Source organism: Sciurus carolinensis, chromosome 2 (assembly GCF_902686445.1).
Source record: "Sciurus carolinensis chromosome 2, mSciCar1.2, whole genome shotgun sequence".
Classification (NCBI taxonomy): Eukaryota; Metazoa; Chordata; class Mammalia; order Rodentia; family Sciuridae; genus Sciurus; species Sciurus carolinensis.
The window spans coordinates 107,671,443-107,725,236 of record NC_062214.1 but is presented as its reverse complement, the minus strand read 5'-3'; the positions used below and the strand labels follow the sequence as shown (position 1 = coordinate 107,725,236).

Genomic DNA, 53,794 nt, shown 5'->3' with positions numbered 1-53,794 from the left:
TAAGACCAACCTGAAGGAGGAAAGGGTGGGATTCTTTTGTCAGGGAGATTTATCTCTTCTTCCCCATTTATTAATGGCAATTTTAGTTTAATAGATAAGAGTAATGTTTGAGTTTGTGGAAAGTTACACTAAAATCATTATAGCATGAAACAGCAACTTTTGGCAGATATAAAGCATGTGGTGTGGGTATGCCATCCATCATGGCTCAGATATTTCATATCAATACACTTTCACAATAACTGAACTTATTTAACTACTGAAATTTTTAAAAAATATATGAACTGCACAGTGGTGCACACCTGTAATCCCAGTGACTCGGGAGTCAGAGGCAGGAGGATTGCAAGTTTGAGACCAGTCTCAGCAACTTAGCAAGACCCTGCCTCAAAATAAAAAACAAAACTTACTTGGGATGTGGCTCAGTGGTAAAATGCCTCTGGGTTCAATGCTCAGTACCAAAGCAAACAAACTTATTCAATTTTTATGGCTGCCTTTCTAAGATGAATCAAATGCTTTTACTTTCTTGAACAGAATATCCTGAACACAATTTTACCATTTTTAGAGAAAAATTGACCATTTTATTAAAATTCATAGCAGTGATGATGGTTCAATTTGATGACCTCTGACCTTTCTTCCAATTCAAGTTTCTGTGCTTACTAACTATCAAACAAAATTAATCAAGTGATTTCCCCATGTAATCTAAAACTTCTTGTTCCTAACTTGAGGTATTTACATGGGGTGGGGTGCCATAATCAGTCCTTCTAGATTATGGAGAAGGTGCTCACACAAAGACATCCAGGATGGCACACATGAATTTCATCTAAATAGGTGAATAGGTGAATAGGGGAGCTTGTTGGGAGGTAGATTCTGATCCAGGTCCAAGAGTCTGCATTTCTAATAGCTGTCCAAGCAATGCCAATGCTGCAAAGTTGCAATTTCCCAGCGAACCCAACATACCAAACATCATAGGGTTGGGCTGCTGATAGGTCCAGTGAGTTCCTGAGCAGTGCAGAGCTTTTTTCGTTGGCTGCAAAGTGTTTTGAATAGACATGGATCACTTGGTAATGAACGTAGAAAAAAAAATCTAGGTGACACAAATAAAGAACATATTACTTTAAAAGAAACCGGTGAAAGGAAGCAGAATTATTTTCCTTAAGAAAACTACTATTTATGGCAAAAATTTCCTTGACTCCATGGTTCCTCTGATGCTAAAATACTTTGATGGTAAAATACTTTATAGACCATATTAAAAAGGTAATAAGCTACTTTTATCATCACTTTGGTGGAGAGAAGGCCCACTTCCAGAAAAGCTAAATCCTAAAATAACAACTGAGGATTTTAGGACAGCATCAATGAACATTTTATAAGATTGCTTCTGTTACTATTTTCACACACATAGAAGGTGGGTTTGTCAGTCCTTAGGATCAAAATGACAGCCGTCAAACCCTTAGAGCTGTTTTCAAATTAAGCTAGTATGATGTATACAATCTACATATTTAGATATAAAATGAAGCATATGATTCCTGAGAGAATGGTAGGGCCTTTATTAGGGCAGCTAATGCAAGGTCTTGCAACTGGAAGGAGTCTCACATCACTGTCTCACCTCGTCATGGCAGCAATCTCTGTGGTAGTTCCGGTAGGACAAGCCATGCTGAGGGAAGTGCATCATGCATACTGATCTGAATGCCTGAATTCTAGACACTACTTGACCTTAGCTACTTGGATAACCTAGGACAAGTCATAAATTAGTTCAATCTTATATAAATTAGCTGCATAAATTAGTTTAATCTTACAGTTTCTTTCAGGTCCTAGTTTTTCACCATTCCATTCTGATGCTTTATAAAAGTATTTTTGAGACATTTGAAAATCTCTTTTTATAATGCCATTACTAAGGCTGATTTTGCCAACTTTGTGCCTTACCCTTTAGCAAGTAGCAGCTTGAATGTTATCTTATACCAAATAACTGGCAGAAAAAAAATAGCTGAGATTTTGACCTCATTTCTTGAATAGATATGTTTGTGGTTGCAAGATATCTAGTGGTTTAGTTAATATTGTGCAGAGTTGTTGCTAAATTATTATTTTGCTCAGATAATTACTAAAAATAAAGTTTCATAGTAAGAATTATACCAGTTGGTAAGATTCGCTGTTTCTCATAACCGATTAACATATATTACATTTTATATTGTAGTTGGTTTTATAAAAATACGACTCTGGCTTCAATAATTAAATTGTAAAGGGTAAAGAGGAAAACTGCTGACTGCTGTCTGAAAGGTTTTAGCAAGGAAAATGTGTACTTAAGACCATGGCAGGCTTTGCAGCAGAGTGAAACGGTCCAGTTGAGTAGCCCTGAAGCTAGATTTCTTAGATATGATACCTGATCCTAAAATTTACTAGGTGTATGACCTTGTTTAAGTTATTTAAACCTCAGCTTCCTCAATGTCATAGGAATGAAAATAGTAGGTAACTCATAGAGTTGTTTTATTTCTTTGTTACTGGGGATTGAACGCAGGGTTGCTTTACCACTGAGCTACATCCCTACATCTTTTTGTTTTTTCTTTTGAGACAGGGTTTTGCTAAGTTGCTCAGGGCCTTGCTAAATTGCTGAGACTGACCATGAACTTGTAATTCTCCTCTCTCAGCCCTCCAAATCGCTGGGATTAGAGGCATGTTCCACCATGCCCAATTTGCTCAGAGAGTTATGATGAACAAATGAATTGTTACATGTAAAGTGCTTAAAATATCACTCACTACATGTTAGCCATGGTTATTATTCTTATTAGGACCTGAAAGGGGGAGAAGAGGAACTGGGCAGAACAGGAAGTTACATTAAGAAAAAAAGATGCAGAGCAACTTCAGAAATGGGGAAGAAAGCATTTTCCACAACTGGTTCCTACATTGAGCATTCTCTGTGCATGATGATAATACTCTTGTATGAACCTCTTCATTGTGTGTATGTGTGCATGCTTGTGTATAATGTTTCAAAATTATTTCATATATATCATCTCATTTGATTTTAAGCAATCTAGAAAGGTAAAGTCTCTTATGAGACCTACGAAACACTTTTGACTCTCACAGAATGTGGGTTTAAATCAAGCTCATACTCCAAGAGTGCCATAGGCCAGCACAGAAGAGCATCACAGGCCATCCATTTCTCTATGGATTAGGAGATGTGTGATTGCTGGGCTCTTTGACATGCTATAGAAAAGTAATGCGGGGCCCATTTTTGTTTCCTAAGATAACTTTACCAGACAGTTCCTGAAAGCATGATACTTGATCATCTTTGTATCTTCACTTCTACCATATTTGCTTTGAGCTTCTTGGTAGGAAGCATGTTTCACATGCCTGGCCTGGTACTTTATACATATAACTATTATTATTTGGTAGTATCTTACATTACATGCCAATTGAGCTTCTACTTTTCAAAATAAATTTCCATAAATTATTTCATGATATCCTTACAAGGTAGGTGATAATTATAATTAATATAAAGTATGTCAATTTATTCTCATAATAATCCATTATTACGGATTATAAGAATCAGGCTCAGAAGGAGTTAAATGAACTGCCCAAGAACACAGAGCAAACCTGTAGCAATGCTATCTCTGGTTGGAAAAAGGTAGAACAAGACATGAGAGATGACTAATATAACTCTTTAAATCAGGAGGGAGTCAAGCCATGACTGATAGGAAAACAACTAACTCAAGCCAAGTGCTAAAAGGGGTGTGGGTTACACACTGAGGAAAACCAGTGGAAGAATTGATGAATTCCATCTGGAGGTGGGATGTTTGCCAAGACTCCAAAACAAAGCAAATCAGACACTAATTCATGGTTCTTAAATATACTGAGTTTACTTGAAGTCATGAAAGCTTGAAGGCCTGGGAGTAGCAACACAGAAAGTGGGACAAAGGAAATTTTTAAAAATGCCTGGGCATTCATAGTCACTCCTACACATTTTTGGGTGTGGGAGAGAAACAGTGACCTTCATTACACGGACAAATGGAGCATTCAGTACCAAGGATAATATGAACAATGTGATTATTCTAAAGAAAGTTTCCTATCTGCTCAGTTTGAGAGGATTCAGAACATGAATCTTCCTCCCTTCATTTTTAGTTTTGCTACTTTGGAAACCATGGATCAGCTTCTTCTGGAGGTAGCTCTCCCATTTTAAGGCCCAAAGGTCTCCTCCCCCTCCTCTCCTCTTTCCTCATTCTCCCTCTCTCCTCAGGACTGTTCCAGTGAGATCGTGTTAATTGGTGAAATATAATGGTACATCAAAGACTTAATTCTCTCTCCTCTGCTTGATCCTGGTGCTTTAGATTTAGTAGATTTTAAAGATTTCATCCCATTTTTGAGTGGGGTATAGCAAAGCACTCAAGGAAATTCTGATGTAGTAGATATCTGTACATCACTATGATGCATCGGTCTCTTTCCTTTCTCTAAGCTGACCTTGACTCCACTTAGTCTACAAGATCAGACCTTACATAATATTGGGCCAACGACTCCACAAGCCTGAGTTCAAAAGCTCTAGGAGTCATTATAATTGACTAAAATTCTCAACTCTAATTTACCTAGGTATAATATCCAAATCATATTTTCTGAGATTCTTTAAGTTCATCCTCCTAAGTTCAAATAAAACCTAAGCAAATCTCTAGTAATTGAGGAAACAAAGAGATTTAATTATTAAACACTGAGCATTTTGTTCAATGTTGGGGTGGGAAACAAAAATTGTACATTATTAGAAAGGAGGGGTACATTCCCAAATCACTTAAGCTCTCACTGGGGAGAGAAAGCAAAGCTACTTTAAATAATTGCCTAATAATATAAACTGAATGTATTTAGATGCATAACTCTTTGGATAGTACTACAGGACCTTGGATTAAGTTAAGAGAAATTTAAACCAAAGATCTGAAGGAAATCTATCTGGAGGAAATTAGATTTGTGTTGAGGCTTTGTCAATGAATGGACTAGAGTAAAGGTTTTTCTGGTTTTGTTTTGTTTTGTTTTGGTTTAGTTTTTTGAGTGAATGCCATTAACTCTATCCTCTCAGCCACATTAGTGCTCTGGATGTCATTTCCTCCCATTTCTCAGTACGTTGCCTGGCATACAGAATGAACAAAATGAAATGGTCCTGAAGTCTTTCCATGACAATCCAGCCTCACCGCTACTCATTTATTCACTCAACAGATTTTTATTTTACACCTAACTGCTTTAGGTTCTGTGACAGGTATGGAATATCCAAACAAGAGTAAGACACATTTTCTATCCTTAAGGAGTTTAGATAATAAAGGAAATAACAACTATGATATAGTATCAAAATTGCTCTGAGAAGTATGCAGAGTACTGAAGAAATGTAGAGCAGGAACTCTCATCTTGGAGCAAGGAATGGGATCAAGGAAAGTTATTAAACATTTTTTCAGAACTTAAATAATATTGGATGAACACTTATTATAAGTTTGAGAGTTTGAAATCTCTAGGGTTCTTTAAGATAGAGGGGATGTAGCTCAGTGGTGGAGCAATTGCCTGCCATGTGTGAAGCTCTGGGTTTAATCCCCAGTACTGGAAAAGAAAAAGTACTTTTAGAAAGATAGACTACATTTTCACATCTAATATACCTCAGCTATAATCCACAAGTCAGTCAGAGTACAATAGTGTTCTTGGCTGGATTAATACAGAGGCAATATAAGGAAAAACCGGGGAATGGAGTTTATTCAGGAGGTTTTGCAATAAATAATTCAATTAAAGTGATAAAGATTCCTATTGATAATAAGATTGGAAAAGGCAGATGGATATTTAGATAAGCTGGTAACACATAAGTTTCCAAGTGCATGTCATATTCAACCTTGAACACTAGCAATATTTATGGAGGCGATTCTGAATTTTAACAGACTCCTATGATTGATTTAACCCAAAACTTAACATATACAAAAGAAGAAGGAACAGATGACCAAAGTGGCAGGAGAGATGGGCTTTCAGAATTTTCCTTGAAAATCAACTTTGATGACCAATTCAGTCTACCATGAACAGAGTTTAATGTATCGTGATGAAACAAGATTTAATTCACACGGCATGAGTCACCAGACTCAGTTCCCTGCATTCAATCAAATTTGATTCAACAAGTATTTATTAAGCATCAAATATATTCCAGAATACTACTATATTCATGTAAAGTATGCCATATATATTATAAACATAATGCATATGTATTTATATATAATATATAAACATTTAAATGTATTTAAAATTAGTTTCTACCCTTAAACAACTTACTATCTAATCCAAGTAATGATATAGCCATCTCTATGTAACAAAATTGGAAAATATTATTATCAAATAAATGGCCAAAGAAAAAAACTGGCCTCTTTGTATTTCTTTCTGTTTTTGTTGGTGGTGGTTTGTTTTGAGATGGTCTTGTTATGTTGCCCAGGTTGACCTCAAGTGGTCCTCCTGTCTTGGCCTCCTGGGAAGCTGGGACTACAGGTTCATGCCACTGTGCCTAGTTTTTTAAATTTCTTAAGCACAAAAAGCATATTACAATCTCAGGGAATTGGCTCAGGATTTTCCCTCTTTCTGTTACACTCTTCTCCCTCAGTCCCTCTGCCTGACTCCTACTCATCCATTGAGATACAGCCGGAATGCCACTTCCTCAGAGAGGACTTCCCTCCTTCCCTGTGGTGAAATAATAAGAAATATACATATTGATTTCTTTCTGCCCCCAGTTCCTGTCACAGAGCTCCTAAATGGCTTGGGATTTCTTGGGTCATGGGTAACTTTTCTAATGAGGTGACTTGTGCTGAACTCCTGGATGGGGGCTAATTACCAGAAAGACTAGCCATGATTATAAGCTTGGAGCTTTCAGTTCCTACCCATCATCTAGAGGGAAGGGCTGCAAATGGAGTTAATAATCTGTCATGCCTATATGATGTAGCTTCCATAAGCTTCCCTGAACTTGGAGAGCTTTGGGGTTGGTGAATATATCCACAAGCTCAACTTTGTGAAACAAAATTACCTGTGCTCAGGACCATTCTCAACCTCATTCTTTTTACTGCTCCATCTGGCTCTTCATCTGTGTCCTTCATTATATTCTTTATTACTAAGTTGGTAAATGTAAATAAAGTTTTCCCCCAAGTTCATGAGTTTTCCTAGCAAATTAATAAGACTGGAGAAGAGGGAGGTAAGATATCCAATTTACAGTTGGTGGGTGAGAAGCACAGTTTACAACCTGGGACTTGTGATTGGCATCTGAAATGGGGGGTAATCTTGAGGGACTGAGCCACTTAACTTGTTGGATCTAATGCTATCTGCATGTGGACAGTGTCAGAACTGAATTGAATTGGAGGACACCCAGCTGCTTATTGGAGAATTACTTGGGGTGTGAGGAAAACTTCCAGACATCTGGTGTTAGAAGTGTTGTGCTGAGTGACTCAATAGCCTATGAAAGTAGGAAAAACAGTTCATTTTCCCCTCCCATCCTTAATAACTGTCTAAATTAACACTTTTCTGTTTCCTTCAGAGAAATTTTCATCACCTTTTAATTATCCAGTTTATTTACTTGTTTACTGCTTTTTAATGCTTGACTTCCACAGTAGACTGTAAGCCTGAAGAAGAACATGTCTTTGCTTTCTTTTGCTTTCTGACCATCATATATTCAGTCTCTGGTACAGAATCTGAAGTAAATGTTCAATAAACATTTAATAAATACACAAATATCATTAGTTTAAAAGTGTGAACCAAGATCATAGAAAGAAAACCACCTTAAAATTAACTTTTAGGGTTAGGGATGTGACTCAGTGGGAGAGCACTTGCTTAGCATGCATGAGGCCCTGGGTTTGATCCCTAGCACTGGCAAAAACAAAGCAAAACAAAAACCTAAAAAAGGATGAAACAAGTAATTTCCTGAAAACTTAAAAGAAACACTTTCTGAATTAGTTCTGTCAACTAGAACCTCCAAATCTTTTGTAGTACTGCAAATATTTTCATGCTCCATTTCCCCAAATCTATATTCTCTTATGAATATATCTTATATGTTCATATATCTTAGCCTGAATATATGAGAAAGAATAAAGACAGAAAACTCTAAAGAAAATTTAATCATGTGACATGTTGGGGGGTTCATTACATATCTTAAGGACATACCAAACAGATGTTGTATAGTAATCCACATCTGTTTGAACCAGGAACAATTGCATGTGTCTGTTATCCCAGTTACTTAGGAGCTGAGGCAAGAGGATCAAGTTCGAGGCTAGCCTTGGCAATTTAGCAAGATCCTGTCTTGAAATAAGTATTTTAAAAAGGCTGGGTATAAGTTTAGTGGTAGAGTGCCACTGGGTTTAATCCCCAGTACTTGGGGGGGGCGGGGGGTGGGAAGGAATATCTGTCTGGCATATGAGGCAACTTGGTAAATCATCACAAACATGTTGAGACTGAAGCATTTGCAAATCATGTTTTTTCCAGTGTGCTTAAATGAATCTCTATATTTGTCTATTACAATTTATAATCATTGCTAATGTTCAAGTATATTAGGATTAAATATAACATGATGGAAAAACAGAAAAGATTAGTATTCATTGTTCTACAGATGACTCATGCTAATGGCTTATCTATTTTATTTTTTTCAAAAATATGTTTCATGTAGTGAAATATATTTAATATGTAATATTATTGATGCTGAAGGCAAAAAATTCATGTATAATCATATCCTAAAAGGAAATAAGTTCCATTTTTTTTTCTGAATTCTAGACATATAATTTAGAGTTTTTACCAATTAAATTTATATTACAAAGTTTAGCTTTGGTGTGTGTTTTTTTAAAAAAAAGTTATTTTTTGGTATAGGAGATCAAACCCAGGAGTGCTTTGCCACTGAACTACATCTCCAGCCCCCCCCTTTTTTTTAATTTTGAGGCAAGGTCTAACTAAGTACCCAGGTTAGCCTCAAACTTGTGATTCTCCTGCCTTAGCCTCTGGGATTACTGGCATTGACCACTACCATGGGCTGACAATTGAAACTTTGAATGTAGCAACTGAAGTCAAGAGAAACTATTTCTTACATGTATCTCTTTTGAAAAATCTCAGGAAATATTTTAAGGAAGCCATTTGAAACAATTTAAACCTATAGATGTTTCTAGACTATAGCAAGGTAAGTTTAGTTTGTCTGGATTTTTATCTGCCACTAAATTTTAGATCTGAGGAGAGTCTCATTTTTATATTTAAAGATATATTTATATTGTTTTAACTTGGAAACTGGGATCTCCATGGGCTGAGGCGTGCAGAAATTATATAAGTCAGTTGCAACTGTAATCTGAATGTTTGTACCCACCACACAATTCTAATGTTGAAATTCTCACTATCAAGATGATGGTATTAGGAGGTGGGTCTTTGCAGGTGTTTAGGCCATGAGGGCAGAACCCTCATGAATGAGGTTAGTGCTCTTAAAGTTGAGGTTGGAGAATTAGCTACTCCTTTCTACCATGTAAAAGAGACAGCACGAGGTGTTGTCTTTGAAGTAGACAGTGGACGCTCACTAGAAACAGAATTTGCCAGTACATTGATCTTTGACTTCCTAATCTCCAGAACTGCAAAGAATAAACTGCTGTTGTTTATAACCTACCCAGTTTATGGTATTTTGTTATAGCAGCCAGGACAGACTAAGACACTGAGACAATAGGTTGTTTCTTACACCTGGGAATTCTGGGCAAAAACCTAGTGGAATTCACAGCTGAGAACATTTTTCCAATCTGCAAACAATCCTGCAGCCTTCAGGTTTATTTGGTTCTGGACTCCCTCTAGTGGCTCAACCTTTTTGTGCTTTAACTGATGCTCTTTAAGTCATAGTATTACCATATTTAGCGTGATACTGAAAACAAATAAGCAAAAGAACCACTCAACTCCTATTAGAATGGTTTTACACATGAAGACTATATTGCTGAATGGTATTATAAATGTGGATATACAGATGGTTGAAATAATAGTGTTGGAAAAAGGTCTGACCCAAGGGAACAGAGAAGGATTTTATTGATTGACTGAGAAAGCAAGTACAGTTCTGCTGAGAATGAGTGGATAAGAGTGGAAGGCCCAGGGACAGGATCCCTTGTTGATTTTGTTTGAGGCCTAAAGTGAGGACTGTACCTTTTCGGGGAGAGCAAAGTGAATATTTCCTATATGAGTCCTGCAAGGTCAGAGAATTCTAGTTTGACTTGTATAAAAACCAATGTATAGACTAACCCAAAAAACATGCAGTTTCCTCCAATCATATGTCTAATTTCAGAATACTTTAAGGTTGACTTAACTTTATTTACCACCTTATGTTTTTGTCCCTAAATTGACTTTGATCATGTCCCTTAAATATCTTGCATGTGTCCATCCTCAAAATATAAGTAGAAAAGATCTTAAGTTCATGCCACTGAACTTTCATTTCCCGGCCTCTTATATACTACAAATATTCATAAATATATTGACTCTTTTACATGGCAGCCCTTTACATACTTAAGACAGTATCATGTCCTTATTAAATCTTCATTCCCTTTCCTAGATCCTCACAGTTTCTTGGAACTGGAATTAAAGAATATTCATTGAGGTACAGGCATAATGATGAAGAACTTAAGGGCATTTTATTCACACCTGTAGGGGCCGGGGAAAAAGTTTTTTTTTTAAATATGCATGACAGTTATTGAAAAGTCTGGAAGTAGCTGGGCACTGTGGAGCACAAATGTAATCCCAGCAACTAAGGAGGGTGAGGGAGAAGGATTGTAGCTAGTTACAGGCTAGCCTCAGAAGCTTGGCAAGACCCTGTCCCAAAATAAAAAATGAAAAGGACAGGGGTCAGTGGTACAGCATCCTTGGGTTCAATCCCCAGTGGGGAGGGTGGGTGGAATCTGAAGGTCAAAGAGAATAGAGGCCAATGAAATTAAGGGAATATAAGATTTACCCATTTCTGGACCTCCTCCCTGGATGCCTTTTAAGTTGTTCCAGTACTGGCGCTGGGAAAGTACAAAAGAGATAAGTTACAGTGGAGTCTAGAAGTCTTTCATACTGTCTGCCATTAAGTTTAGATAAAATGAGACCAGGAATTAGCATTGGTCCGGTATCCAAGAGTACTTTCTATTGATTTGATAATATACAATCTGGTATTACTTGCACATAGAAACAATAACAGCATTCCATAAATGTAGGCACTCTATTTGCAATCAATTTTGCTGTTTCACAAATTTGGGTTGCAGTGAAGGTGGGAAAAATAAGAGGTAGGAAGATGTGAATAGTACTAAAAACAAGGTATACTGCCAGGCATGGTGGCACACTCCTGTAATCCCAGCAGCTTGAGAGACTGAGGCAGGAGGATTACAAGTTCAAAGCCAGTCTCAGCAATTTAGTGAGGCCCTAAGCAACTAAGTAAGACCATGTCTCAGAATACAGAATAAAAAGGGCGGGGTGTGGCTTAGTGGTTAAGCGCCCTGGGTTCAATCCCTGGTTGGGAAAAAAAAGGGGCATATTTTCTTGACTTTGAATATCTTTCATCTTTTAAAATGAGAATTAAAAGGGATAGAAAATGAATATCAGGGATAGAAAATTAAGAGTAATTCCTTGGGAAAAGGCAGAAACCAGGTGGAAAAAGAACAGCAAGCAGTTGTCTCAATAATGTGGACAGGTATCCTGTACAAGACTTAGTACTACTATGTCCCAAATAGACTTTTGAAGCCAAAGAACATTCAAAGGAGTAAATCAGGAATAAGAACGAAGTTATTGGTACGCTACAGATATATTGGATAGCCTAGCTTTCCTTCTTTACCCTCTCCAAGGGATTTTAAATGCTGCACTGTGCTCTTATCCTGCTATGTTGGTGTTCTTCTGTAGAAAGTTTGTGCGAGGACCGCCCCAAAAGGTTAGAATTTCGGTTATGGAAGGCGCTAAGGCTGCTATTTCAGTTATTTCAAGTCACCCAAGACATAATCACTATGATACCCCCGAAATACTGTGCTCATGGGGAACAACTGGAGTTTCTTTACAAAACAGCAAGTCTTAGGCTGACAATCCAACAGCGGCAGTAGCAACGCCGCAGTCCGAGGGCCAAGAAAGAGTATGCAGTGCTGGAGACTTACAACGTACCAAGGCCATACTTAATGGCCTCATGAAGTTAGCTTACGCTGCCTCCCAGACACCTGTAAACACCATCTCCATAAAGCTCTGGGATGCTAAACTTCATCAAAGTGGACCAAATCTTCCCCAGAGCCCAGTCGTAATCTCACTTTCCAATTGGTCCTTTCTCTTTTCACTCAACTGCTAGCAACCCAGCGTCATCCCTAGCGCATGCGCGCAGCCTGTTTCCGGCCTGGGAGCTCTGTGTGTCCAGCCTTCCAGGTCCGTGTGGAATTCCTGCCCCAGTTTCCTAGGACTGGCTCTTCCAAGTGCCAGTATGGCCCCGGACTCAGGTCCTTTTCCTGAAGGGCCCCTCTTAAAGCTGCTACCAGTAGATGCCAGGGACCGGGGCACCCAGCGCTGTCGCCTGGGCCCGGCCGCCCTCCGCACGTTGGGTGCACATTTGGGCTCGGCGGTGAGGATCTCGCTGCCCGATGGCGGTTCCTGCCTCTGCACAGCCTGGCCGCGGCGGGATGGAGCCAATGGTTTTGTGCAGCTGGACCCGCAGTGCGCAAGTCCCGGGGCGGCGGTGGGGAAGCAGGGGTCCCCGGGGACCCTCAGCCTGAGCCGCTTCAGCCTCGTACCCTGCCCGCCCCTGCGGCGCCTCTCAGTGTGGCCAGTGTTGCGAGAACCAGCAGGTAGGCCGGGTGCCCCGAGTCCAGCTGCGGTGCTGGAGGCCGCGCAGGAGCTGCTGAGGAACCGACCGGTCTCCCAGGGCCACGTGGTGGCCGCTCCGCCCGGCGACCCAGGCCCTGTGACCGCCCTGCACATCATCGGCGGGGCACCCAACCCGGATCCAGCCGGGCTGGTCACCCCTCGAACCTGCATCGCCCTCAGCCGTGAGCCTCCGTCAGCAGCGGAGCCGCAGGCCGAAGTGCTCCTGGGGGGCCTTTCTGAAGCGGCGGACTCGCTGCGGGAGCTCCTCCGCCTGCCGCTCCGCTACCCCAGCGCCCTGGCCGCGCTGGGGCTGGCTGTGCCCCGTGGGGTGCTCCTGGTGGGTCCTCCCGGAGTGGGCAAGACCCAGCTGGTGCGGGCCGTGGCCCGGGAGGTGGGCGCAGAGCTGCTGGCGGTGAGCGCCCCGGAGCTACAGGGCTCCCGGCCTGGGGAGACCGAGGAGAACGTGCGGCGGGTATTTCAGTGCGCCCGGGAGCTGGCCAGCCGCGGGCCTAGCCTGCTTTTCCTGGACGAGGTGGACGTCCTGTGTCCGCGCAGGGGCGGCCCACACCGGGCCCCGGAGAGCCGCGTGGTGGCCCAGGTGTTGACACTCTTGGACGGCGTCAGCGGAGACCGCGAGGTGGTGGTTGTGGGAGCCACCAACCGACCAGACGCTTTAGACCCGGCACTTCGCAGACCTGGGAGATTTGACCGAGAGGTGAGCAGGCCGGCCAGGTTAGCCCCTTGTCCCTGGAACCCTGACCTCTTTTTACCCTGGTTGGCTGCTTCGAGGCATTTGCCTCTTAGGTTTGCGAGTCGGAGGCTTGACTGGGGCATCTTGTAATGAGTCCTGAAGTGATCTGTGAGCCAGGACCTGTTTTTTTCCAGAATTAAATCGTTCTGGAAAGCAAGGCCCATTAACGTTTAGTTTTGCTGCACAACTCCTGAAGATCCGTACTGTAATCGGTAATGTTAATTCTTAAGGGAACTAGGTCTGCTACAAGAGTATAAACGCTAGAACATTTGGAATGACAACCTAAAGGCAGGATAGCCTCAAAAAGTGTGTTCAAATAAAAAGGGCGAAGGCAAATGGGACACCAGTATCCTAGCCTACATTTGCTCCCAAAGTTGCCACAGAAGATTGAATATCTAGAGCTGTCCATCTAACAAGCTTTGGTCCTAAGTTGATTAAAAAAAAAAAATTTTTTTTTTGTACCTGTAGATGGACAGAATGACTTTATTTTAAAGTGATGCTAAGTATCAAACCCAGTGCCTCACACATGCCAGGCAAGTGCTCTGCCACTGAGCTACAGCCCCAGCCCTAGTTGATTTTTGGTTTCTAAATATAGTTTGAGTGGGGTACAGTGGCACCTTCCTGTAATTCCAGCTATTTGGAGGCTGAGACAGGAGGATTGTAGGTTCAAGGCCAGACTCAGCAATTAGTGATACCTTGTCTCAAAATAAAAAATGAAAAGGGCTAGGGAATGTAGTTCAACAGTAAGCACCCCTGGATTTAATCCCTGGGACACTACCAAAGAAGTTTGAAGCTTAGGAATTAAGTAGTATTTCAATGCTGTAGTAGGATTCTAAAGAGGAATAATAACACTTTTAGCTTAATCTGTTCAATACTTGAGTGCATTTCTTCCTTGTACTATCTATTACATATCTCCTGAATAAATACCAGAAGGTCAGGGACCTAGACTGTTTGGATTTCTATTTCATGCCTCACTCCTAGAACTTGGTAGCTTCACTAAAATAACAAAAACTTCTTAAATGACATATATGCTTTTCACTGTGTGGCTTTTCAGCTGTTGTACACTGGAAAATTGGGATTTTCATATATTCCGAATCCAAGATATGCTTAAAAGTGCATAGTACTAGTTTGAAAATTGTTCATTAATTATTGTATAAGTTGGTGAAGATAAAAAAATTTGAAGCTGTAAACATAATTTTTTTGTTTTTGTTTTGTCTGTAGGTTATCATTGGGACTCCCACACTTAAACAAAGAAGGGAAATTCTGCAAGTGATTACCTCAAAGATGCCCGTCTCCAGTCATATTGATTTGGGTCTCCTTGCAGAAATGACAGTTGGCTATGTTGGTGCTGACCTGACAGCACTCTGTAGGGAGGCAGCCATGCATTCTCTCCTTCACAGTGAGAAGGTAAGAAGTATTGATTACCCTCTACATTTATCTTTTTATATGTTATTAATTTTGGAGTTTAAAAAAAAAAGTGGTAAGTGTGTTTTCTAACTTCTTCAGGAAAAAAATTATTTCAGCAGGCTGAAGAGTCTTAGAGTTTTCAACTTCAATTGTAACATCAAGATTGTCCTTTGATCTTAAACTATGTAAGGATGATTTAGCATCCTGAATTTTGAGAAACCTTTTTATCTAAATAGTTTATACCCTTTCTTAATTCCTTTTCCTTTATTTTTACTCTTGTACCAAAGGTGGGAAGAAGTTATGTGAACTTATAGGTTTGTAACCAAAACTACTAAGTTTTAATAAATCCCATGTGTAAAGGTGTGAGACTATAAGTCCTTTGAGAGACAGATGACAGTACCAGGGTATGGGAATGGAGATTTGCGTTTCAGATTCCCTCTACTTTTAACCCAATTTCCTTGATATAGAAAGAACTCTTTCTTAGAAATCAAAAAGCTAAGACCAAGAATCCAAGAGGAAATGGGTAATAAGATAGGTAACTGACAATAAAAGGAATACCAATTAACATGAAAAGTCTTCACTCTTAATCTCTGAGTGTGTGTGTGTGTATGCGCGCGCACGTGCACACATGCATGTGTCTGTGCACATTTGACCTTAAGCACCTCTGGCATAGGTGGACCAGTCAGCTGCTGTCGTTCTAGGGTGGAGCCCTCTACTACTTCAGGAGGGGCCTATCTAAGCATAGTTACTACAGGTGACGGCTGAGTTCAGAAACAACCCAGGGGAAGTGGAAGGAAGAAAGTCGAAAGGAAGAAGGGACAGAGACATCTGGGAAGGTACTGGCTCCATCTTTTTCTTCTTTCCCCCACTAGGCAGATGAGGGGCTATTATTGACTCTGTCTGTGCCAGGGCAGACAAGAGATCTGTTAAATGTGGTTAAAGTTTTGTGGAGTATTTCTATTAAAGGACTAGAAATGTTAAATACAAACTCAGGGAAAAGAAATTATATGCCTGAAAAGGTTATGAGAATCACATGAAATAATACACAAGTGTTCTGAAACTATAAATGAGATTTGCAAATGTTAGTTGGTATTACCTAAAAATTAATTGGTATTCAGGTACCCAACATCTAACACTGCCTTACAGTTAAAAAAAGTATAGTCATGTGCTACAAAGCAATGTTCTGGTCAACAACAGGCTAAGAGTATGTATAATATGTACAATAGCTATCATATAGCCTAGGTATGTAGTAGGCTCTACCATACAGGTTTGTGTAAATATACTCCATGTTGTTCATGTGTTTATGTAAGTAAACACTATGATATTTGTATAGTGACAAAATCAACTAATGATGTTTCTCAAAATATATCCCTATTGTTAAGCAAGGCATAATTGTATTTTTAAAAATTATATAATAGTGTTCCTTATGAGAAATTAAACAAGGTTGAAGATTATAAAGAAGGTAAAAATTACCTGAAACCTCACCTCCTGCAGATTAGAATTGTTAACATTTTTGGATAATACTATTCAGAATAGCTCTATATATGTGTATGGATTCATATAATCTCTAAATGAGATAAAATTGTTCTTGAAAAATGGGAATTTGTGAACAATGAAATTTTAGAATTTGATATGAGGGCAAATTATTTAACAAATATAGATAAAACAAAATAAGGAGTTTTAACAATACAAAATTTATTTCACTAGAATGATCAAGGAAGACTCCAAGCACAATATAAAACCTAATACCTTAAAAGGGACATTTTGCTAACATGGAAATGGCAAAACATTACTGTAAACACAATCAAGACTAGGAAAAATACTTTTAACCCAATTTCCTTGATATAGAAAGAACTCTTAGAAATCAATAAACTAAGACCAACAATCCAAGAGAATATGGGTAATAAGAAAAACAGAAAAATAAGAAACTGTTGACAATAAAAGGAATACCAATAAACATGAAACGTCTTCACTTTTAATCTCAGAGAGAGAGAGAGAGAGTGTGGGTGTGTGTGTGCACGCATGCTCATATGCATGTGTCTGTGCATCTATTTTTTTTAATTTAGGTGAACCATTTGAGATGGATTGCATATACCATGACCTTTAATTCCTTAACATGTTACTGTTTCCTTAAGAATAAGAATGTTGCCATACACGATCACAGTATAGTTATATATAGTTAATATTCTCAGGAAATTTAACATTGATGTAAATATTATCAGATTTTTGTCTCATTTGGATAATTCTCCCAATCTTTTTAGTATTTTTTTCCCTCTCAAACAGGATAATAGATTGTATTTTTTTAGTTTTTTTAAAATCATAGCAGTTTTTTGTGTGAGACATTTAACATTGACATAAGTGATTCAGGTCCATTATTTTACTGAATAATCAGAATCTGAGTATACTTCCCTGTTATCAGCACTACTTAAGCAATGTTGTGTTTTAAAGTACACGGTGGCCCATGTGTCCATTGGTTCCTCATTGGTGATATTAACTTTGATTAATGGTCAGGGTGGTTCCTAAGTTTCTCCACTGTGTAACCACCAAGAAATTTGGGGGAGATACTTCAACACATGAAAATATCCTCTCTCTATCAGACTTTCACATCCCTAGATATAGTATCTTGTTCTTGCCAAAAGAGCCTTTACAATGAAAGTTGCAAAAAAGGTGACTAATTTCATCATTCCCTTACATAGTGTTGAAAGGTAGCAGGAGAGCAATAGCTTCATATTATTTAAGGAGAATAAATTGATGCATTTTCTTTTGAGAACAGTTTGGTAATAACTATCAAAATTGTAAGTGTACATACTCAAACTCAGTAATTCCACTTTGAGGGAATTATTAAATAAAATACTTGAACATGAGGATAAAGATTTTCGGTTGCAACTTTCTTTTTTTTTTCTTTTTAAATAACAAGTCTAGGAGTGAGCTAATGTTTATTAGAAGAATGATTATGGTATGTTTATTCAATGGTGTATTATGTGGTTGTCAAAAAGAGTAACAGAACTGTATTAGTTGACATGAGAAGATTTCTAAGAAGGGAAAAAAGTGCAGATAATATGTATATGGTATGGTTCAGTTTGCTTATCTGTATAAAAGGATATACATATGCTTATTGTCATAAAACATACTAGAAAAATAAGAAACTGTTGACATTCTCTGGGGATGAATACTAGTGGGAATTGGGGAGACATTCAGTTTTTTGAATTATGTATATAAATTTCTTTCATAATGATAACAAAATAGATTTACATATTCCAAAGAGTATTTTAAAAAAAAGAATTGTACTTATCTACCACAAAAAAAGATCACCTAATTTTTAGTTTGATTTTGCTTTTTTGGGTATATTTCTTCAGAACCAAGACAATCCTTTGATTGATGAAACAGACTTCCTTGAAGCTTTTAAGAAGATTCAACCTTCATCATTTCGAAGTGTCATTGGGTTGATGGACATCAAGCCTATTGACTGGGAGCAAATTGGTGGCCTTGAAGATGTAAAACGGAAATTAAAACAGGTAACAATCTGCTTAAGCTAGTAGAATATTAGAGATTAATATTCTGTGCTTTTACAATGAAAACAGACTGCACTGAAACTGCTCTTGCTGTGATCACTAATATGATCCTGACACCTAAATCCAGCGATCACTTTTCAGTCTTTGTTTAACTGTACTTCTATAAACATCAATATAACTTTTTGCTTTCCCACCTCAACCCTCTTTTCATTGTTTTTTACTTTAAAGAGTTTATAATCTATGCATAGGGAAGTGAGGGGAGTTGGTGGGGCAGTGGGGATGGGAAGGACAGTAGAATTAGATACAATATTACCCTATATACATGTATGAAAATAAAAATTAAAAAAAGTTTATAATCTAGCTGGGTGTGGTGGCTCAGGAGGCTGAGGCTGGATGAGATCACATGTTCAAGGCCAACCTTAGCAATTTAGTAAGGCCCTAAGCAATTTAGCTAGACCCTGTCTCAAAATAAAAAAATAAAAAAAGGACTGGGGATGTGGCTCAGTGGTAGAGTACTCTGAGTTCAATCCTCAATATCTGCAAAAGCCTTCCCCCAATTTAAAATCTAAAACAGAAGTCAATAGATTTTCTGTAAAAAGCCAGATAGCAAATGTTTTAAGGTTAGTGAGCCAGTCTCTGTCACAATAATTCAGTTTCACCATTGTAGTGCAAAAGCAGCCATAGACAATACATAAATGAGTACAGTCAGCCCTCTGTATCCACAGGTTCTGCACCTGTGGATTCAACTACACCACAGTAAAAATATTCTGGGGAGGAAGCAATTGTGTCTGTGCTGAACACATATGAACTTTTTCCTTGTCATCATTCCCTAAACAATATAATATAACACTATTTACATAGCATTTACATTGTATTAGACATTATAAATAATCTAGAGATGATTTAAAGTACATGGAGGATGTGTGTAGGTTATATACAAATACTATGCTTTCTCTTTTTTGGTGCTGAAGATTGAGCCCAGAGTCTTGGAGTTCTAAGCACTGAACTATACACCCCAGCCAACATCATTTTATATGAGAGACTTGAGCATCCTTAGGTTTTGGTATTTAGTCCTCTGCAGATACTATGATTGTATTCTGGTTAAATTTATTTGTGAACACTGAAGCCATAATTTTCACATGTCACAAAATATTATTTTGACTTCCCCAAGATTTATAAATGTAAAAACCATTTTTAGTTTGTGGGTTTTAAAAATACAGGCAGTGGGTGTTAGTGTCCTCTGACCTCTGATCTAGATGACTGTGAGACGGGAACTGGTAAACACAAAATGGCAATGAACTGTCAGTATGGCATAGATAGCTGCTTGTTACTGATTTTCACTTGCGGATGAAGGATACAACTCTCTAGGTCCTTTTGCGTGTATCAACTAAAGGAACTAATTTTCCCTAGCTACATACATGAAAGACTGACTTAAAAGTATCAGTTATATTTTATTCATCTTAACTAGGAGGTATGTCACCAGCGATTCCTGGAATCCTTGAGTCCATGAATGAGAGCATTTATAATATGCCTCAAGTTTTTCATACTCTTTGTTTCATTTAATCTTCATATGATGAATGAGATAAATTAGCTACATCTTCTTGGAAACTCTCTTCCCTTAGCTTGATCGTTAAACTTTCTGAGCACTCCTCTCCCCTACCTTAAATGATACTCCAAGAGGCTCCTGGGTACTTTCTTTTTGAAGTCTGTGAGTTCATGATCTTCTCAATGTCCAAGGTCTTGTCTATCCCTTGAAACCTGTTAACTTAAAAATCAATCTATTTATCTACCTTCCTTCCTTCCTTTCTTTCCTTCTATTTTCTATCTTTCCTTCCTTCCTTTCCTTTCCCTCTCTCCTCCTCTCCTCTCCTTTCCTTTCTTTTCCCCTCCCCTCTCCTCTCCTCTCCTCCCTTTCCTATCTTTTTTATTTTTTTCATCTTTCTGCCTTTCTAGAAGACATTTCTTTGGTAATCAGGACTATCAACTAACCTGCCTACTATATAACCCTATGACTCTCAAAATCAGTGTTTCCAAAATCCAGTTAGTCAGCTCCACCTTGACACCTGAATTTCCTGTCTCAGTGAAAGTAGCCAGCTACCCATCCCTTAAGTCAGAAACTTGTGTTCTAAGAGCAAGGGACCAGAACTAAATGTCAACCAAAAATATAGTTCCTTTTTATGTTTTAAATATCCATCTCTTCCATGCCATTTCTACTTTGATACTTCTAGCCTTGTGATTTTTATAGACAGAATCATTGCAGGATATTTCTAACTGGTCTCACTGCCTATAACTTTATTTCCTTCCAATGCTATTCCTTTCTTAGTGTAGACTTTAAACACAAGGCCCATTGTGTTCTGACTCCGACCTCCACTTTAACTCCATTGCTCCTGCTTTCTTCCATCCCCTCTGTTTTCTCCTTAGATGTTGGAATAAATTAGATGGTTTCATGCATATCTCTGTAGTAGTGTTCCTTCTCCTTGGAATGCCCTTTTCTGGTTGTTAGTTTATAATCCTGTTTCCCTAACCACAGAGTTCAGAGTTTAGGGGTCTTGTCTTTTTTTTTTTTTTTTTATTTGGTAGTGATTATATATTCATAATTAAGAAGGAGAGTGAGTGCTCTGGAGTTACATTCCTGGCATCAGTCTTGTTTCTGCCACATCACTAGCAATAAGAGGTGGACAAGTTAACTTTTCAAAGCCCAAGTTTCTGCATCTGTAAAGTTATGATAATAAAACCATTTATCTTAGAGGTAGTCAGGACTCATTCAGTGTTTGGTTAACATTTATTTAGGGCTGGTGTCATTCTAGGTGTTAAGGATTTAGAGGTGAACATTCCAGTAAAAACAGCACAATAGACCCCACATGGAAAAAATAATATCAAATAAGTGTTCTAAAATAAATATATGTAGCAGCATAGAGAGTAATGAGGAAGAGGTTCTGCTTTGGCTAGGGTGGTTAGAAAAGACCTCTCTGTGAGGAATGGATTTGAGCTGAGACCCAAATAGTAAGGAATGGCCGTATAGAAATCTTGTGGGAGGTTCAATAAGAGAGAATAGCAAGTAAAGCCCCTGAGACAGGAGTCAGCCAGGTGTTTGGGAGATAGATTATGTAAGGCCTTCTAGCAGTGCCAAGTAGGGAGTTTAGACTTGGATTATATTTCAGTTCTGTGGGAAGTCATTAAAGAGCTTTCAGCAGAAAGTGATGTGACCTGACTTAGTTTCTAAAATCCTTGGCTATTGTGTGGAGAATAGACTGTATTTCAGCTCATAATAAATGCCTGAGAATTGCTGAGTGAACTGAATGAATTTATTGAAGTATTTGATGTTTTCATGTTATACTAAATTTTTGTATCTCTCTTTTTTTTTTTTTTTTTTCTTTGCATATTTACAGAGCATTGAGTGGCCTCTGAAATTCCCTCAGGAATTTGTTAGGATGGGCCTGACACAACCAAAGGGCCTTCTCCTCTATGGCCCCCCTGGATGTGCTAAAACCACCTTGGTGAGGGCCCTGGCCACAAGCTGTCACTGCTCTTTTGTTTCAGTGAGTGGAGCTGATCTCTTTTCACCTTTTGTTGGAGATTCAGAAAAAGTTTTGTCTCAGGTTTGTTACTTTTCCCATGTATTTCCCATGTGTTTACTTTTGATCTTTTATTTCATATCTCATTAGATAAAACCCTATTTTTAAAAATATTAGTTTTCTTTCCAATTACGAAATTTTACATGTTTATTTATAGAAAATTTAGAAAATTCAGAGCAGTTTAAGTAAGATACCTTCTATAATCCCTCTCCTTCCTATTACCTTCTATAATCCCTCTACTTCCTGTTAACATTTTGGTGAATTGCCTTGTCTTTTTTTTTAAAGCAAAATGGAAGTCAGGTCTTATCTTTCTATTGCTTTATTCTGCTTTTTTAATTTAATGTATCTCTTTTGAAATTTCATATTAAATATCCTTTCAAAATATGACTTTAAACTCCTATATAGTACTCCATTATTCCTTGATTTATTCATTCACAAATTCTTTGGCATTTAGAATCTTCCTTTTTGTACTTTAAAAATAGTGGGCTGAGGATGTAGCTCAGTGGTAGGATGCTTGCCTAACCTGCTCAAAGTCCTGGGTTTAAAATAAAAATAAAAATTATACATAGTAATGCAGAGGATATACATCACATGAATAGTGTATAACATTAGCTTTTTAATATTTTTTTCTCTAACATTAGGTATTTCGACAAGCAAGAGCAAATACTCCAGCAATTGTGTTTTTGGATGAAATTGACTCAATACTGGGATCTCGCTCAGTCAGCAAAACAGGATGTGATGTTCAAGAGCGAGTTCTTTCTGTTCTCCTGAATGAGTTAGATGGTGTGGGACTTAAGACAATAGAAAGAAGAGGAAGTAAATCAAATCTACAGGGTAAATACCAGGAGCTGAAAAAAATGAAGAGGTATTTATTAGCCAGAGCACACCAAAAATCCAGACCAACACTAAATAGAATTCTTACATGCTCTCTCGCTTTTCCTGTGCTGATTTACTTAGAGGGATTTATGTAATTTCATTTTGACTCTGTTGGAATTTTTAAAAGGCTGTGGAAATTGTGATTTGGCCAGGAAAGGTGAAGTAAATTTTATAATTTTCTTTGATATGTATGAATATGAATTTTATTTTCCAAGTCTCTTTTCCAGCTACAGTTTGGTTTCTATTCATTATCCCTAGTAGATAATTTTCTAATTAGAAGGCACCCATGAGGTTATCAAAATAAATCTTATAATGCAGGTATTCCTTAAATACCATTTGGCAGGTATTCACCCATCCTCTGTTACACTACTTGCAAATACATGGAACTCCTTACTTGGAGGGATTTATGTCACGGAAAAACTGTTCAGATTATTCAGTTCAACAAATGATTTTGATTGCTTATTGAACATAAGACCTTGCTCTGTCCACTTTTAAACATTTCTTCATCAAGGATATGTTTGCGGCTTAGGTTATTTGTCATTATTTATCCCTCTTTGGGATAACCAAGACTTTTCAGAGCCTTACATTTCTACCTGCTGAGTCATTTGCTTCTGTCTTTTCAGGTAGTCCTTTTGAGTTGTAATTATTCATTGAGGGTTCAGGTACATCAGGTCACTAGGTAGGACACTTTTTTGGTGCAGTGAGGCTTTTCATCAGTTCTCACGTGGAGAAAAAATTCTCTCAGGACTATCTACTTCCTTCCTGCACACAAAGTAACTCTGATGAATGATTTGTTTCTGGAGTACCTTGATGTCAAGGTGGTCTGGATAGGAGGTCTAACATTCTGATCCAAAGAAATAGAAATCTCTATTTAAAACAATTGGACCTTCTGATCCATAACTTGAAAAAATAATAATAATTTATTGATATTACTTTGTGTTATATGTTTTCCCTCAGAGTTTCAAGAAGTTTTTAATCAAAATGTTATGATTGTTGCGGCAACAAATAGACCTGATGTGTTAGATGATGCCTTGTTACGACCTGGAAGATTGGATAAGATTATCTATATTCCCCCTCCAGATCAGAAGGTAATCACTGTAGACATTTACTCTGTGAACATCTTAACACACATCAACATCTGCACTACAAAAGCTTGGCAGAATTGATTTCCAAACTGGACATAATTGAACATGGGTATCCTCACACTAGGCTCCAAGTATTTCCTTTCCTGGTGGCCCTTCATAAAATCATAAACTTGATCTGCTCTCACTAGATACTTGACCCTGTTTTCAGAAAAACAAACCTAAAAGTAAGGTAGTTACCTGATGGCATTGTTGTGGCAGACTGCTGAGTCTCGAGTCTATTCAACATTATTTTGCAACTGGAATGGAGGAGTCCTAGAGAGTTAAAAGAAGATAAAGGGGTTTTGGAGATAATCTGGGTCAGCATCCTCATTTCACAGAAGAGAGATTTGAGATTACAGAGGTTATGCGTTGTATCTACAGTTAATCCTTTGCCCTTAACATCCAGAACCACTGACAGGTGTGAGTCAAATGGATTTTTTTTTTCCTTGGGCTTTTGTCAAATTTTGAAGGAAATAAAGAAAAAACTTAAATGTCTGTAATACTTTTAAATTTTATCTACTAATTCATGTATTTGCATGATAAATTGTTCTAGTAGTACTCCTTGTACCCAAGAGAGATTTGTCTTGTGTCTTAAAGATATATGTCTACAGTAGACTACTTTAAAAATTGATTATAAAAGTATTAAAATTTTTTATGATGTCATTATTTTTACCATTGTCACATGGGTCATTGAAGACTTACTTTTTCTTATTCTTCAAAAGTAAAGATGTGACTTTGTTTTTTTACTGTTTGACTCTCAAATCTATATATATATTTGATTGTATATATATTATATATGCATATATATATTATGTATACATATATGTTATATATACATATATATATATGTATATGATAGATAACTCAAAATGTTTTAATATATCATCGTGTCACTGGAACCGCCATCTTCCAGTAATTTGCCACAGTGACGAACGCAAAGGGAAAGAGGAGAGGAACCTGATACATGTTCTCTAGGCCTTTTAGAAAACATGGAGTTGTTCCTTTGGTTACATATATGTGAATGTACAAGAAGGGTGATATTGTAGACATTAAGGGAATGGGTACTGTTCAAAAAGCAATGCCCCACAAATGTTATCATGGCAAAACTGGGAGAGTCTATAATTTAGCTAGCATACTGCTGGCATTGTTGTAAATAAGCAAGTTAAGGGCAAGATTCTTGCCTAGAGAATTAATGTACATATTGAGCATATTAAGCACTCTAAGAGCTGAGACAGCTTCCTGACACATGTGAAGGAAAATGATCAGAAAAAGAAGGAAGCCAGAGAGGAAGGTACCTGGGTTCAGCTGAAGCACCAGCCTGCTCCACCCAGAGAAGCATATTTTGTGAGAACAAATGGAAAGGAGCCTGAGCAACTAGAACCTATTTCCTATGAATTCATGGCATAATAAATGTAAATGTAAAAAAATAAAAGCCCGTGAACTTTAAAAAATATATATATATATAATTGTTTCAAACATAAATGTTAATAAGATTTTTTATTTTGTTCCAGGGCAGGCTTTCTATTTTAAAAGTCTATACAAAAACCATGCCAATGGGGTCTGATGTTGCCTTAGAAAACCTAGCAGCAGAAACCAGTTTTTTCTCTGGAGCTGATCTTAGAAACCTCTGCAAAGAAGTAAGTTTATTAGTGAAGTAATCAATCTATGGTTCAAAACATTCCATCATTTAAATCTTCATTCACTCAAAAACATTAAGTCTTTGTAACAAATACCATTCAATGGGACAGACAGGGATGGCCCCTTTCCTTACAGGGTAGATACAGATTCGTGGGGAAGGGGGCAGAAACTGAAAATATGTAGAGTTGGGGCAGTCTAGGGTGCTATGGGAGCATGTAGGAAGGACTTTAGCCCAGACTTGGGACTTCAGGGAAGGCTTTTTGAAAGAAGATATGTAAATTGAGGTTGAAAAGCTAATCCAGGGAGTTAGCCAGCTAAGAGTGGAGGGGACTCTTTGAAGCAGAGGAAGTAAAATGTGAAGAGGATTAGAATAAAGCGATGACCTGACATTACTGAATCTTAGAGTGGAGAAAGACAAGAAATAAACCTGAAGAAATGGACCAAAATCAGAGCATATGGGCCCTTGTAAGTCTTTAAGATCTTTAGGTTTCATTCTGAAGACAGAAGACATTGTGGGTTTTTCCTTTTCTGTCAGCTTTTACTAAATATAACATTCAGAAAGCACAGATCATAAAGATATGGTTTATGGAATTAATGTAAAGTGGTCACACTTTTTAACTACCATGCATGTCAAGAAATAGAATAATATCAGCACATCAGAATTTTTCTTTGGGCCCTTTCCACCTCTTTTCCCTGCCACCTCCCAAAAGGGAGCTATTTTCCTGACTTAAAACATTGGAAACTGGTTTGCCTGCTCTTGAACTTTATACAAGTGGAACCTTAACTTATATAGTGTTTTCTGTCTGCTTCTTTAACTCAAGATTGTGTTTGAAGCTCATCTGTAGTTTTGTGTGTAGCTATAATTTGTTTCTTTCCATTGCTTTACAATCTAGTGTATGAACATTGTACATCTATCCATTCTTAAAATTTTGAACTTCTGGGTTTCTACTTGTTATTGTAAATTCTGCTGCTATGGATAGTCTTTATAAGTTTATTGGTGCATGTGTGTAGTTACGTCTTTCATATATGTATATAGTTACAAGGAGAATTTCTGGGTCAATCTGTATGCTTTTTTTTTTTTGTATGCTTTATCTTTTATTAGCTAAAAGTCTTAAAACTTTCCTACTCCAAGGTTAATAACTGTCTCATCTTTAAAAATATATATGGGCTCATTATGTATTATTCTACAGCTTGCTTTTTCTTTTTTTTTTTTTCTCACTTATGGCTAGAGTTTTAATGTTGGAGAAATTCTGGTCTATTAAGTGGATTTTTTTTTTACAGACTGCATTTTGATTATTGTACACAAATGGGGTATATCATTTTGTTTTTATGTGGTTGTGCACGATGTAGATTCATACCATTCATGTAATCATACATGTACATAGGGTAATGATGTCTGTCTATTCCACAATTTTTCATACCCCACTCCCTCTCATTTTTCCCTATGTAATGTAAAGTTCCTTCATTCTTCTCTTACCCCCCAACCCCCCTCTCCCATTATATATCATCGTCCACTTATCAGGGAAAACATTCGGCCTTTGGTTTTTTGGGATTGGCTTATTTCATTTAGCATGATATTCTCCAGTTCCATCCATTTATTTGCAAATGCCATAATATTATTATTTATGACAATAATATTCCATTGTTATATATACCACAGTTTCTTTATCCATTCATCTGTTGAAGGGCATCTAGGTTGGTTCCACAATCTAGCTATTGTGAATTGAGCAGCTATGAACATTGATGTGGCTGCATTACTGTAGTATGCTACTTTTAAGTCCTTTGGGTATACACTGAGGAGTGGAATAGCTGGATCAAAAGGTGGGTCCATCCCAAGTTTTCTGAGGATTCTCCACACTGCTTTCTAGAGTGGCTGCACCAATTTGCAACTCCACCCACAATGTAAAAGTTTGCCTTTTCCCCCACATTCATGCCAACATCCATTATTGTTTGTGTTCTTGATAATCGCCATTCTAATTGGAGTAAGATGAAATCTGAAGAGTTGTTTTAATTTGCATTTCTCTAAGTACTAGAGATGTTGAACACTTTTTCATATATTTATTAATTGCCTGTGTTTCTTCTGTAAAGTGTCTGTCCAGTTCCTTGGCCCATTTATTGATCAGGTTCTTTGTATTTTTGGTGTAAAGTTTTGTAAGTTCTTTATAAATTTTGGAGATAAGTGGTCTATCTGAAGTGGGTGTTGAAAAGATTTTCTCCCACTCTGTAGGCTCTCTTTTCACATTATTGATTGTATCCTTTGCTGAGAAAAAGCTTTTTAGTTTGAGTCCATCCCATTTATTGATTCTTGCTTTGATTTTTGTGCTTTGGGAATCTTGTTGAGGAAGTCTGTTCCTAAGCCAACGTGATGAAGATTTGGGCCTACTTTGTCTTCTATTTGGTGCAGAATCTCTGGTCTAATTCCTAAGTCCTTGATCCATTTTAAGTTGAGTTTTGTTCAGGGTGAGAGATAGAGGTTTAATTTCATTTTACTGCATATGGATTTCCAGTTTTATTAAGTGCATTTTTAATCACATTTAACTTTTTAGCTTAATTTTATAAAATGACATGAATGTTGGAATCCTATGAAGTGAGATGAGGTTTTGCATTCAGATTTTAGAGTATCACTGAAGATCATTCATAAAAAACAACAACAACAAAAAGAAATAAAGCAAATTAACACTTTCCTGTTGGTTGTCTTTTACAGGCTGCTTTGCTGGCTCTACAAGAAAATGGATTGGAAGCAACCTCAGTGAATCAAGAACACTTTCTAAAATCACTTAAGACTGTAAAACCATCCTTAAGTCACAAGGACTTGACTTTATATGAAAACTTATTTAAGAAAGAAGGATTTTCTAATGGGGAAGAAATTTAAAATTACATTATTATTCAGTTGTTCACATTTATAGAAGTGTGAGCTTGCCTTTGGTTTCCAACTTCACACTTTCAGAGTCTGTGTGTATATTTTCTGTAAATAAATAAAAATATAGGTTTGGGGATGTATCTCAGTAATAGAGCTTTCCTAGCATGTTCAATGCCCTGGTTTCTGTCCCTAACACTGCAAATACAAAATAAAAAATTTATACCTTATAAGCTAAGACTCATCCTACTTCTAAAAGTTATATTAAAATCCTGTAATTTATTAAGAAAGCATATACTTATGTTTGTATGTATGTTGACTTTGTAAGGGTAGTTATTTTTGGCTAATTGCTTTTTTGTAACTTTGAAATAATTTCATATTTACAAAAAAGTTGCAAGAACAATATAAAGAACTCATATACTCTGTACTCTTAATTTACATTCACCAAGTTTTAACATTTTGCCACATCCTTCTCCCTAGTATTTTTCTGAACAATTTGAGAATAGAATATAGGCACACATCACTTGATGATGGGGATATATACTGAGAAATGTATCATTAGAGGGCTGGGGTTGTAGCTCAGTGGTAGAGTGCTTACCTAACGTGAGGCACTGGGTTCGATTCTCAACACTATATAAAAATAAACAATTAAAGGTATTGTATCCATCTACAATTAAAGTTTTTTTGAAATTAAAAAAATGCATCATTAGGCAATTTTGTTATTGTGTGTATCATGGAGTATACTTGCATTAAGATGGCTATAAAATCACCAGGCAATATAATCTAATGAAATTTCCATCATATGTGGTCCATCATTGACTGAAAGCTTGTTATGTGATATATGACTACATATACATCATAACCCCTTATCCCCTTAGTACTTCATTGTATATTTATTACAAATAAGGTCGTTTTCTTTTACCACAGTGCAGTCACCAAATTCAGGAAAATTTAACATTGGCACATTTTAATCTGTCATCCAATAAATTTCATCCATTGTCCCAATAATCCAGTTTAGGATCCCACATTATATTTAGTTTTCACATCTCTAGACAATTCTTCAGTCTTTCTTAACTTTGACATTTTTGAAGAATAGAGACCAATTATTTTATAGAACAAATTGGTCTATGGATTTGAATTGTCCAACGTTTTGTTATGATAGATTCAGGTTATGTATCATCAATGAAACACTCATGATGACTGGCATTGTACTTTCAGTATCCCATCTGGAGATGCATGTTGTCTGCACATTATTAGTGATATTAGTTTTGATCACTTATCTTATGGTATTTTCTGGTTTCTCTATACCTCCTATTTCTTATTATTTAAAAGCAATATTTAAGGAGCTAAATTACACATACATTTTTATTTTCCTTTATTAAATACATAGTTAAGGATATTAGAAAATACAAATAAACATGAGAAAACCCTTTGGTATTTAACCTTCCACTCCTTCATGCATGTATAGATATATATTTTAAAAAAAAACCCTAAAAATAATGATACTGTTAAACTCTTGTTTCTGTCACCAAACAATATCTGATAAACATCTTACTGGGCCATTCTTCTCTCACAGGTGCAGTGTTAGGTAGTGGGATGTAAATTGAACAAAGCTGACATGGCACTGACAGGCCAGAGACATCAAATAAGTTAATCAATTAATTACAGTGTTCTGAAGTGCCGCAATATAGGGCACGATGAGAACACAGTGCTTGAAATAGATGAACTCATGAATGTTAAGCAGTTGTTGAAAAGTTTCCTATTTCTGACTGGAGACAGGGTTATCAGGAGTGGGAAAGACTGGTCTGGCTTATAGGTATACAATATAATTCAATTCAAATTATTCTAACCTTCACTTTTAAATATTAGGAAAATCCTTAAAACTTACTAGAATTCTGACTATCCATTTTCCTTCCTGGTTTTTGTTTGTTTTTCAATACTGAGGACTGAACCCTGGGGTACTCTTACTACTGAGCCACATCCCTGACCCTTTTTGTTTCTTATTTTGAGACAGGGTCTCACTTAGTTGCCCAGGAAGTCCTTGAACTTGGAATCCTCCTGCCTCAACCTCCCCAGTAGCTGGGATTATAGGCATGCACCATGGCAGCCAGCTTCCTAACCAGCTACTGGTTTTATAGAACAAGGCAACCATACCATACAAGTTCTGTTAAACCCTGGTCAGAACCTCAATTTGGACATCTGTGGGTCCTTGTTCCTTCCTTGAAAAAATTGCTAGTAGTCAAGTCAGAAATTTAGTAGCCTTACTTGTTTAAGGCTGAATTGATTTGAAAATATGTTTAAATTGTAATTACATTAATTAAATTATACTTTATATTATAATTATAATAAAACATTCCTTACTACTATTTGTAACTATAATTGAACTTTGGAAGTCTCCCAAGAACCTTGACCATGTATCTGCCCTTACTGAAGTGTCCAATAAATGACAGTCTAATAAGAATTTTTTGATTCAGTTTTAATCAGATTTGAGGATGGCTCTGGGAAACTTCCAGAACTGTATTCTTAATCTGAGACAATGCTTCAGCTTTTAAGCACCTTTCTTCTGGTGAGGTGGTGCAGGGCAGGCTGGGGTCGTGTGTGTGTGTGTGTGTGTGTGTGTGTGAGAGAGAGAGAGAGAGAGAGAGAGAGAGAGAGAGAGAGAGAGAGAGATATCAAGGAGATGGGGGTTGGTTCCAAAGGAAAGGAATCAAATGCCAATGCCTCCAGATCCCTTCCCCATCTGCCTAAAGGGAACTGTTCCTCCCAAAATGTTGTCAATGAAGCACCTCCTGGATGGCTCTTTTCCTGCCCGTTGGACACACATGGAGAGGCACCCCTGGAAGACTTCCTTCTTACTCTTTGGCTCATCTTTTGGCCACTGGTCACGTAGGCAGGATGGGGAGAGGAGAGAAGCAAGATAAGGGGAGAAGGAGGGCATGAGAACAAAGGAACTCTAAAATGTATGAAAGGGACAGGACACCCCCACTTCCTCAGATACCAAGCTCTGGGACTCTTCTCTGTGGAGAAGTCTATCTCTGTTCTATCCTTTAAATAAAACTTGCTTTATAGGCTTGCCTCAGTGTTTCTTGGGTGTTCAGTCTTGAACATCTGGGGAAACGGATTTCATCATCACTGGTATCACTGGTATGCTGGGAAGTGTGCAATTTTTTCCTATATACTGAGCTCAAACCGCTTTCTGACCACATTAATAGTCCGCCTTAAATTAAATAAAATATAGACCATCCCCAGAACTCCCCCCTTTTTTCTTTCTTTTCCTTTTCTTCCTTCCTTCTTTCCTCCCTTCTCTTTTCTTTTATTTTTTCTTTTTTTTTCCAGCAAATCCAGTATTATAAACCAAAACAGCCACTGAAGGATAGGTGTTCAGGATTAACATAGTCCACTATCAGGGGTGGGCAGAAAGAATTTCAACATAAAATATCTTAATAATAGAATATATGCTTTTTATTTATAATAAGTCTGAGCTAGGCTGATTAAGTTCAGATTCTGTGGGAACCAAGTAACATGGCTTGATATGCCTCCACATCTGGGTGGTGGTGACTAGAGAAGGTTCTAGAAGTTTCTGGCAGTTGAGTGCGGGCAGGCAAAGCTCCCTAAGGAATTACAGGTCATTGGAGCAGTTACAAAGAGTGATGCTGGTTAGTATCCCAAATGGACCAAACCAAATTACATATTAGCCTTGAATTTCCCAAAAGTTTAATACACCTAGTCATTAATGGAAAAGGAGAAAAGTGTGGTTTTTCGCATTTAATTCTCATTGCTGCAAATAGAAAAAAGCAGATCTTAAAGGTAATATGGGTACATATCTGTAACTATTATGTAATTTTTTAAGTTTTAAAATGTTTTATTCATAACATTTCCAAACATAAAAATGGAAGAGTCTTAGCAATCTCTTACATACCTACCACATATACTGAATAATGATTAACATGTTACTGAATTTGGATTTTAGTGTAACTATTATTTTAAAGTAAATTCCAAACATCATGATGTTTCTTCTTTAAATATTTCCACATACAAGCTCTAAAAAGGAGGCAGGAGGCTTCTTAACATGACCATTATCACACCTAACAATCCACAATACAGACAGTCCCTAACTTACAGCAGTTTGATCCATGATTTTTTATCTTTATGATGGTGCAAAAGTGATACATTCAGTTGAAACTACCTTGAACTTTGAATTTAGATCCTTTTCCAGAGAATTGATTGATACGTGGTATGATACTCATGCTGGGCAGCAGCTCCCAGCCAGCAACCTCATCACCAGGGTGAACAACCCATCTCTACTTCATATTGTATTGCTAAGCTGTGATATTCAGTAGGTTACGTGTATTAAATGCATATTTGACTTGTGGTTTATCCACATATAACCCCATTGTAAGTTAAGGAGCATCTGTATTCCTTTAATAGTATCTCCTGTCTGTGCTTTAAGTTTTCCCCCAAATGTCTTTTTGCAGTTGGTTTGTCTATTTATACTGTTGAAAAGTTTTCTTAGACTCCCCTTAGTCAGAATTAATCACCCGTCTTTGGCACAAAATCATGTCTGGGGTTAGAGTTATTTATAGAGATAGACTGTAAACACCTTGAGGTGCTTATTTTGAGCACCTTATATCTTGTTTTTTAAGTTTTATGGTGGCCCATCCCCAAACTAATACCTAGACTGCTACAACACTGCACTACATTTTGAAAAGAAGTGACATTAGTAAAGTGGAGGTCTGAGTTTAAAATCATCACTAGGCAATGGCTACACATTTTAATTTTAATTTGGGAGTCATGATTCATTCCCATAAGATTTCTTCCTCTCTTTCCTTCCCTTTCCTATGTCCCTATCTTCTCTCCTTCCTTTATTCCTTTCTCCCTCTCTCCCTTCTCTCTGCTTCCTCCCTATTCCTTTCTTCCTTGAAAAACTTCAACAAAGCAAAGTTTTTTCTTCTTCTTCTTATGAACCTTCTGACGAAAAGTAGCCTTAGTAATCTTGCAGGAGCCCAGTGGCTGGGGAGGTTGAGGCAGGAGGATCGAAAGTTCAAAGTCAGCCTCAGCAATGGCAAAGCACTAAACAACTCAGTGAGACCCTCTCTCTCTAAATACAATACAAAATTGGGCTGAGGATGTGATTCAGTGGTTGAGTGCCCCTGAGTTCAATCCCTGTCCCCCCCCCCCAAAAAAAAGGAAAGGAAAAACAAAAGAAATCTCACAGAAGAAGCATTAAAAGACTCCAATTCTATATAACAATACCAGGGAGCTCAACTTCTAATTTTAAGTCTATGGAGTGGATCTAACCAATCAGCAAATGACTATGGTTACAGATCTGGGATTACACAATGAGAAGCCTTGTCAAAGTACATGGTTGAAAAATCACAACTATGATATGTCCTATGCAAATCTTTGTAAACAATAAAAACTATTCATTGAACAACCACTACAGGCAGGCAGAATGACACAATCTTTACCAACATTCTAACATTTTTCTGTCACTCTCTCCTAAGTTTGTCCCCATTTTGCAGATACATAAACTGAGACTTATAAAAGTTAAGTAGTGGGCTGGGGAGATAGCTCAGCTGGTAGAGTGCTTGCCTCGAAAGCACAAGGCCCTGAGTTTGATCCCCAGTACCGAAAAAAGTTAAGTAGTTTACTCAAAGTCAGTCGAGAGCTGTATATTCAGGTCTATTTTACTGCAAAGTCAGTATTTATAATCAAAATGAGATTGAAATATAGCTGGAATAGATTGAAATAGAACATTCCCAGGGAACATGAAGATGTTTTCCTCTAACTTACAGATTTATTTCAAACTTTTTAAATAACCGAGCTTCTGCTCTTGACTTAATTGCTGTAGCTAAGAGGGGTGCAGAAAGAGCTCAGGTATGGGACACCAGATAGACCCACGTTTTGATTACAACTCCACCACGCACTAGCTGTGTAACTTGAATATCTCTGAGTCTTAAGTACCCACCTTGCAAAAATGTCAGAGGAGCTAGATTCAGTGTCTATCACACAGCTCCTGGCTTAGTGGAATCGATATTATTTCCAAAGTAAATTGGGAGGCGAGGTTGCCATGTTAGTTAGGAAAGAGAGAGGGGACCCAAAGACTAAGCCAGCTAATGGGGTTTTTTGCAGAAACAGATCGTTTCGGTTGATTCTTTTTATCCTACTCCCTTAACCCTGATTTATTTTTATTTTTTAGTTGTAGATAGACACAATACCTTTAATTTATTTATTTGTCATGTGTTGCTGAGGATCTAACCCAGTGCTTCACACATACTGGACAAGCGCTCCACTACTACTCCAGCCTTAACCCTGATATTTTTTTTTTTTTTTAATGGAAAAAAACAGGACAACATGGGAATTATTCTGAAATGAACTTCAATTATCTCCATATGTGCGCTGCATCACATTTGGGAGCTTGATTGAATTAACTCTAATTCAATCACACTAAAGATTCCCGCCTGCACGTGGGAATCTCCCGTGGGACTCAGGGTGGGGAGACAACCCTGGCACACCCAGCTCTGCTCTGCTTTGTTTGGACCCCATTTTAGAAGGGTTGGTTTGCTTTCACCCAGACCGTGGCCATCAGCGCCTCCCTTGCTCTCAGGTTCCCCCCTCCTACAGAGAATCACCCCTACCCCGTGCAGGCGCGGGTAGCTGGTGGTTGGCCAAGATCTATTGGCGACACAGTGGTGAGTCGCAGCCGCCCGGCACCTGCTTTCTACCCTACCGCATCTGCAGGGGGCGCCCGGGAGTCGAGCACCGAGCGCCCGTAGCGGGTCCGCAAATTCCCCGCGGCTCGCGTGACCCGAAAGTCCTGGCTCCGCCCTTCGGAAGCGGTTGTGGTCAGTATATAAGGTGGGGAGGCATACAGCACCCGCTGGGTGCTGGGCGTTAGCATCTTCTGCGCGCGCCGTCCCGCCCTAGGTGAGTCTCCTTTCGGGGAAGGCGCTGCTGAATCGGCCCTTGGTTGGCCTTTTGAGTGTGTTGGACGGGGTGGTGCTCACCTGCTTGGGTCCTAGTGGCTGAAGTTTTGATCGATAACTTGGATTTTTTTTTTTTTTTTTTTCTTCTTCTAGATTTAGCATTCTACACTGAAGTCATCATGGGCGTTTTTCAAACCATGATGAAAAAGAAGGAAGTAAGTTTTTAAAGCAATAGAAAAACGTGACTGAAAGTGGTAATTTTTAAAGATGAAAAGGTGGTGCAGATTTTGAAAAAGAAAAAAAGTGATTTGTAGCAATTTTGTTATATTTTAGAGTTTTCATATTGAATTTACCCCCAACCTGTTGTCTGTTAGCTCATTCCTTTGGTGCTGATCATGACTTTCGCAGCGGGAGGAGCCTCATCTTTTGCCTTATATTCCTTGCGAAAAACCGACGTGATGTAAGTAGGTCTTGTTTATAAAAACGTTTTTGGCAGTGTTTGGTTGACTTTTCATTTCTGAAATGCATGCCATCGGTTTCCCGTGTCCCTCCCACCCCCATGGATAAGAATGTCAAATTGTGGACTTGGGAGTCAGGGCTGAAAAGCATCCTGATATCGGAAGACTGTTAAGTTATGACATTGGCATTTGTTTATTTATTCCTGTGTCTAAATGTCCTTTCATTCATTGACCCTCCTCCAAATCCACTGTCCTGCAGGGAAGTAAAATTTGATTTTTTCAAACTTGAGTTTTTAAATTAAAGTTCTTACGTTATTTGGGAGATATATATATATATATATATATATATATATTTTTTTTTTTTTTTCAAATTTAATAATTTTAATTAAGTTTTTAAATTTAAACTTAGTCTTTCCATACATTCAGTTGTCTTCTATGAACTCTAAACCTCAATTTTGAATATAAGAAGGTTAAAAAAACCTCATGGAATACGAGAAAGAGAAAAAGTAGGACCCGTGGTGTCCTCTGCAGGGCTGGAGAGGGCAGTAACTCTAAGCGCTACCAGGAAGCCTGGAGTTACCACCCCGCCCCTCAGCCCCTCCCAGGAACCCCTCCCCCGGTCTCTCAAGAACCTTATGCTTGTCCTTAGCCTGGCAAGTCCACCTCAGTTATGTTGTTTGAGAACCTTCTGCTATCTAGACCAAAAAAGAATACAGACCTTCTACTCTGCAGAGGAATTGAGCTTTAATGTTTGAGCCAAACCATGCAACTCCCTTAATGAATCTCCCATCAATTTTAGTTACTACTGATGGTTTCTAGTAGTTAACTAAAGGATGGATGTCTAAGTATGGAGGTTGGGTCTGTCATCTAGCCTTATTTACACACCCAGTATAAATGTTGGTTTAGATTCACATACTTTGACGTTGAATTAGCCTTCTTTTATTTTTAGTCTTGATCGAAAAAGAAATCCAGAACCATGGGAAGCTGTGGATCCTACTGAACCTCAAAAGGTATTGCTAAATTAAAAACAAGTACTTTACATCTAGCCCAAACCTTCACACCTTTGCCAGCAAAATAGATTTCCTATCTGACACAGTGCCATTTTATGTATTGTATGCTAAAACAAAAACTCTCCAGAATTCTAGAGATCAAGTTCAAATCCTTGGCCAATTATTCACTACGATTTTAGACAGCTTGACCTCTGTGAGGTTCAGAATCCATAAAATGAGCATGATAATAGGGCTGTACCTCAGAGTTAAGAGGATTAAAGAAAACAAAACACACAGAGCCTTTTTACACAGTGTGTGGTCCATTGTAAGCACTCAAATAAAACTTATAATTGCAATACATTATCCCTTTTTATCCATTACTCACCTCAAGTTAATATTAGGTCACTGTGATAAATCACAGTTGCTCCTGAAGGACAGGAGTGTATTCTGCTCAAGTGGTATTAACTAATATCCACTCATTCTTTTTTTTTTTTTTTTTTATTTTATTTTTTTTACGTTTACATAGGGTAATGATGTTTATTATATTTTTTTCCCCTCCCCCCCACCCCTCCCACCCCTCCCACCCCTCCCACCCCTCCCACCCCTCTTTTCCCTCTACACAGTCCTTCTTTCCTTCATTCTTACTGCTCTCCTTAGCCTAACTCTAAACCTAACCCTAAACCTAATGCTATCCCCTCCCACCCCCCATTATATGTCCTCATCCGCTTATCAGCGAGATCATTCGTCCTTTAGTTTTTTGAGATTGGCTTATCTCACTTAGCATGATATTCTCCAATTTCGACCATTTGCCTACAAATGCCATAATTTTATCATTCTTCATTGCGGAGTAATATTCCATTGTATAAATATGCCACAGTTTCTTTATCCATTCATCAACTGAAGGGCATCTAGGTTGGTTCCACAATCTGGCTATGGTGAATTGAGCAGCAATGAACATTGATGTGGCTGTATCTCTGTAGTATGCTGATTTTAAGTCCTTTGGGTATAGGCCAAGGAGTGGGATAGCTGGGTCAAATGGTGTTTCCATTCCAAGCTTTCTGAGGAATCTCCACACTGCTTTCCAGAGTGGTTGCACTAATTTGCAACCCCACCAGCAATGTATGAGTGTTCCTTTTTCACCACATCCTCGCCAACACCTATTGTTGCTTGTATTCTTGATAATCGCCATTCTAATTGGGGTGAGATGAAATCTTAGGGTAGTTTTGATTTGCATTTCCCTTATTACTAGGGATGTTGAACATTTTTTCATATATCTGGTGATTACTTGTACATCTTCTTCTGTGAAGTGTCTGTTCATTTCCTTAGCCCATTTGTTGATTGGATTATTTGTATTCTTCGTGTAGAGTTTTTTGAGTTCTTTATAGATTCTGGAAATTAGCGCTCTATCTGAGGTATGGTTGGCAAAGATATTCTCCCACTCTGTAGGCTCTCTCTTCACATTTCTGATAGTTTCCTTTGCTGAGAGAAAGCTTTTTAGTTTGAATCTATCCCAGTTGTTTATTCTTGCTTTTATTTCTTGTGCCATGGGAGTCCTGTTAAGGAAATCTGATCCTGAGCCAACAAGTTGAAGATTTGGACCTACTTTTTCTTCTATAAGATGCAGGGTCTCTGGTCTGATTCCGAGGTCCTTGATCCATTTTGAGTTGAGTTTTGTGTAGGGTGAGAGATAGGGGTTTAGTTTCATTCTATTGCATATAGTTTTCCAGTTTTCCCAGCACCATTTGTTGAAGAGGCTATCTTTTCTCCATTGCATATTGTTGGAACCTTTGTCTAGTATGAGAAAATTGTATTTATTTGGGTTTGTGTCCATGTCCTCTATTCTGTACCATTGATCTACCTGTCTATTTTGGTACCAATACCATACCGTTTTTGTTACTATTGCTTTGTAGTAGAGTTGAAGATCTGGTATTGCAATACCCCCTGCTTCGCTCTTGCTACTGAGGATTGCTTTAGCTATTCTAGGTTTTTTATTCTTCCAGATGAATTTCATAATTGCTTGCTCTATTTCTGCGAGGTACATCATTGGGATTTTAATTGGAATTGCATTGAATCTGTATAGAATTTTAGGTAGTATAGCCATTTTGACGATATTAATTCTGCCTATCCAGGAACATGGGAGATCTTTCCATCTTCTAAGGTTTTCTTGAATTTCTTTCTTTAGTGTTCTGTAGTTCTCATTGTAGAGGTCTTTCACCTCTTTTGTGAGATTGATTCCCAAGTATTTTATTTTTTTCGATGCTATTGTGAATGGAGTAGTTTTCCTAATTTCTCTTTCTGAAGATTCATCACTTATGTATAAGAATGCGTTGGATTTATGAGCATTGATCTTGTAACCTGCTACTTTACTGAATTCACTTATGAGTTCTAAAAGTTTTCTGGTGGAATTTCCAGGTTCCTCTAAATATATAATCATGTCATCAGCGAACAGGGATAGTTTGAGTTCTTCTTTTCCTATTCGTATCCCTTTAATTTCTTTGGTTTGTCTAATTGCTCTGGCTAGAGTCTCAAGGACGATGTTGAATAGAAGCGGTGAAAGAGGGCATCCCTGCCTTGTTCCAGTTTTTAGGGGGAACGCTTTCAGTTTTTCACCATTTAGAATGATATTAGCCATGGGCTTAGCGTAGATGGCCTTTATAATGTTTAGGAATGTTCCCATTACCCCAATTTTTTCTAGTGTTTTGAGCATGAAGGGATGCTGTATTTTATCAAATGCTTTTTCTGCATCTATTGAAATAATCATGTGATTCTTAACTTTAAGTCTGTTGATATGGTGAATGACATTTATTGATTTCCGAATGTTGAACCAACCTTGCATCCCTGGGATAAAACCCACTTGATCGTGGTGCACTATCTTTTTAATATATATTTGTATGCGATTTGCTAAAATTTTGTTGAGAATTTTTGCATCGATGTTCATTAAGGATATTGGTCTGAAATTTTCTTTCCTTGATGTGTCTCTGTCTGGTTTAGGTATCAGGGTGATATTGGCTTCATAGAACGAGTTTGGTAGGGTTCCCTCCTCTTCTATCTCATGGAATAGTTTGAGGAGTATTGGAATGAGCTCTTCTTTAAAGGTTTTATAGAACTCGGCTGAGAACCCATCTGGTCCTGGACTTTTCTTTGTTGGTAGGCTTTTGATGACCTCTTCTATTTCATTGCTTGAAATTGGTTTATTTAAGTTGTGTATGTCCTCCTCGTTCAGTTTAGGTAGTTCATATGTCTCTAGAAATTTGTTGATGTCTTCAAGGTTTTCTGTTTTGTTGGAGTATAGATTTTCGAAATAGCTTCTAATTATGTTTTGTATTTCACTCGTGTCTGTTGTGATGTTTCCTTGTTCATTCCGAATTTTAGTAATTTGAGTTTTCTCCCTCTTTCTCTTTGTTAGTGTGGCTAAGGGTTTATCAATTTTATTTATTTTTTCAAAGAACCAACTATTTATTTTATTAATTTTTCCGATTGTTTCTTTTGTTTCGATTTCGTTGATTTCGGCTCTGATTTTAACTATTTCCTGTCTTCTACTACTTTTGGTATTGATCTGCTCTTCTTTTTCTAGTGCTTTGAGCTGTAGTGTTAAGGCGCTAGCCTAAAGGAATAGCCAAATAAAGGAGAAACCAAATCATGTCAAAAACAAATATGAGTCAATTGACTGGGAATACAAATCATATCACAATAATAACCCTGAATGTTAATGGCCTGAATTCATCAATCAAAAGACACAGACTGGCAGATTGGATTAAAAAGAAAAATCCAACAATATGCTGCCTGCAAGAGACACATCTCATAGAAAAAGACACCCATAGACTAAAGGTGAAAGGATGGGGAAAAACATACCATGCACACGGACACAGCAAAAAAGCTGGAGTATCCATCCTCATCTCAGATAATGTGGACTTCAAACCAAAACTAGTCAGAAGGGATAAAGAAGGACATTACATGCTGCTTAAGGGAAGCATAAATCAGCAAGACATAACAATCATAAATATCTATGCCCCGAACATTGGCTCATCCACGTACGTCAAACAAATCCTTCTCAATTCCAGAAATCAAATAGACCACAACACAATAATACTAGGCGATTTTAACACACCTCTCTCATCACTGGATAGATCGTCCAAACAAAAATTGAATAAAGAAACTATAGATCTCAACAACACAATCAGCAATTTAGACTTAACGGACATATATAGAATATACCATCCAACAAAGAATGAATACACTTTCTTCTCAGCAGCACATGGATCCTTCTCTAAAATAGACCATATTTTATGCCACAAAGCTACTGTTAGTAAATACAAGAAGATAGAGATACTACCTTGTACTCTATCAGATCATAATGGATTGAAATTAGAAATAAATGACAGAATAAAAAACAGAAACTTCTCCAATACCTGGAGACTAAATAATACACTATTATATGATGAATGGATAACAGAAGACATCAGGAGGGAAATAAAAAAATTCTTAGAAGTAAACGAGAACAAAGACACATCATATCAAAATCTCTGGGACACTATGAAAGCAGTACTTAGAGGAAGATTTATTTCATGGGGTGCATTCAAAAAAAGAAGTAGAAATCAACAAATAAACGAGTTAACACTCATTCTTTTAAGACTATGGCAGAGGTCTCCTAGGTTCTGGGGTAATGGAACACCAGTGAAGATAAATGGGAATGTCTGCATGTGAGGTTTTTGGAAATCAAGAACTGTCCACAGCTCTCTCCCATTTCCCTCGGGGTGTAACTTCTTAGATCACTGGTGCCTTCACTGAGCAATTGCAATGAGGAATTTTATTCACCTACTGTGTGTTGAGCCCTGTGGGAGGAGCATTGTACATAACTCATGAGGAGCAGACACATTTTGAACTTTAAGCTCTCATACTACCTTGGCAAACTAAAAAATCTGAATGGTGCTAATGAAAGTAGGGCAAATGTGTATGACCTTTCTCTCTGGTCTCATAACACTTAGGTACCCAAGGGCTTTTTGTAGGGGTGGTGTGATAGAAATCAGCTTCATTGGACTGGGGTTGTAGCTCATCAGTAGAGCACTTGCCTAGCACTTGTGAGGCACTGGGTTTGACTCCTGTGCCATATAAAAAAAATAAATAAGGTATTTAAAAAAAAAAAGAAATTGGCCATGTTACTATTTGGTGCATGTTTTAGAGACAGGAAGAGGTGGTTCTTTGACTACAAATGCTACGATGATGCTTTTCCTAAAAGGAGTGTGGACAAATCCCAAAAGGGGAGGAGAGGATGAAGGGCAGATATTTAAAACATTTTTATTTCCTTTGTTAAAGCTTCTAACAATCAACCAACAATGGAAGCCTATTGAAGAGTTGCAGAAGGTCCGAAGGGCAACCAAATGACCAGTCTGTGCTGCTTCTTCCCAGAGTACTCTATGAATCTAGTGGAAACATTTCTGCACAAACTAGATTATGGATTCCAGTGTGCGGAAATGCTTCTGCTACATTTTTAGGGTTTGCCTACTTTCTTTGGATTCTGGATAAGGAATTAAAGGTAGTGCAGCGATAACTACATAGTCCAAAAAATAAGTTTCCTGGTTTATTGTTGTAAATTTGAATATTACATATTGAATTTTTATGTTTGTGATGCTACAATGTTTTCCTTGGAACGTATAGATTTGTAAATTAAATTATCTGTAATAAAATATCATTTGTACAAGCTATCTCAAAAGTTAATGTATATTTAAGTAGAAGAGAACATTATTATGGGAGAAAATCACTCATACATATATACATATAATATATGCATATATCAGATATGTGTAAACATGTATATAATGTATATGTGTATATATTGTATATAATGTATATTATATGTGTATGTGTATATGTGTGTGTATATATATATTTTGGGATACTGGGGATTGAACCCAGGGTCTTGCACATGCTAAGCATACACTGTACCATTGAACTACACCCCTAGCCCCAGAAAAACATTTTGAAGCACAAGATTTTATCTTTTAAATAACATACAATGTATATTTCTGTGTAAGCTTGTCTTCCAATTTCATTTGCTCCTCAGAAATTTATTGATAATCTACTGTTTGCAGTAAAACAATGAGCAAAACCAAAATTTGGAGGGATATGAATAAGAGATGGTAAACACATGAGGAAAAGTAGTGGTGGTGGGGCATGAGACTCACATGAGCATTGGCCTTGGAGGAAGTGCTGGATTCTGGCGGTGAACGGGAATGTGAGCATGCTGAGATGGGCCCAAAGATGCCAGTGCAAACTATGGTGCTCTGATGAGGACCAGGGAGGGGAGGCTGGGAGCTTCACCACCACCCTGCAGAGTGTGGACCAGTGGCGACTTGGAGACTGAAGATACAGTTGAACCCAACATGCCCCTTCACTGTCCTTAAACAAGTAGAAAGTTGCTTTTCATTAACTTTTTTAAAAAATGAGATATGCTTTATATGTCAGTTTCCATCCATTTAAATTGCACAATTTAGTGGTTTTTATTATATTTACAAAGTTGCACAACCACTTCCACTATCTAATTCCAGAATATTTTCATTGTCCCCAAAAGAACCTGTACCATGTGCAGTCATTCCTCTGTTCTTGACCCCTCAGCTTCCAGCCCAAGGCAAATACTAATAATAAACTTTGTCTCTATGGATTTGTGTACTTTGGCTAGTTCATATAAATGGAATCATGATAGGAGGTCATTGTGTCTGACTGTACCTTAGCATAATGTTTTCAAGAGTCATTCCTGTTGTGCTACATTATCAATATTCCATCCCTTTTTCTAAGGAATGCTATTCCATTGTATGGACATACCACATATTACTTACCCATTTGTGAGCTGAGAGTCATTGGAATAGCTCTTCCTTTTGGCTGTGGTGAATACTTGTACCAACAACCATGTACGAGCTTTTGTGTAGCCACATATTTCCATTTCTCTTGGTTATGTTCTTAGGTTCACTTACTCTTTTAGATGAAAATGATTAATGCTTCTTTCTTGATTTTCATATGAATGTAATGGGAAAATAAGAGGAGGGCTAAATTCCTGTCACCTTCATAGCAATAAAAAGTAACTAGCTCTTGCATGAGGCTTTGGCAATTCTGAAAGGATTAACCAGACACTACTTCTTCCAACCCTTGTTCCTTACTTATCACCTTGGAATTTCCCAGGTGAAAATCTCGAATGATTGATCTCCAGGAATTACATGTGGCAATTGGGAGGCACATTTTTATTTGATTAAGTTTCTAAAGTAGAATATGATACCACTTGGATAAATAAAAATGAATAGCCTGGTGATGCATGGCCAACTAGGAGAACATATTGTAAAGTGCTTTCTGAAGGAAAACTGCCTTTCAATGTTAAAACACAAACCTGAATGGCGGGGAGTGGCTTTATGGTGTGGAAATGGCAATGGAAGTTACTGTTTAGCAGGTTTGGGAGGAAGAGAGGTCATGTGCCAAGCTGATACCCTGGGGCAGGAAAGGGAATGATAATGATAATGACATATTTTAATGCAACTTAAATAGTCAAGAAGTTATACTCCTCTTGAGCACTCACACGAGCTGGACATTGTGCTGGCCCCACAGATCGGACCATGCAGGGAGGGAGACACTCCTATGGGCAAATCAATACAATGTCATGACAGTGAAGCAAGGGTACAAATGAGTATGTGATACAGAGGAAAGCGCCCCAAAGAAGGTGGATTCCTAAAAGACTAAGCAGACTAATTACTTGGAAAACCAAGAATTAGAAGTCAGCGAGGCAACTGAAGCAGAGGCACAGGTTTATCAAGGCAGAGAGGCCTAAAATAGCATGATGTCATCATGCTTAGACTTAAGGCAGTTTAATGCAAAGAATTTTGGAGCGTGAGGTGGGAGAGGTGGCTGAAAAAAATACTAGGAGAAATGTGTAGGACCTTTTATGCTCTTATCCTACCACTACCAAGGATCCAGAACAGGGTTTTAAGATGAAAAAGGAGATGGTACAGTTTACTTAATGGAGATTTGGCTATAGTGAGGGAGGTGGGGAATTCCCACTGACAGGGATGCTGGTTGGATGCCAGAGACCATTTGCTGCCCATGGTCCAGGGGACAGGTGGTAAGGGCCATGACTAAGCAAAGCAATATCCAGGGGATGCAGTTGAAAGTGATTGAGGAGAAATCAATGAGAAGGTCTCCAGGCTTACTGGATGTTGCTGGGGGATGTCCAAAATGACTCCCAGATTTTTCACCTGTGTAGCCTGGTGGGCAGTGATGCCAAGGGAGGGGTAAGGAGAAAAGAATGCAATGTGGGCGGTGGGGTGGACAAAGAAGAAAATGAGTTAGGCCCAGTGTGCTCTGTAGGTAGCTACACTTGGAGACAGGATAAAGGGGTGGTAAGATCAGGGGCATGGATGAGATCACTTCCAGAGGACTTCTGGAGTGAAATGAAGACGGAACCCAGAGCCACGTCATCTTCTAGGATGCAGGCAAAGAGAATCCTGGGAATTGAGGTGAAATGGTTAGAGAAGGAGAAGGAGAACCAGGAGAGACGTGGTGGAGCCCAGAGAGGAAGAAGAGCTTTCCCCTGTTGGGAGATTGGTATGGTTTGAAATTAAACCAAAGCCCAGAAACCTTTCAACTTTATGGCTTGAGCCTTAAGCAAACATGATCCCCCGCACCAGAAACAACAACAAAACAAAACAACCCTCCCACACCTATAATTCTCTTTTTACATACAAATAAAATGCAAATTAAGTTTTCCTAATAAAAAAGTTAAGATCACATTCCCATATGACCAAAAACTGGAGTGAGGTCCAATTTAATACTCATTTATCATTTTTTATTTTTTTGAAGAAATTCTCTCACATTGTAGTTAAGACTCCATGAAATTACAAGCTGTGAATTCAGATTGCTCTATCATTTACAATGCTGGTTTAGAGAAGCCTCAGAGTTCTCCTCCATAAAATTGGGTTAATTAGTACCTCTCAGTTTCGTTATAAAATTATATGAGATAATAACTGTAAAGTACCTAACATGGTATCTAACGTGCGAGTTGTTCAGCATGTATTACCTTCTTTCTTAAATAAGAAAGGATGATTAGCACTATAAAGTAGAAAGCTCTAAAATGTATTTAAGATTATATTCTTGAGAGAGTGAGAGCATTGCTTGTTTGCAATTCACACACACCTACTGGTGGCTCCTGGCCCACCTTTGTTTTACAATGTCGCAATTATAAGCCTTTTAGAGAACATGTACACCACTGTAGATAAATTCTCCTCACACTCACTCTTATCTACATAGTTACCTTGCAAAATATAAGAAACCCTGTGCATATGCATACATAGATGACCTCACATACAGAAGAGACAAAGTAATAAAACTACTATCTATGGATCTGTTTCTACATATATGTCCTTAGAAGCAAATGTCCATGTTTTAGTTATCACTCTACACTGTATCACTTAGCACATCACACATATTCTCAGAATCAATAGAGCTGGTATGTAGTATAATAAGAAAGGAGAGTAAAATTAAGTGCATGTACTTAAGACAGCAATAAGAGTGGAATTAAAGGTTGGGGATGTGGCTCAGTGGTAGAGTGTTTGCCTGGCATGTACAAGGCCCTGGTTTTGTCCTCAGCACTGAAAAAAAATAATAATGGAGTTAATTTTCCAGTAATTGTCCCTTGTGATATCTTCCCATGCTTAGAAAATTGTCCCAAATAATTATATATGATTTTTTCCCTATAACTAGGGCTGTTTTTATATTTTGGTAGTGTTTTTACATCATTTGCCTGTATGCATACTTAGTTTTAAAATGAAAATTAGAATAAAATTAAGGGTAACCCCAAATTTTATGATAACTCTTATAGACATATTAAAACCAGCTTTCTCATTCACCTGGTTTGATTAATACATGTGTATATATATATATAATATATTTTATATTTTATTAGTATATAATAAAATATTGCTCATTTGGAGAGTGGGTATACTCTTTAAAAATTTAAACTCCTCTTTTTGGCACTTACATCAAGTAACATGATTTTTCCTTATCAAGGTATGTAATCACGAAGTTGCTATTATTTCTTGGTGTTCAGTGGGGCAAGTCAACCTGGTGTGTTTTAAAATGCTTTTGCTTATCTGAAATCTCTTTATCAACAAAAACAAGAAATGGAAGAGCTGGGTGCAGTGGGGCAGGCCTGCGATACTAGCAACTGGGGAGGCTGAGGCAGGAGGATCACAAGTTCCAGGCCAGCTTCAGCAATTTAGTGAGGCCTTAAGCAACTTAGACCCTGTCTCAAAAAATAAAAAGGACTGGGTATGTAGCTCAGTGGTTAAGTGTCCCTGGGTTCAATCCCTGGTACCAAGAGAAAAAAAAAAAATAAAGAATCAGTACAAAATGTGATCTATATGACAAATGTGACCTATTGTTTTCTTGTCATTTTGAAGACATTTTTGTTGAGTCAACCACTAACCATTTCTCAATTTGTTTCAAATTTCTTTTTAAATTATTGTTTTTAGGATTGAAATGTACTTCAAATACAATAAAATGAACAGATCTTAACATTTTGGTTCAAAGAAGTGTTTTGATCATTGTGTGTACCCATGAAACCATCATTCAAAACAAATTGTCAAAATGAGCATAAGGACTAAGGTAGAGTTTCTCTTGATAAACAATTAACAAGTTAGAGAACGCCATCAAATTGCATAATTTAAAAGAGTGAATTTTATGGTCTGTGAATTATATTGCAAAAAAAATGGTACCCTTATTTGGTTGCTATCTTACTTTAAAATAAGTCTCTTATCATTTTCTCCACTATGTAAAGTAACCCCACCCCCTACTTATAATATTTGATTCATTTTTTTCCTCCAAAGCAGGAAATTTGAAAACACTGAACATCATAAGATACACACCAACAAGATCTGTTGAAACTGGTCTTGTCGCTGCCAGTGTAGAGTGAATTACAACAAACAGACTTCCTGAGGCTTTGGGGAGCAGAGTGCAGACACTGGGTTTACCTTAAGTTTGAGGATGCAAACATTGCCACCACCAACAGAGGAAGAGCCTGACAGAGTATAAGGGGTACCCCAGCAATAAGACTATCCTGGCCTAAATCCTCTCCAGGGCAAGGCTGTCACCAGGGGAGGCAGAGAGGTTACTGGCCAATTCTTGCAGAACAGCGATTCTCAGACTTTAACTGGGCCTCAGAATCTCCTGGAAGGCATTTGGGCCTCAACCACCTTCAAAGTTTCTGTCTAAAGATGTCTGGGGTGGGACCCAGTTATCTGTGTTTCTAATAAGTACAGCTGATGCTGCTGTTTTGGGAGCCACACTTTGAGAATCACTGTTCTAACAGTCTTTTCCTTGTAACATCTGGTAATTAGTTAGGTATTCTCCACCAGTAGGTAATATACTAGCCATCAATTGTGTTACCAATATCCAGGTCTTGAATCAAAAGTTGTGGGAATGAACACTTGACTTGGACAGAATTTAAGCAGAGTCAGGGCCATATTAATGGGGGCTTCTGCCTGAACCAGAAGGGGGACAGGGACCCCAGACTGACTTGAATAAAAAACAAAGGGGAATAGCTTTAATGGCATCTAAAGGGTAACAGGACCTGGGTTTCTTGATGGCATCACATGTAGAGGTGGGACTTCAGTCATACCTGTGCTACTCTTTATCATGCTTCTTTATATGTCCTATGCCTCATTACCATCCTAAGTTCACCTAGGACTGTGCATTTTACTATGCAATAAGACAAAAGTAACCATGGGTCCCTTTGGTGACTATGCAGTGTTTGCCTCTTACTACCTGGAACTGCCCTTATCATCTGGGAAAGTCTCTGATATTTTCTGAATAGTGCAGACCCTGTTTTGACTGACATTTCTGCTGACCAGATGATCTCAGAAGGCTGAGCTGACTGTCCTAGACTCCCATCTCCTGGGGTGTTACCTCATTGCCATAGACCTGAAAACTGGAGCACCTTTTAATTCTTAATTTTCTAGTATGGCTGTTAACCCCAAAGAACTGAGAGCTAGCTTGGCTGTCTTATGTCCCCTGAAAGGTGTTACCCCTTAGTCCTAGGGGGTTCTTTTTTTTGTGGGGGTCCTTGACTATTAGTTATACTCTGGCTCTCTGGAGAGCAGGGTCAGGGCCAGGCATAGAACACCTCTCTGGCCCTCACTGCCTGTACAGACACACTAATCCCAGCATTGTAACCTGAAGGACAGTAGATTCATCAGGTGTGTGGACAGATGCATGTGTGTTGTGAACACTGTCCATTGTACTCAGAGGTGACACTACTGACCCGCCACGTCAGGACAGTGTGGTGGTGGTTCTACCAGGGATGATCAAGTCTTATATTAATTCAACTTCACAGTAGTCAGAAGCAAGCAGACAGATTAGCATGTGTATCCACATTCTACCAATTAAGAGCCATGTGACCTGGACAAGTTACCTACTTCCTTAGAGCTTTGCTTTTCAATTAAAAATTCATTTCAGGGGCAAACCTGTTGAATACCAATGGATGAATGTTGTTATCTTGAGAGTGGGTCCTGGTAAAAGGATGGCTTTGGTCCTCATTCCCTACCACATCCCTGTGCTCTCTTATTCTTCTGTCTTCTGCTATGGAATTACACAGCAAGAAGAACCTTCATTTTGGACTTCCCAGAGTCAGAAATATAAAAAGTAAATTTCTTCTCTTTTTAAATTACCAGCCTCAGGTGTTTTGTTATAGCAACACAATGAATTAACTCAGTAGCAAAAGTCTGAGAAACTCTGGCTCAGAACATAGAAGTTTTAATGCAGAGGCTTCAAAATCTACAGCTGAGACCACAGTCTGAAATCCAGTGAGCATCTGTTGTGTGCAGAATGTTGAAAAAGATGAGTTTTTGTTTGGAGGGCAGAGCTTGGGAAACTGAGCACTGAGTTTAGGCTATTATAGTGTAAGAAGAATTTGTAATGGTGTGATAACCATCTCTGTGCTTAAAAGGAAAAAACAGTTCGGTCAGTAGGGAGGAGAGGAGGAATGGATGGAATGGATGGAGGTGAGATTAGATCTTTGAGGACTTGTAGTGCTTTCTCAGTCCCCTTTTCTTCGTCGTCATCTTCTTGTTTTTTTTTCTTCTTCTCCTTTTCCTTCTCCTTCTCCTTCTTCTTCGTCCTTCTTCTTCTTCTTCCTTTTTTTTTAAGTGTTGGAGATTGAACCCGGGGCCTGGTGCATGCTAAGTAAGTGCTCTACTACTGAGTCACACCCACAGACTTTAAATCTCTTTCTCAAAGACCTCATCAGGCCCTCACTTGAGAAGGTTTATTAAGTGAATCAGTCTCTCTCAATAGCTTGAAGTAAGAGACAGACAGGAGGCACATTCAGAGGTTGTGTTTGTCAGCTTTACCTTACTATAACAAGTACCTGTAATAATCAACTTAAAAAGAGAAAAGGTTTATTTTGGTTTACAGTTTTAGAGGTTGTAGTTCATGATCAATTGGCCCCATTACTTGGATGAGGTGGCACATCATGGCAGGAGGGAATGATGGAGCAAAACTGCTCACCTTGCAGCAAGGAACCAAAAAAAAGAAAAAAAAAAAGGAAGCAGTTAGGATCCCACTATCCCCTACAAGGGCATGCCCTTGATGACCTGAAGACCTCCCTTCTACCCCCACATCTTAAAGGTTCTCCCACCTCACAATAGTGTCATGGGTTGAGGACCATGCCTTCTAGCACATGGATCTTGGGTCACAGTTATCTAAACCACAGTAGAGGCAACACCTGAGAAGAAAAGGAAGGACTGAGATATTGTCAGAGGGTCATTTGGCATCCCCAAGTTATTGAGGGGGTAGAGTTGGAAAGGAAGCTAGTTGTCAAAGAAAAAGGGAACTGGGAAGAAAACCAGAAAGAAGATGAGGTGAGACAGCACATGTCGGGCCAGTAGGATGAATATTGTGAGCTACGAGCCCTGAAAAGTAGTGAGGTCAGCTTCAGAGACACAGCACTAGACGGGCCAGAGTCATCACCTTTGTCTCTACTGGTGATAGTTTGGTCCATGTGCCTCATCTGGTCGGTCCTCAGGGTCCCATGGCCTGCTTATGACCTCACCCGGCACTGGCCCTGGGGGAGGTTTTGTCTGGGTTTGTCCCCTGGTGACCTTTGGCAATTGAGGAGCTGGTCCTGAGGAGGGGATCCCCTCAGGGTCCCATGACTGAGTAAGGAGCCTGGGAGGCACCTGGTTCCACTGCCCTGCCACGGTTGGGCAACTGGGTGTGTCCCCATGGCTCCCAGAGAATTGGCTCATTGTTTCCCTCCTCCCTGAAAATAGACTCAGACACCCATGGCGAGGTCAGTTTCAGTTGAATACATGATGCATTACAAAAAAAAAAAAACAAAACTCCTTCCTCTTGGCCTAAATGCTTTTTGAGTGTGGCATCAAGGACGAGGCAGTCAGAAGTCGTGAGTTTCCTCTTGTCCTTCAGGACCACAGGGAAATCACTTGACCAGCTAATGTGTCAGGCACTCACTGCATGCCAAGCACCCTCCTGGAACAAATATTTCACGGACATCTCACTCCAGCCCTAGTGGGAGTGAGAAGCTGCGTTCTTCCCCAGCTTTTAGATGCTGAGACGTAATCATCCTGCAATCGTGAGAGCTGGGGTCGTGCCTGGGCTCAGGGTGGTCTGAAGTGTTGGGGCAGCTCTGAGCTCTCCCCTAGCGCCCAAACTTCCTGCTTCTAGTTCTGAGTCATGGACCATCTGATTGTGGGAGATCATCACTTAGACCGGCCACACCTGTTCTAATCTTGGGGGCGAGGACGTCCCCATGTCTTCATTCCATTGTGACATGGTGAAAACAGCTTCGCATGCCTCCTGCAACTTCCTTAGCAGGAAGAGTGAGGTAAGATGCATGGCAGAAGCATGGGTCTCACCACCAGCCTGGACTTTTTCCCCCTGTGGCAGAGACCCTATTTTTAGTTTTTATTACTGCCCCCCTCATATTACAGAGAACAAGGGACATGTTAGATTCTCCTTAGGTGTTTTCTAATTAAACCCAGTGATGAATACTTTTGCAAAGATTCGTACCATAGTCAGGTTCTGGCATTTGTAATCACAGTTTTATTTTTGTGTCATACTCGGGATCAAACCCAGGCCCTTGCACATGCTAGGCAAGTGCTTTACTACTGAGCTACATGCCTAGCCCACAAAAAATTTTAATATCCATTTTTCAACAAATATTTGAGTGCTTACTACATACCAGGAACATAAGTGATCACGATCCAGTAGTGAGCAAAAATAACTTTATGGGGCTGCAGTCTTGGGGGGAAGAAAATATTAATTAATTTCTCAAATGCACATTAAATGTCTGCTGTGATAAGGTTATTGAAGGAAAAGAGCATGGATACAGGCTGGAGGCTCCACCAGGGTCCAGGGCAGGATTCTCCCATCCACCCACCATCCTCTATGAACCATTTTCTGTAGGGAACTCCTTTTCTACTGGGCAACTGGAACCTCTATTCAATGGTAAGAATTAAATGTCAACTCAAACTAGTTTGGGGCTACACAAGACACCTATTGGTTATCAAAAGCAAAAATATAAAAATTCTACCCTTGATAAAGCTGTAGGTAAATAGGTACAAGTGATATCTTTCTAGCAACACTGTTAGTTTATCTTTTCTGGGGAATAACCTGGCAGCAGGTATCCAGAGATTCAGATGCTTTACCCAAGAAAGCCTACTCTGGTGAATATTCCAAAAAAACCACAGTGGTGTGTATTACAGGGACATGTTTTATAAAGGAAACAAGCTAATGTTTAATAAAAAGAGTACATTAGTATAAGAAAGACAATAATACATAAATATATGAAATGCAGTATAGCCATTAAAAATGTAAAATATCTGAAGGGCCCTGATGTGTCTAAGTGTGTATATAAAAGAAAGCAAAATGCAATATAGAAAATGCTTGGGAAATATGCCTCTGTAAAATTGATTGAATTATATTATGAAAACCAAAAGTTTAGAGAGATATAAAAAGGTAGAGATTTTGTCATTTAAGTATACTTTTGTTTTTAGCTTGTAAACTTTTTTTGAAAGAATTTCAAATAGAAAAGTTACAAAGTAGTTTAAAGACTTTTGTATCCCTTGCTCAGATTTCCAACTGTAAAAATTTTATCTTATATCTGTCATCTATGTACCTACCTGTTATCTATCCATCCATTCATCCATCATCCATTCATCCATACAAACACATATTGCTAGGTTATCTGTCTGTCTTATCATCTATTATCTATCCATCTATCTGGTCATCTTTTATTTTTTTCCCAAGCCAGTTGACTCTGGGTGGAAGCCATGATGATGCCTCATTATCCTTAAGTCCATCAGGGTATATGCCCTAAAAGCCAGAAAAAAATTTTCAATTAAGATTCATTTTTCTATATTTCTAAGGGTGGAATAATGTGTTTTTCCATCCAAGAGTAGGAGCATCTAGTACTGGGAGGTGGTGATCTCTCCCTTCTCCACCGTCTCCAGAAGGCAGAGGACTCTAGGCCATAGGCTCAGAGTGTGGGAGGGACTCGGGTTAATTGAAAGGAAGACCTCCCAAGGGAAAAGGTAATGCTGGGACACCTTAGCCAGTGGGAAAGCAAACGACCTTAACAATGTGGTACACCCGTCCCTGGTCAGCATATCACTGGCGATGGGTGATCCATCCCCGTGGAAAGAGATTCCCTGTCTCAAGTGAGTCTCCTGCCTCCTTTCCTCAGTGCCTAGGTCCTCTCTAGAGTCATAGGAGTAGGGCACCTGACTGAGCTGGCCATGACAGCAGGTGCTAAGGGGTCATGTTCATCTGCCTTCCCTGTTTGTGTACATTACCCTTTTTTGAGGTTCACAACACTTCTGTGAGGAACAGGAGGCTTGGGCACCCTGTTA

General features: G+C 38.4%; 2 protein-coding genes and 1 pseudogene across 3 annotated transcripts; all 3 read left to right on the top strand.

Annotated features, from left to right (window-relative positions):
- The first annotated feature begins 12,319 nt into the window (after positions 1-12,319).
- On the top strand, positions 12,320-30,762 carry Spata5l1 (spermatogenesis associated 5 like 1). 2 transcript variants are annotated; one of them, XM_047541969.1, is made up of 8 exons: positions 12,320-13,495; positions 14,753-14,938; positions 18,295-18,453; positions 21,840-22,049; positions 22,667-22,859; positions 23,859-23,989; positions 25,537-25,662; positions 28,368-30,762. In XM_047541969.1, exons 1-8 carry the CDS (start codon positions 12,401-12,403, stop codon positions 28,533-28,535), a joined length of 2,268 nt encoding a protein of 755 aa, XP_047397925.1. In that variant the 5' UTR covers positions 12,320-12,400; the 3' UTR covers positions 28,536-30,762. The 2 variants fall into 2 exon arrangements, 1 of the variants encoding a protein (XP_047397925.1); XR_007107302.1 differs by lacking the exon at positions 28,368-30,762 and having other exon boundaries at positions 22,667-22,890.
- LOC124973609 (60S ribosomal protein L21-like) lies at positions 24,092-25,432 on the top strand (annotated as a pseudogene).
- A 4,629-nt stretch (positions 30,763-35,391) lies between the features above and the next one.
- Positions 35,392-42,649, top strand: C2H15orf48 (chromosome 2 C15orf48 homolog). The gene is made up of 5 exons (XM_047542028.1): positions 35,392-35,447; positions 35,600-35,661; positions 35,821-35,906; positions 36,854-36,914; positions 42,207-42,649. Exons 2-5 carry the CDS (start codon positions 35,626-35,628, stop codon positions 42,273-42,275), a joined length of 252 nt encoding a protein of 83 aa, XP_047397984.1. The 5' UTR covers positions 35,392-35,447; positions 35,600-35,625; the 3' UTR covers positions 42,276-42,649.
- Positions 42,650-53,794: the final 11,145 nt, after the last annotated feature.

What these genes read in the sequence shown, in the direction of transcription:
- Spata5l1 (XM_047541969.1), top strand. Translation starts at nt 12,401, where the DNA reads ATGGCCCCGGACTCAGGTCCTTTTCCTGAAGGGCCCCTCTTAAAGCTG. An exon ending in TAAAACGGAAATTAAAACAG is followed by an intron (nt 18,454 to 21,839) that starts GTAACAATCTGC and finishes GCATATTTACAG; the next exon opens with AGCATTGAGTGGCCTCTGAA. An exon ending in AAGTAAATCAAATCTACAGG is followed by an intron (nt 22,860 to 23,858) that starts GTAAATACCAGG and finishes GTTTTCCCTCAG; the next exon opens with AGTTTCAAGAAGTTTTTAAT.
- C2H15orf48 (XM_047542028.1), top strand. Translation starts at nt 35,626, where the DNA reads ATGGGCGTTTTTCAAACCATGATGAAAAAGAAGGAA. An exon ending in CCATGATGAAAAAGAAGGAA is followed by an intron (nt 35,662 to 35,820) that starts GTAAGTTTTTAA and finishes GTTGTCTGTTAG; the next exon opens with CTCATTCCTTTGGTGCTGAT. An exon ending in ATCCTACTGAACCTCAAAAG is followed by an intron (nt 36,915 to 42,206) that starts GTATTGCTAAAT and finishes CCTTTGTTAAAG; the next exon opens with CTTCTAACAATCAACCAACA.